At 40.0% G+C, this 71401-nt stretch overlaps 5 protein-coding genes and 1 long non-coding RNA gene across 8 annotated transcripts; 3 read left to right on the top strand and 3 right to left on the bottom strand.

Annotated features, from left to right (window-relative positions):
- The first annotated feature begins 250 nt into the window (after positions 1 to 250).
- LOC112190290 (palmitoyl-monogalactosyldiacylglycerol delta-7 desaturase, chloroplastic) lies at positions 251 to 4789 on the top strand. Of its 3 annotated transcripts, none has more exons than XM_024329723.2 (7): positions 251 to 661; positions 2126 to 2212; positions 3094 to 3417; positions 3567 to 3707; positions 3826 to 3969; positions 4073 to 4179; positions 4291 to 4789. In XM_024329723.2, the coding sequence occupies exons 3-7, from the start codon at positions 3133 to 3135 to the stop codon at positions 4535 to 4537; spliced, it is 924 nt and encodes a 307-aa protein (XP_024185491.1). In that variant the 5' UTR covers positions 251 to 661; positions 2126 to 2212; positions 3094 to 3132; the 3' UTR covers positions 4538 to 4789. The 3 variants fall into 3 exon arrangements, with proteins under 3 accessions (XP_024185491.1, XP_024185489.1, XP_024185492.1); XM_024329721.2 differs by having other exon boundaries at positions 3086 to 3417; XM_024329724.2 differs by having other exon boundaries at positions 2126 to 2238; positions 3086 to 3417.
- An 18071-nt stretch (positions 4790 to 22860) lies between these two features.
- Positions 22861 to 26916, top strand: LOC112191034. Its single transcript, XM_040513580.1, has 6 exons — positions 22861 to 22915; positions 23001 to 23098; positions 23199 to 23285; positions 23393 to 23456; positions 23559 to 23804; positions 26785 to 26916. Coding segments are annotated over exons 3-6 (444 nt in total). The 5' UTR covers positions 22861 to 22915; positions 23001 to 23098; positions 23199 to 23283.
- Positions 26917 to 27043: 127 nt separating this feature from the next.
- LOC121051577 lies at positions 27044 to 27678 on the top strand. The gene is made up of 3 exons (XR_005806125.1): positions 27044 to 27249; positions 27348 to 27437; positions 27515 to 27678. It is a non-coding gene; the product is annotated as an uncharacterized LOC121051577 (long non-coding RNA).
- Positions 27679 to 29687: 2009 nt separating this feature from the next.
- Positions 29688 to 34894, bottom strand: LOC112189039 (centromere/kinetochore protein zw10 homolog). Its single transcript, XM_024328302.2, has 14 exons — positions 34205 to 34894; positions 33955 to 34092; positions 33638 to 33811; positions 33178 to 33339; positions 32515 to 32748; positions 32296 to 32436; positions 32115 to 32207; positions 31423 to 31518; positions 30950 to 31078; positions 30761 to 30838; positions 30494 to 30652; positions 30267 to 30411; positions 30068 to 30150; positions 29688 to 29985 (listed from the first exon to the last, which is right to left on the bottom strand). The coding sequence occupies exons 1-14, from the start codon at positions 34760 to 34762 to the stop codon at positions 29905 to 29907; spliced, it is 2271 nt and encodes a 756-aa protein (XP_024184070.1). The 5' UTR covers positions 34763 to 34894; the 3' UTR covers positions 29688 to 29904.
- A 1224-nt stretch (positions 34895 to 36118) lies between these two features.
- LOC112187823 lies at positions 36119 to 37222 on the bottom strand. Its single transcript, XM_024326768.2, has one exon. It carries the CDS (start codon positions 37061 to 37063, stop codon positions 36458 to 36460), a length of 606 nt encoding a protein of 201 aa, XP_024182536.1. The 5' UTR covers positions 37064 to 37222; the 3' UTR covers positions 36119 to 36457.
- A 7293-nt stretch (positions 37223 to 44515) lies between these two features.
- Positions 44516 to 48328, bottom strand: LOC112183331 (GDSL esterase/lipase At2g04570). Its single transcript, XM_024321676.2, has 3 exons — positions 47871 to 48328; positions 45975 to 46473; positions 44516 to 45056 (listed from the first exon to the last, which is right to left on the bottom strand). Exons 1-3 carry the CDS (start codon positions 48240 to 48242, stop codon positions 44863 to 44865), a joined length of 1065 nt encoding a protein of 354 aa, XP_024177444.1. The 5' UTR covers positions 48243 to 48328; the 3' UTR covers positions 44516 to 44862.
- Positions 48329 to 71401: the final 23073 nt, after the last annotated feature.

Raw genomic sequence — 71401 nt, 5'->3', positions numbered from 1 at the left:
ATTTCGTGGTTTGAGGGTGAAGTGGAATTATTTCGGGACGAATAATTATTCGAAATACACGTTTTAGGGGGGTTACGAAGTTTGACTTTTGATATGTGAGGATTTTGTGAAAACTTCCTTCACGAAAGTCGTAGAGCGCGTTGATACGAGTTCGTGCATATGTGGAACGCGAAAATTGGAGTTCGTGTGAAGAAGTTATCGCATTCGGGAAAACTTTCCATTTTTGTATAAAGTACTGAAATTTCTGAAAATTGCAGAAAATGCCAGATTTCCATTTTTGGAAACCCAGCTCTCTTCTCTCTCCTCCCGACCGGAAATCGCCAGAAAACGTCTTACGGCCATTTCTTCCTCCTCCGGCCACCTTTGGAAGTGAAATTCTTGGGTTAGCCTCGTCTCGACCTTGCGCACCTCCCCGTGGCCGCCTTTCAACCTATCTCGGCCTTTAGCCGCCGCAGCAACGAAACCCGACCCGAGCTCATTTTCGAGTCAACGGCGTTTTCTCTCAAGTCCGGCCACCTTTGCTCGATATTCTTGGCTCTCTGAACTCGCCTCAAGATGCTGAACAATATCCAAGAAGGATCGGACCTGAAGTAAAGCTTTGACAGGAACACTCAAGCTCGCCGGAAACTGGGAAAATTCCGGCAAACTCGGAGCTTCCAAGGTACTTTTCGATCACTTCCTTTTGTTTTCAGACTTCGTTCTACTTATGAAAGTTGTTCAACATGTTGAGACGAAGAGGTGCAGCCTGTTTTCACCGTCATCCACGGTGGTTGACGGCGGCTCTGCCACCGTCTGTGGCGGCCGTTTCCGGCCATTTCCGGCCACCTCAGGGACAGTTTCCGTCCCTCTTCTCGATCTATACATCGATACGAACATATCGATGTACAATACGTAATTTTTGGAAATCATATGAGCAAGTTACGATTTTTAGCGTTTTAGCGTAATTTTTGGAAATCATATATATATATTTACGTGGAATATATATATTGGATGGTGTGACATTGGTGAAGTAATGATTGAGAGTTTATTGAATTGTTATTTCGAGCATTTCTCTTACGAGCGTACAATTATCATGATGTGTTGATGTTTGTGTAAAAGTGTGTTTTGCTTGAGGAAATGATTGAGTCAAGTAGACTTTCAAATGTTCGGTCTAAGGACCTTTTATCACATTGGTGATCGAGATAAGGGTATCGGATGCCATAACCTTAGGCGGTGACGGGCTGCAATTGAGGCGAGTGTGTCGGATGTCATAACCCTAAGCGGGTGACGGGCTACGATTGACGCGAGTGTATCGGATGCCATAACCTTAGGCAGTGACGGGCTACGATTGAGGTAACGATGTCGAGTTTTGAAACGAGTTATTTTGTGAGATTGTGTATTCGGAGTTGAAGGGTGAATTATTGGTTTTAGTGTGAGTTGTTTGATTTATTTATTTATTTTCCTTTTTCATTTCTATTGTTGATTTTCAAGTGATCTCCTGAACTAAATTTCTACGCAAAAATTACTAATTTTTACCAAGTGTGATTGTATGTTTGGTTGTGTTGTGGAGTTAAATATTGTTGCTTTATTTTATCTCACAAGCTGAGAAATTATAAGCATGCGTGACGTGAGTCATTTTAATTGAGATTACTCATACGAGCTTCAAAAGCTTACCGGGTTGTTGTTTGCAATCCCGGTGCACTATTCCATGGTGTAGCGGTTATTCCTGTAGGTCAGGACCACCAGGGCTGAGTTCGAGGTGTAGTTGCAGCAGTTTAGGTTCTTAACCTATTTTTGTTATTACTGCTGGTTGAATTATGCTCTAGTGAGCGTTCACTTTCGTGTTTCATTTTATTTTTGTAAACACTTGTTGTTATACGTTTGACTCGAGTGTTTGAGTATTTATTAAGGGTATGCTTTTGGATTATTGTTATTGCTTAGTTTTAATTGAAAAAGTTTATTTGCACTTTCGGGAAAGTTGGTTAAGTTATCGCGTTTCGGATTTGAATATCTTTATTCGAAATTCGGGGCGTGACAATTTATAAAGATTTGGTCAACTTTATCGATTACCAATTGATCATAGATATGAAGCCCATGTTACTTTCACTTTGTAGATCAATTGAACCTCTCTATCTGTTGCCTGCAGCTTCGGTTGGATCTCTCTGGAGTCTGCAACACTTGTTACTCTAACAATGGTTTTGGCCACCGGCCAAGATGCTGCAGTTAATTGCTGGTTAGTTTTTCTTTCTGAATGTGCAGGTTAGAACCAATATTATTCACTCACCAAGCACATGCCGACGTGCATAATTAAGTTTTCCTTTTTCTTCGTTACTGTATGTAAGGATGTTTATATACTCAACCCAACAAAATAGGATATACATGAATACCACGTACAAATTGGATTGGAAGAATTAATGACGTGCACCAATATATTAGCCTCACCCACACAATTAGAGACAAGCTATGGTACTGTGATGTTTATCATACACTCATTTTACATTTATTTGAACAAAAATTACAATTATTTGAATCAAAATTACAACATTGAGAACAAAGTTACCATATTCATTTACACTATTTACATATAATTAAACAAAAATTACAACATTGACAACAAATTTGTTCAAAAACTTGTAACAAGGTCGTAAATGGTGTAATTACCATTATTATAACTAAGATTACACAAAATATGACTCAACATTACCACTTTAACAACGAATTTGTTATCACACTTATAAATGTGCGTATGAGATACGGGTATGTATTATAGAATTTTCCACACAATTAAGTACAGTGCAATGTATTCCCCCGAGAAGAAAAAGAAGCCCCTCGCCAGAATTCAGAGTATGAAATATGAGTTTTTCATACATTTCAGGCACCGAACCAGCTTATTATAGTTAATTAGTTCATTTATTTTTCTTCCTCCGCTACAAATACTATTAATTGCCTCGGTAGGTACCAGAACATGAAAAAGTAAATATAATGCAGTCGTACATTGCTAGTGAAGGTTCAATTAATATGACAATCTAACCAGCGGCCCACCTAACTAGCTTCCATTTTCTGTGCGTGTATATATATTTGTGCACACACTCATATTTTGGTACAGAACTACAGAAGAGAGCAGAAACTTAGCTTAATAAGCTTAGCAAGAAGATGGCATGGCTACCTTTGATGGTGCAGAAGCCGGTTTATTTTCTGGGGAGGCAATGGAACGGTGTCGACATAGTTAATGTTTTCACCCTTGTTGCTATACATCTTCTTGCTCTTCTGGCGCCATTTCATTTCACATGGTCTGCGTTTTGGTTGGGCGTAGCACTCTACTATGTCACTGGTGTGGGGGTAACTATATCTTTTCATAGAAATCTCGCCCACAGAAGCTTCAAGCTTCCCAAATGGCTCGAATACTTCTTCGCCTATTGCGCCGTTCATTCGCTTCAGGTTCATCTATGCCCTAAATTTCATTCTTTTTTGAATTCTTAAATATTTCACATCGGAAAGGTGAAGATCTCATATATGTAATTTTTTTTTTTTTGAATACAACATATATGTAATTTATAAAGTTATGGAGTTGGGTTTTGGTCTTATAGGGAAGTCCACTAGAATGGGTTAGCTCACACAGGAGTCACCACCAGTTTGTGGACACGCCGAATGACCCTCATACCCCTCTTAAGGGTTTATGGTTTAGTCACATTGGTTGGATCCTTGATTATCGTAAACGTTTTGGAAATGTGCGTATAAATCTCCTGTACTCTTCATTTTATTACACACTGTTATTCCTGTACAAATGAAAGTTTTGTTTTTTTTAATTACACGTACTTACTATTAATTAACTTTGAAATTGTGCAGTATGATGGAAAACTATACAATGTTGGAGATTTGAAAAAACAGACATATTATAAGTTTCTTCACTACACGTACCCTTATCATTGTATTGCTTGTGGAGTTGTACTCTATCGCATAGGAGGAATGCCCTATTTAGTTTGGGCACTGGTAATAAAATTTCTCTTACCTTTTTATATTTTTAAATTCATAGTCCTTTTAGTTTTAACTAATAGTTAACTATTTGTTCTTTTTATTTTGTAACTATTTGTAGGCTGTGAGAATGACATTTTTTCTCCATGTAACTTTTTCATTAAATTCGGTTTGCCACATATGGGGAAACCAAGTATGGGATACTGGTGATTTGTCCAAAAACAACTGGTAATTAATATTATTATATATTGTATCTTCTCTACGTACATAGTTAATGATATGTTTATTGGCTACTGATAGTGATTAATGCCATGAAATTTAATATGTTGTGTTGTTTAGGTTATGTGGATTGCTAGCTCATGGAGAAGGTTGGCACAATAACCACCATGCTTTTGAGTACTCAGCTCGACACGGTTTTGAATGGTGGCAAATTGATATTACTTGGTATCTGATAAGGTTTCTTGAGATTGTTGGTTTGGCAACGGATGTTAAGCTCCCGACTGAGATTCAGAAGAACCGAAAAGCTTTGTCAAACAAAATCAGTAGCATGGAGCAGGAGGGAAGGTTTGAAACAAAAGTGAAATGATTTCAGAGGAAACCTAGCTGCTCAGAATCTCAGATATTCGATATAATCTGATATGAGCATATGAGTACATGCATTGTGCTATATACATATATATATATATATATATTATGTATTACAACATTGCTTTGGTTTCTCTATATCGATATGTTTTAATACGGTTTTATCAACATATCTCCTTTTGGTGAGTAATATTTACTAAGTGAAAATAAGTGGAAAACTAGTCTGCAAATTAATATAGATCGAGTTTATCTTTCTCATGGATCGATGCAGCAAATTTGTTTGTGGGGGGCAGGGAGAACACCACCTTCTAAATTAATGCCACATTTATCTTTGTCTAACCATGGTTAATAAAAAAGGAAATATTTTACCATTTGCTTATTTCTTCAGTACCGAAACCAATGAAACCCAACAAAAAGCCAAAAACTCCAACTTTTCTTTTCCATCTTCATGCAAACCTACCCAGAAAATCCTAATTGACATATGATTCTCATTTCATGTCCAAATAAACTTTTGAAAAGCTGTAATCCAATCTTGAGATATGATTTGTTGTGGCATTAATTTAGAACGTGGGTATTTATTCACCCAACTAAAAAAGGCGGGCAGCAAATTTGTACCACGTCTAGCTTTATAGTAGTAAAGATATAATTCGCCAAGTAAGGTGGACAGAAAAATTCAAAGACCACGCCTGGCTTTATAGTAATAGAGATATAATTCGCCAAGTAATTTTGAATGTGTTGTAGAGAAATTGAATTTGGGAGAAATTTTCTATGTATTCTCATTGATAATAGGGGCCTCTTTATATAGAGGATTACAATGCATAGAATCTCAATCATACAAGGAAAGTAATTCTACATTGATTAGGATTCTAGATCCTTCTAATTAAATCCTATTACCACTAGGTCAATTAACCTAGAGTTTGGGCTAAACACAAATTAGGTTTTCCTTCAACACTCCCCCTTGTGTTGCCCAAACGCGGTGCTTCTCTCGTTGCCTCGTTAAAAACCTTGCCGAGTAACAAAAACCCAGTGGGACAAAAATAACCTCGGTCGAAGGGGAAAAAGAGCACAACACACCCTTCACGATTCGAGACGGACATGTAGACATCTCCCCCTGATGTCTGCACCTCCCCCTGATGACTACGATCATGGGAGTTCAGATAATTTCCGCAAGCCAATTCTTGCCACATGTTTCTCGAACGTGGTATTAGGCAATGACTTAGTAAACAAGTCTGCCTCACTGTCCTCAGATCGAACCTAGTTCACTTTGATCTCGAGGAGTGTCTGTTGTTGCTGATTATGCTTGGTGTTGTCGCTTTTGATGTAGCCTTGCCTCATTTGTTCAAAACAAGTAGCATTATCCTAAATGCTCGTAGGCTCATCTGTGGTAGACTTCAAACCACAATTGCTTCGAACATGCGTAATTATGGATCCAATCCATATACATTCACGAACCACTTCGTAAAGAGCAATGATCTCTGCATTGTTCGAAGATATAGCGACTAGGGTCTATTCTGTAGACCTCCAAGATGTCACGGTCTTTTCCCATGGTGAACACTTAACCGGATTGGGAATGACCTTTGTGTGGGTCAAAGAGATACCCAACATCAGCAAAACCTTCCAAAACACATGTCGTTTTGGGATGGGGATAATGGACGCAAGCCAGGGTTGGCGGCGTACCTGGTGTGTGATGGGTCCGAATCCATCATCTCTCTATAGGGATAGAACAAGCCCATATCATTCATACATCACAAGTATCGAAAGATATCTTTTACACCAATCCAATGGCGTCGCGTTGGCGCAGAGCTATATCTAGCTAACAAGTTCACAACATATGAGATGTCCGGTCTTGTGCATTGAGATAAGTACAATAATGCGCCTATTGTACTAAGTAAGGCATTTTTGCCTCTACCACATCTTTATCATTATCCTTTCGACGAAGAGGATCCTTTTCAGGATCAAGACTACGGACGATCATGGGGGTGCTTGAAGGCTTGACCCTGTCAAAATGCCTAAGCATCAATCGACACAATGCTCAAGTTCCAAACCGAGACATAATCATGTTCTCCCAAAATCCTTCATCTCAAACTCGGATTTTAAGTGTTCAGCGGTTTCCCTTAACTCTTTAAGGGCTTCTAATGAAGATCATGTCCAACATGAACCGCGATAGAATCCGAAACTTGTCATAGAAACGCGTGGGCATATCCCTTCCCAATCAAGTAGTCACTTTAGTGAGCGTTTCAACCTCTTTGTAAACGCGCTCCATGGTCTAGAGCCACTTGACTTGGGTAAATGAAGTTCACCATGAATCTTCATGTATATTCCGTATCTAGATCCCTATAGAGATACATAGTGACCACATTTGTAGGCTACATGTTCAGTTATTCGGAAACTACCAAACTGACAGGGTAGTGGAGTGCCATGACATCCATTAAGAGAGAATATGTCTCATCGTAGTCGATTCCAGGGCGTTTTGTGAGAAGCCTTGCGCCATAAGACGAGATTACCATCTCTTTTTCTCACTACGCTTTCTAACGAAGACCCATTAGTCAATAGGTTTTATGTTAGGAGGTGTTGGCATCTCTAGCTCGAAAACCTTTCTCTTCGTTAGAGAATCCATCTTAACCTGGATCGCATCTTTCCATTTAGGCCAAATTTCTCTACGTTGGCATTCATTCATCAACGAAGCGTGGTTCGATATCATCGGACTCAGCAAACTCATGCGCAACAAAATGCGTATCTACATCATCAATTATGATGGAGTTTCTATCCCACGTCTCATGTACACTAGTGTAAGTTTCATAAAGCTCTATATTCTCAGGAATAGGTTTTGACGTTGAGGCGTCCCCCAACGATAACCATAACCCAGAAGATACTCATGAGACGGATTTTTAAGTGTCGATGATCGAGGATTGGTTTGTGCCAATGTATCCTTCGAACCCACGGGCTTCCCACGCATCCTAGCTGGGGCCATGGCCTATAACGCCAAAGTGCCACTCTCTTTGGCGTTGGCGCCATGCCTACCTCCGTGTAGGGTGGCGCTACGTCCTCTCGTAGGGACGTCCTTCCTTGCAGGCATGTTTGCAGCATATTTGTGTGATCTCGTCACTTTAATAGGGATCAAGATGAGACATAGTGGGGACAGACTACGACAATTCCTGTCGTTCCTGTTGAACATTCGTGTTCTTATCTCCCCCTAACGACGGGAAGACTGTCTCATCAAAGTGACATCCGCAAATCTAGCGGTAAGGAGATCGCCTAGCAAGGGCATTTAAGTGGCGGACGATTGTTGGAAGCTCAAATCCAACGTAGTTGCCCATTCGTCTGTAAGGACCCATCATAGAGCGCTGTGGCGGCGCAATTGGCACATAAATGGCACACTCAAATATGCGTAAGTACGATATTTGTACCCAGTCACTAGCTGTATCGCAGAGGTAGATTGAGTGGCAGTGGGTCGTAGACGAATTAGCATAGCTGCATGTGATATTGCATCACCCCAAGCGGATATAAGGAGGTTGGTGCGCATTACCAATGTCCGGACTACCATCGTAGTAGTTTCCGCGAGACCATTTGGGTGTGCTCATGGGAATATGATGTCCAACATCAGTCCCAAATGCAATAACCATCGAAAGTCTTCGATGTAAACTCTCTAGCATAGTCAAATCCAATTGACTAAATAGGATGATTCGGGGAGTGAGCCCGTTGTTGTATGATATGTGCTAGGAGTGTAGCGTAAGCAGCATTTATAGGTGGACAATGACACAACACGTGACTGGCGTGTTTGCGTGTCAACCAACATCATAAAATATTTAAGCGTCCGCAAGTTGGTTGAATCAATCCACAATATCCCTACGGATTCTTTGTAAGAACAGAATGAGTATTGTCATATCCTTTGCATAGGACGGTCTCAGTCCTAATTTCCCTAAGGAACATGCTTAGTAAAACGAGCGAGAGGCTTTAGAAGCAACCAATGAGAATTTTGGTTAGGCCTGAGCGTCTGAAACGCTATTTTGAAGCAAGTTGGTGATTGCAACATCACTTGGGGCGCCATCACCATGATGGACGCTATCCATGGAGTCATGGATAGGGACTATGCCAGCCCTAGGCTGGTGGTGGATGGAGGCAGTGCCCTAGGCAGCAGCGTCGGTCACACATAGTATAAGAATCAACTTTTGATTCATGCTTCGTTTCGCTCGAAAGAAATGATGTCCATGTGAAGTCTTTTGTAGACGGATCATCATATCATGACTAGGATGATCTATCCTGTCGTGACAAAGCCAATATGTGTCTAAATTCAAGAGATCTTCTCTCATAACTTTATTGGATTTAATAGCTCGAATAGTGACATAAAGTTCACTAGAGAGACACATAAACTTCTCTAAGATGCGTCTTTGTTCGCAATCATTAGAGGTAATGCAAAGGAACTCATTTCCGTTCTCTACATGCATTTTCGCATGAAATTCGTTGGCTATTCATAGGGTACAATGTGCCCTAAGAGCGTAGAGAGTTTCTGTGACAACTGTAATCAAGGTGCCATTTGGCAAGTGGAACTTGGGCTATTCCATGTCCTTGAATTAATATTGATGGCCCAGCCATCGTAGTCACAAAGTCATATGCTCATAATCAAAATTGAGTCATAATGAAAAGAACTCGAAATTTTATTCATAAGCCAACGGAGTACATCATTGTTTCTTTGATCAAAGAAAATCTAATCCAATAAAAGTAATATGGCAATCGCCTACATCTCTTGGAAAATAAAGACTTAAACAGAATTGGCGATGTATTGATCCTAGCAAGATTTGTAGTCTTCAACCCTTCACTCTAGATCATCGTCTTGATCTTCTTGTGCCACATAGTGAGCTTCTCTTGCTTCCCAATATGCTTTGTAGGCGGTGACAAGTTCTTCACGAGCTCTACAAATGTGTGCCAAATGCTCAGACACTCCACATCGAGAACATACATCTCTTTGCTCGAACTCCATTGATTGAGGGGCTTTGAAAGCGTCATTTAGATGGCTCTTAGTGTTGGTGGCGCCACCAACATGGCCAGAGGCATTGCCTCCCTCTCTCTTTCCACGTTTACCTCTTCGGTTCCGTGTTCCCCTATTTTGGCGGTTACCTTCCCAAGGAGAGCGATTATATGGATCAGAATATCCAGAAGTATACCTAAGATTAGGGTTTTGCTCTTGGCGCCCTCTCTTAGAGGTGCGACTATAATTGGATTCCGGAATATGCTCTGTTTTCACGGATCTCGAATTATAGTTCTTCACAACGATATTGTCATGCTTTTCAGCGACATTCATAGCTCCAATGAGCTCATGAAACCTTGTGATCCGTCTTGCATTTACATCGATTCGATAGTTCTTAGCTACCATCAGTGCAGAGACGGGGAAGGTAGAGAGAGTCTTCTCAATCAACATCGCATCTGTGATCTCTTTACCATAGAATTCCATTAAGGATTTAATGCGAAGTGCTTCCGAGTTATAGTCAAGAACTGACTTGAAATCACAGAAGCGGAGGCTATGCCATCTCACTTCTAGGTCAGGAAGCAAGGAGTCACGGACGTTGCCAAATCTTTCTTCGAGTGAGACACACAGCCTTCTGGGGTCTTCTTTATTCATATACTCGTACTGGAGCGAATTATCCATATGACGAGTCATTAGGATGATGGCTTTCGCCTTATTTGCCTCTAAGGCTGCTCTATTTGCTTCCAAAGCTTGAGCTTGCTCAACAGTTATCACGTCCTGGCTAGGCTCGAGAATCATATCCAAGATTCCATCGGCCTTGAGATGCTGGCGGATATCACGAACCCACCTGTGATATCCAGAGCCAATTGTTCCCAATGGAGCAAAGTCCAATTTGTTCAGGTTACTCATCCTGAAAGAGAACAAGAAATTAGGGTTAGTTTCGGAGCGAAATAAGCTACCACGAAAACATTTGAAATTTCTAAGCGTAATCGCTTCCAAGAAATTAGGAATTTTCTGAGCGTAGTCGCTTCCAAGAAAATCCGATTCCAAGAGGGGTTTTGGATTAGATCGAAATAACGATGTTTGTGGTCGATCATTTTCTTCTCAACAAACTCTAAGTTTGGAGGACTCTACAAGCTCCAAGCTTGGAGTGAGCACGAACCCCCACAGTTCGGCTTTTGGTCTCCCCTATGAAAAAGAAAGGGGGGTAGAAGAATGGAGGTTGCAAGTCCCCGAAAAAAGAAGAAAAGAATGAAAAAAAAAAACTTCAATAACGGGAACTTTTAGAAAAGTTTACCTTAAAAAGATGACCGGGAAAAAAATGTCGCCGGAAGTACTGTAGCAACCGGAAAGTACTGTAGCAACCGGAGTTACTGTAGTTGACCGGAAAAAAGTCACCGGAAATTGCCGGGAAGTGGCCGGAAAAGTCGTCGGAAAGTTGCCGGAAAAGGTTGACCGGCCGTTGACTGTTGACCGTCGACTGTTGACCGTTCATTGTTGACCGTTGACCAATGCTGATGTGGCAGTGGGTCCCTGTTGCTGACGTGGCAGTGGGCTTGGGCTTGGGCTTGGGCTTCTGTCCTTCTGGGCTTCTGGGCTTCTTTTGCTTTCTCTTTTTCTTTTCTTTTCTTTTCTGCCGGTTCAAGATGCAGCAGCTCAAGTGGCCGGTTCACGCCTTTTTAGGCCGGTTTTTGCAAATTTTCTTCCGGTTCCTGAAACTTCATATCAATGGGCTTATGGTATCAAAATTTGGTGAAATTTGAAGGTCCGGAAGATGGTGAACCGGTGGGATATTTGCTGCGAGATGTATGGAGCTTCCGGTGGCCGGTTCGGTAAGTTTCCGGCCGGTTCTTGGGGTTGGGCCGCTAGTTCCGGACTCCTGAGATTGATTCCTTTAAGGTGTGAGGTGGAGGCAGAAAAGGCTTCAACGATTTGTATTCATATTCAAGGATTTTAGCTTCTTGAATCGGGGTTTGGCTATTTGTTTCAGGTTAGGGCTTCGTGCTGATAACGTGTTGTAGAGAAATTGAATTTGGGAGAAATTTTCTGTGCATTCTCATTGATAATAGGGGCCTCTTTATATAGAGGATTACAATGCATAGAATCTCAATCATACAAGGAAAGTAATTCTACATTGATTAGGATTCTAGATCCTTCTAATTAAATCTTATTACCACTAGGTCAATTAACCTAGAGTTTGGGCTAAACACAAATTAGGTTTTCCTTCAACAGAATGCATTTTCTCTTGATTTTTTCTTTTTTAAAAGCTTTTATAAACAAAGAAAATGAGAAATATAAAATGAGAACTAAAATGAAAAATAATAATTAAAGTACTGTAAATGTGTTTCCATTATTATAAATCTTTGCAGAGAAATTTTTTTTTCCTTATTAGTTTGTTGTCTTTAACAGTCTTTTTGTATAAGAATATATATGGCATTGAATAATTAAAAATTGAGAAAGGTCTAGTAAGAAAATTAAGAGGTCTCAATAGAAATTCTTTTTTTCTTTCATCATTATCATATTTATTTGTTTGAAAAAAAAAAAAAGATCATGTAATTAACTAGGGTGGTGCTATTCGCACACCCATATTCTCTATTCACACACCCCCTCTATTTTTATATTACTTTAATATAATTTGTTTTTATAAATTACCCTAACTACCCTCTCTTGTAATTATGTTTCTTTTTCTTTTTTCTTTTTTCTATTTGGCAAGTCAATCATGAATTAAACATCATTATATAATAGCCAATTTTTTCTCGTGAATGTCATTGCTGATTAGAAAAAAAAAATGATGGGCAGGACGAAGTGCAATCTGTCAAAAGTTTTGCAATTAGTGTGGCAAAGTTTAAGGCTTAGATAAAAATCACGATGTAGTTGAGTTTGGGGATTTAGGTATGTCATCATGACTGCTATACAAAACTGAAGAAAGATATAAGCATATCACCTTTGATGCACTTGATAGAGACACAAAAGATTTATCTGAGGTAGGATGTATTGTAGAGGATTGTAAAGCTTATTTGCGTTCAATTCTTTCTTCATGACTCTGCTCTATTTATCATGAAGTAATTGGTGTGGCACATAAATTAGCCAATCTTGCTAGTATGGATTACTTAGATGATCATTGGTTAGATAAGACACCTGTGATTATCTAGGATGTTCTCTATAAGGATGCTTGTACTAGTACTCGAGGTTTAGGTAATATGTCTCCCTCGCTTTATAATTATCCATCTATTATTAATAATATTTTTGGGCGTGGGGTTGAGCCTCCTAGTTAGGCTAGGTTCCAAAACCCGTTTCAAAAAAAAAAAAAACATATCACCTAAACTAAAGGAGATCTAAAACCTCTCACATCTAATAAAGCAACGTTGATTCAAGATACCATTCCCAGTGACATAAAGCATTTTGTAGAGTGATGATATGAGTAAAGTCAAAATGAGATCAGTAATTTCAAAATTATCAATAAACTCAAGTCAAAACTATGATTAGCAAGCAAGCCATACCAAAATCAAACTAAGATGAACATGCACAAATTTAAAGCTCATAGTCCACCAAATCGCTGAGGAATTGATCTTTTTAGCGGACAATGATGGATTGAAATACACCAAATAATTTCAGTTTGAATCTTACCAGGAATAATAGATTCAAATGGGCTCGAATGATCACTAAATTTATATTTTTCTTCCATGTCACAATAGCAAATCAGACGTAAATTTTTTTTTCCAAAGATGGGTCTAAAGTTGTTTGTTCTGCCATAATTAAACTTCAAAACATCACGATAGACAGATAGAATGACTATGCTAGAGAAGTTTTTTATGGAAAAGAAAACAGAAAATCATAAAGAGTTTTGAAGTTCTCTGTGTCTGCAGGAAAATAAGGGTTTAGGATTTTGGAATGATTGACTTACCAAATAGAAAAGAAAGAAAAAATTAATAAAAAGAAACATAATTGCAAGGGAGGGTAGTTATGGTAATTTGTAAAAAAAATTAAATTAAAGTAATAGATAAATAGATGGGGTGTGTGAATAGAGAAAATGGGTGTGCGAATAGCACCATTCATTAACTATGGTTAGATTAAGATTTATGTGGCATTAATGACGATAGTTAAGATGCATGTGGCATTAATTTAGAACGTGGGTATTTATTCACCCAACTAAAAAAGGCGGGCAGCAAATTTGTATCCCAACTCTCAGCTACCCAAAGTTACCATGCCAGACATACCGTACCCAATCCCAGTGGCGGACGCACATAGGGACGAGTGGGGGCTACTGCCTCCAGTCAGCTTTTGACATTTGGCAACTAAGTCTTTTTTTTATTTTTAATGTCAGCTATGTTTCAACGTTTAATATATGGGAGCTTCTATTCATACATTCGAAATTGGCATTTGGACCTCCTCACTTAATACACCTCCAACTAACTTTTACAAATAACCAATATGCTATTTGCACCTCTCTAATTTTCCCACAATGCCCATTGTCTAATAAAATCTATAAAAGCCTCTCTCTTTTATTTTTTGAAAGAGAATAACCTCGGAGTCCATGCCCATGAATCAAAGTCGCCCACAACAAGCATGTGATCCATGAATTCAAGGACATGCGGTATATATAATTTCTGTAGTCAGAGTGTCTTGATATGTTTACATACTTTTCTATAGAGAGGGCTTCTCTTCTTCTCCGTCAAATCATTTCTTTCCTCTGCTACATCTCTGATCTCTTCCTCTAGAACATTTCCTTTCTTTCCAAAAATATGATCCAACTCTGCTAGCTTCTCTTCAAGTTTCTTGTCAATAACATTTGGCTTTTCTAACAGTTTGTCATCTTTCTCCTTCATGTCATTGAATTCTTCTTGATCATCATCATCAACAGCTCGGATGATTTTTTTTCTTTTTCAAATCCATCATCTTCTAGAGGATCAAATGAGGGCTCCAGTTGTTCCTGAATGACTCCATAGTTAGCAGGATCATTTGGATCATAGGCTTCTGAGAAACAAAAACAATCCCATGAGATTTGGTAGCTCAAAGCTATTTGGCACAGTAAAAAGTTTATTGGGGTTTTGCCATTTAAATTAGTTGGTAGGAGTGCTATGGAACTCTTTGAAACCCAAACAACATCACCATAATTCATCAAAATTATATTCTCAGTCAGCTTCTCTATGTGGGATCGTTTCTAGATTTTCATTCTTTTATTGACGTTACAAAAAAAAAAATCAAAGCAAGAAGAAGACGAGGGGAAGGTTTATTTTATCCCCAAAAAATCTTGGCACAAAATCAAGAAATGTCAATAAATGAAACAAAAGCCACATAATTTCGTTAAGTTAAAGGCTACTATTGTTCGTAGAGGTAAGAAGAATTTTTTTCTTTCTTTCTCATCTTTTGTGTTTTTATTGGTAATTTAACATGAGTTAACAAAGTCAACTATCACTTGAAAAAATGAAGAGATCCAGATGCTAATTTTGGAGGTATGAATAGAACCTCCCTTAATATATATAGGGTTAAATACTGTTTACTCCCTGAACTTTCAGGGAAAAAACAGTTCAGTCCCTCCCTTTTTAATTTCACACGTTTACTCCCTCATCTCTCAATTTTGGACCAATGGGTCCATTCCGTCCAATTTCTCAGTTAAGTCATTGATGTGGTTATCCCTTCCACGTCAAAATGTCTCATATACCCCTCAATTCTTTTTTTTTAATTAATTTATTTTTTTCCTCTCTCTCTCTCTCTCTTCCCTTCTGCTTTTCTCTCTCTCTTCTTCCTCTTCCACCACCGATCTTTCTCTCTTCCCTTATGCTTTTCTCTCTATCTTCTTCCTCTTCCACCACCGATAGGATTGGGTGGATCCTAAACCACAACTCCATCCTCCACCTCCCCTCCCAACTTCTCCTTCAACTCCTTGTAAAGCCAAAACACCCCATCTGAATCCGAATTCCTCACACACCCTACCATTAGAATATCAGATACCGCCTCGCCTCCCCGTCGACACCCAGATCGAGACTCATATCGATCTTCTCCAGTGTTCTCCATGAGTTTTTGGCAAGCCAAAGTAGACAATTTCTCCGCCGCTCCTCCTGCCTTGATACCCAGATCGAGACCCACACTGTCTCCTCCGCTAGATCAGGTCACTTCTGCCAGGTGCCGGTTGCATCTACCTCGTCCCCGCCAGCCAGCTGGGATTTGCTTTCTCTTCTTGCCGGTTACATCTACGGCAGCATCTGTACCTTCATTCTCCACCGGAACAGGGAAACTGCTCTTCTCTGCTTAATTCTTGCTTGGCAGCAGAGCTTCAAAGCCAAGACCATATACGCCAATCTCTCCCATGTGTATTCAATTTGAGTGGTCAAGTTTTGGTCTTGGTCAGAAGTTTGGTTTTTTTTTTTTTTATCAATTCTTGGTGTCGACGGGGAGGCGAGGCGGTATCTGATATTCTAATGGTAGGGTGTGTGAGGAATTCGGATTCAGATGGGGTGTTTTGGCTTTACAAGGAGTTGAAGGAGAAGTTGGGAGGGGAGGTGGAGGATGGAGTTGTGGTTTAGGATCCACCCAATCCTATCGGTGGTGGAAGAGGAAGAAGATAGAGAGAAAAGCATAAGGGAAGAGAGAAAGATCGGTGGTGGAAGAGGAAGAAGAGAGAGAGAAAAGCAGAAGGGAAGAGAGAGAGAGCGAGAGAGGAAAAAAATAAATTAATTAAAAAAAAGAATTGAGGGGTATATGAGACATTTTGACGTGGAAGGGATAACCACATCAATGACTTAACAGAGAAATTGGACGGAATGGACCTATTGGTCCAAAATTGAGAGATGAGGGAGTAAACGTGTGAAATTAAAAAGGGAGGGACTGAACTGTTTTTTCCCTGAAAGTTCAGGGAGTAAACAGTATTTAACCCTTGAATATTTATGTTCATGACAAAAATATTTATGCAATAAAAATCATAGATAGAAATATAGTGGAAACTACGTAAACAAAAGATCAAATTTGTTCTAGGAAAAATCAAATATGGCTTCCAGTGGTGTTTACTTGGTCAGTAACGGACCAAATAAACTATGCTCAATCACCTTTGGATGTAAATCCAACGGTTGAAAACAAAACAACTCAACTTAAAAATAATTATTTTCACTATTGAATTTACATCTGAAGGTGATTGAACATGATTTTCTTAGGGCTAGTTTGGGATTGCTGTGACTTTAAAAAAACTGTGAATTAAAACAGTTTCCTGTTTGGTAAATAATATTTTTAAAAGTGCTGTCAGTATATAAAACAACTATATAGTGTGTTTTAATCTACAGCAGCTTCTAAAAGCAACCTCTGGAATGTTTCTAAACTCTGCTGCCAGTGACCTATAACTTCTAATTAAAACTGCATTTTATTTATTTACCAAACACAATAAAATCTAAAATTTTGAACAAAAACTGATTTTTTTTAAAAGCGAAACAATTCCAAATGGAATCTTAGTTAGTTACTGACTGACCAGGTGAACATGCTATATATTGCATTCTCTTTTTGTGGTCTGGAAATTCAAATATTGCTTGGTTTTTTTTTTTATATATATAATAAAATATTGCTTGGTGTTGTTTTCTTTAAAATATCAAAATATTGACAGGTAGTGAAATTTCGAAATGTGTTGAACTTGCTTGACGCATGGCCTTCATGGCTTCATGTGAAGCAAGTTATATCAATGGCGTGAGTGTCTCTGTTTGTATCTGTAAAATTTCTGTAACTGAAACTGGGAGCAGTCACCAACCTCGTCTCTCTGTTTCTATTTGAAACTGAAACAAAGTCTGAGACTTGAAATGGAGCAACTCAGAAATTTCTTCTCCACCAGAGCCTTCAAAGTTTGGCCAATCAGAGAAGACTTGGGTAGGATCAATTTCAAACTGTGTCAGAAAAAGGGGCGACGCATGAAGGCCATGCGTCACGTCTGAGACCGTGAAAGTAGCTTAGGAAGGATCAAAACTTACCTATATAACGGGTGTGAAACCATTCTCGTTTTCAGTCTAGTTCTCAGTTTGTATCTGTAACTAAAATGGGCGTCAGACCTGAGAGTGAGAACTTTCGTGTTCTTTGTGGACTCTGAAACTGAGAAAAATGAACTATCTGAATCCGAGAGAAGGAGAAGTTTCTGAAACAGAGTTTAGAGTTCTTTAGTGATGTAGAAATCTATCTTGTTTTTCTGTGAAAAAAGATGGCCGGAGAAGGAGTATTCTGTCACCAGGTGATTTTTCCGTAAGGGTTTTGGATTGATAAGATAACTCTCACTCTTCTAGTCTTTTTTTTCTTCATGTTTAGTGAAGGAAAGGATACTAACTGATTAGGAGTGATCAACATCTACACTCCTAACTTAGGAGTAATGAAGGAAAGGATCCTAACTGATTACGTAATTATCTTGTATTGAGTAGATATTCTCATGTAATCTTCTGCAGTTATTATTCTTGTTTTGTTTACCTAGAATAGCTCCTACATCAGCTCCTAGATGTGAGGACAGTAGTTGTACATATATGGCTTGTAACCTCGTTCTTGAGATATACAGAAATATTCATAATCACAAATCTCTTTATGGTATCAGAGCATCGCTCTTGAGACCTTAAGAAGATAATACACCATTACCCCATGGCCGGTGACGAAGAACGCTCGATCATCAAACAAGACAAGGGTTCGAACACTTCCAGGACCGCAGAACCATGGGAGAATTCCAATCACCCTCTCTTTCTCCATCATTCGGACCAACCAGGGGCAGTTCTTGTCTCACAACCGTTGATGGAAGATAACTACACAACGTGGGCACAATCAACGAACATGGCGCTCACCATAAAGAACAAGAAAGGGTTCATTGACGGAACCTTGAAAAGACCGGTACACAACGCCGATGAACAGAACCAATGGGATAGATGTAACACTCTTGTCAAGACTTGTCTTCTGGCAGCCATGTCAAAGGAGAATCAAACCAATACAAGGAACCTCAAAGGAGAATCAAACTAATACTTGGCTTCTGGCAGCCATGTCAAGACTTGGTTCACTGCAAGGAAGCTCAAGGTATGTGGCTAGAATTGCAAGAGAGATTCTCTCAAACTAATACAGTTTTGTTGTTCATTATAGAGAATGCTATACATGGATGTGAACAAGGATCAAGCTCTGTCAATTCCTTCTACACGAAACTTAAAGGTCTATGGGATGAAAAGGATGCCCTTTGTTCCTTTCCTCCTTGTTCCTGTGAGGCTGCAACAGAGGTCAAGACTTTCATTGAAACCTAAAAGACCATGAAGTTCTTTATGGGGCTAAATGATACTTTTGCACAAACCCGCAACACCATCATAGGAATGGATCCTCTCCCAAACCTCAACAAAGCTTATGCAATGGTGTTACGTCAAGAGAAGCATGCGGAAACCATCGCTAACAAGTCCACGATTTCGTCAGTGTCCTCTGCCTTTGTGGTCAAGCGAGTGAACAAAGGCTACAATCCTAAAGAAGGAGAGAACCGCACCTTCAATCCTACTGCGGGACTGTCAAAATTCTGTGAGAAGTGTGGAATGAATAATCACACTGCTCAGTATTGCAGGGCACATCTGAAATGCACATATTGTGAGGGCGAAGGGCACACCTATGCATATTGCCGCAAGAAGAAGAATGATAATGCTCTGGCTGCGGGTGGACAAATCCGGTCCAAGGCAAATCATGTCGAGACACAAAAGGATGACAAAGGAAGCTGCCTCTGTCAATTTTCCATTCACAAGAGAAGAGTGTCAACATCTTCTCAACCAACTTATAACTCAAACAAAACCTGCATCTGCCAATTTGGTTGGTAACATCCCAAACTATGAGGAACTCTCAGGTAACGTCCAACACCTTGAACAGCACAGTAAAGAGCCAATTTGGATCCTTGATAGTGGGGCTAGTGATCACATTGTTTGCAGCCCTAGTTTGCTCACCTCATTTCAATCAGTGTCTAATCGAATAGTTAAACTCCCTGATGGAACCACAATGCATGTTACTCATATTGGCACCGTTGTTTTCTCTCCTCATTTTGTCCTTCATAATGTCCTTTGTGCTCCCCTCTTTTATCTTAATCTGATTTCAGTAGGCAAGCTAGCATTCGACTCTTTCTATATTACCATTTTTCTCAGACAAGTCTGTTTCATACAGGACCTACGATCGGGGAGGATGATTGGGACGGGAACTGAGCAGGAGGGACTTTACCGCCTCAATCTGCAACGGGAAGGAACATGGAATGTGGTTCATGCGAGCTCGGACACCCTGTGGCATCAACGGCTTGGCCACCCTTCGACTAAAGTTTTCTCATTATTTCCTTTTCTTACAAATAAAGCTTGTGATTCAAACTCTTGTTCTATTTGCCCTTTAGCCAAACTTACTCGGCAACCATTTCCATTGAGTGTTACTCGTAGTGCCTCTTGCTTTGATTTAATTCATGTTGATATTTGGGGTGGTTATCGTGTTCCAACTTATTCAGGTGCAAAATATTTTTTGACAATTGTTGATGACCATTCTCGTAGCACTTGGGTGTATTTGATGGCACAAAAATCGGAAGCACGCACCTTGGTCATCCATTTCATTCACTTAGCCAAAACCCAATTTGGTAAAGTTGTTAAGGTCGTTAGAAGTGACAATGGTCCAGAATTCACCATCCCTGATTTTTATTCTTCTAAAGGTATCATCCACCACACTAGTTGCGTCAACACACCCCAACAAAATGGTGTGGCTGAACGCAAACACCGACATCTCTTAAATGTTGCTAGGGCTCTTCTTTTTCAAGCACATTTGCCAAAATCTTTTTGGGGGGATGCGATACTTACTGCAACTTACTTGATCAATCGGACACCTACCCCAAATCTTCAAGGGAAAACACCATTTGAAAAGCTTTTTAACCAAGAGCCTAATTATTCACATTTAAAGGTCTTTGGCTGTAATTGCTTTGTGTCCACCCATCCTACACGTCCTTCCAAATTTGATCCAAGGTCGACTGAATGTGTTTTTGTTGGCTATCCAAATGGGAAAAAGGGGTACAAGGTGTATGATTTGACAACCAAGAAATCCCTAGTTTCAAGGGATGTGTTTTTCGTTGAACAAGAATTTCCTTTCCAAACAAATTATGTTTCCCCTTCTTCACCTCGTCACACTTTGTTTCCTTCTTTGACTCCTTCTTCCCATTATGACGTCTTTTACACTCCAACTCCTACAATCTCTCCTTCGAATCCTCCACACGAGATTTTGGATGATGCTTCTCCTCCCAGTCCTCCACGTTCCCCAAGTTCTAACGCACATGATCCTCTCTCTCCAAATCCCACACCTTTCGCTGACAATATTTTTCTCTCTTCTCCTCCCACAAACATCACCGATCATGTCTCATCTGCTCCTTCTCTCTCAGACAACAGTCCCTCACCTACAACCTTGGCTACACCACCTCTTCGCAGGTCAACTCGTGCCACCAAAATCCTCACGGCATTGCAGGACTTCCATGTTGAGGCGGCTCTTCCCTCACGTCCCTCTCAGTCATCTTCTTTGGATGAGGTTCATTCTCATAGTACTGCTCATAGTATATCCCAGGTTCTTTCTTATGCCCATCTTTCTTCTTCTCACAGAGCCTTTGCTACTAACCTTTCTCTGCAAAGAGAACCCACTTCGTTTTCTCAGGCAGTTAAAGATCCTAAATGGAGAAAGGGCATGCAACTTGAGATTCAAGTGCTACAAGACAATCATACGTGGAGTCTAGTTTCCCCTCCAGCTCACAAACAACCAATAGGTTGTAAATGGGTGTACAAGATCAAATATCACCCTGATGGCACCATTGAACGATATAAAGCGCGGTTAGTTGCAAAAGGATATAGTCAAGTCGAAGGTCTTGATTACCGAGAAATGTTTTCCCTGGTTGCCAAACTCACCACAGTCCGGCTATTACTTAGTCTTGCAGCTCAACGGAATTGGCATCTCCACCAATTAGGCGTGAACAATGCATTCCTTAATGGAGATCTTCATGAGGATGTGTATATGCAACTTCCTCCTGGTTTCGAACGAAATGGGGAGCACAAATTTTGTAAGTTACACAAGTCGTTATACGGATTGAAGCAAGCATCTAGACAATGGTTTTTGAAGCTCTCCTCAGCTCTCCAGTCCGCTGGATTTCAACAATCTTGGTCTGACTATTCCTTGTTCGTTCGAAACCATCAAGGTATCTTTACAGCTCTGTTGGTTTATGTAGATGATGTGATTCTAGCAGGCAACAGTCTAGATGACATTACAAGAACCAAGGATTTTCTATCAAGTCATTTTAAATTAAAAGATATGGGGCAACTGAAGTACTTCCTCGGATTGGAAGTAGTGAGGTCTAAACAAGGCATTGTGCTAAGTCAAAGAAAATATGCACTGGAGATACTTGAAGACACAGGCTTTCTTGGCTCAAAACCATCAAAGTTTCCGATTGATCAGAATAATGTTCTCACAAAGGCAAAAGGGAAGTTGATAGAAGATGCATCTCAGTATAGGAGGCTTGTTGGACGCCTTATCTATCTCAGCATCACACGGCCAGATCTTGTGTATGCAGTCCATATTCTCAGTCAATTCATGGACAAGCCAAGACAACCTCATTTGGACGCAGCATACAAGGTGTTGAGATATCTCAAGCAAACCCCGGGTTAGGGAATTTTTCTACCTTCTAAAGGAACTTTGGAATTAAAGGCATATTGTGATGCGGATTGGGCGCGTTGCAAGGACACAAGGAGGTCGACAACAGGCTACTGCATTTTTCTTGGAGAGGCTCCTATTTCGTGGAAGACAAAGAAGCAAACAACGGTTTCGCGTTCAAGTGCGGAAGCCGAGTACCGGTCTATGGCCACCACTTGTTGTGAGATTACTTGGTTGTTATATCTCCTGAATGATCTGAATGTCAAACAGGTGCAACCGGTCAAGTTGTTTTGAGATAACAAGGCACCCATACACATAGCATCTAACCCTGTGTTTCATGAACGGACCAAACACATCGAGATCGACTGTCATGTTGTACGAGAGAAGGTACAAAGAGGATTGGTTCAAACAATATATGTCAAGACGAAGGAGCAACCGACGGATATCTTCACCAAGCCTCTCAGCTCGAATCAATTCACTGCGTTAATGCGCAAGTTAGGAGCGATCAACATCTACACTCCTAACTTGAGGGGGAGTAATGAAGAAAAGGATCCTAACTGATTACGTAATTATCTTGCATTGAGTAGTGCATTGAGTAGATATTCTCATGTAATCTTCTGTAGTTATTATTCTTGTTTTGTTTACCTAGAATAGCTCCTACATCAGCTCCTAGATGTGAGGACAGTAGTTGTACATATATGGCTTGTAACCTCGTTCTTGAGATATACAGAAATATTCATAATCACAAATCTCTTTAATGTTTAATCATGTGAGGAAGAAACTGCAAGTGTTAGAAGGGTGGGTGGAAGCGTAGAGAATTTCATGTTTGTGTTTTGGTCATTTAATTGAATCCTTGACTAACTTGTGGTTAAAATTGTTTCAGTGCCGCCAAAGGACCACGAAACGTGTGTTCTTGTGCAACAATGTCATGGGGAAACGCCAATGCAAGATCAAGATCTGCGAGCGGTGCCTCAAGGAAAGGTTAGATTTTCAGAGACTCAATTTGTTTCATTTTTCCATGTATAGGGTTTGTAAAATGATAAAATTTGCATATTAATGGTGCCTTGCATGATGAAAACAGATATGTAGATATTACAGAAGAGGCGGCTGCTTCAGATGATTGAAAGTGTCCGAAATGTTGCGGGACCTACAACTGCAGTGTGTGCATGTAAGACAAATTAAAATGTTTTGCTTAATTTGCTATACATGTATTCATTTGGGTTTTGTAACGCGGATGTTTTTGATATGCTGATTAGACAAATGTTAATTACACAGGAAGCGAGTAGGTAAAGAACCTCTTGGTCGAGCTGTGCCTGACTCAGAGAATCCTTCAGAGGAGGTTTCGCATAGCTTATGTTGAAATTGGTGTTGCTGCATATTGTTATTGTTTATGTCATTTAAAAAATTTTATGTTTATGCTAACTTTGAATTTTTGACACAGGAGCCTGCGGGAGTGTCTGAGCCAAATAGAGAGGAAGAAAACCAAATAGAAGATGTTGGCAAGGGCAAGAGGAAGGCCAAGGCTCCTAGGGAACCTCGCAGAGTGAAGGCAAAGGAGGAAGTAGTTGAGCCTGAACTTCCTCTGCCTTTGGGGGTTCCCTTAACAACTGTTGCGGGCATTGAACTACATCCTCAGGATGTAGGACATGCCCTACAGTTTATAGAGTTCTGTGTGGCCCTTGAAGAGGTAATCTATTTAAACTTCTGTTCTGTTTTGAATATTGGACTAATAAATGGTCCTCTAAATCATCTTCTTTTGTTGATGGCCCCTAAACGCTTAAATGCTCACTGAATTCCTGTGTTTGATCACAAGAAATGTTGTTTCTTGGTGCATATTTGATTTTGTTGTGTTACTTCATTGACTTTTTTTTTGTCTGAATTACTTCATTGACTTAATGTGTATTGACTTGATACATAAACTCTCGCAAGCGTACGAATCGTTGTCAAGTAAGGGAAGTATTAAAACCTTGATTATCGTACCTCGGGGATTAGGTGTTGGATCTAACCGAGCTAATTGGCGCTAGAGTGACTCAAAAGCATACAATGAAAAATAAAAATAAATAAAGTAAAATAATATTCACAAGGCACCAAGCCTCGGCAATGCTCAGCTTAGCTCACACTAAACCTAATCAAAGCCACTAACTTGTAGCCCAAATGAGTTATGCACAATGGAATGTAGAATTTTGCTTGGGAGTTTTGAATGGAGAATTAACTAAATTAAATGCAAACTAAAATAAAAGCAAACAACTAATTATCAAGCAAGAAATTAAATTCGAATTTCAAATTAATGGAAACATGGGAGTGTCGGGTGATTCACACTAACTCTCTTGCAAATATCGATGCCAATTTCACAAATGCATGCATTTCCTATATGTGTTAAGTCCCGTATTTAGTACCGGTCAAGGCTACTAAACCAACTATCCTTTCGATGTATCTATTATGCCGGTTAGGGCCACAATCAACTCTCTAACTTAGGCATTACGCCGGTTAAGGCCGCAATATCTAAAATTAGAGGCTTAGAGTGAAAGATAATAGAGACCCAAGCAAGCTTAGCTACAATTAAGCTAGTTAATGGTTACCACACTTAAATCCTAGATGCAACAAGACTAATAAGTTGTCAATTTATCAATCTATTCATCACAATTGGCCACAACATAATTTCAAAGGGTGACAAAACCTAGAAACATGCTTCTAAGGACCAATAAATTCATATTTAAAGCACACACAATGGAAATTGCATTTATTTCATTTAAAGCATCAATATTTACACAAGATGAGTTAGGGCTTCACAACCCTAACTCTCAAAATCGAACTATTCACAACCCATACAAGAATCCATCAACAAAAGTATATAAAAATTATGAAATATATAATAAGGAAGAGATGGGAGAGTTAGTTTGGTCACTTCTAGCTATGAGCTAGTATGAATCAAGCAATTTCTTCACCCAACTACCCAAATTAAGGTGTGGTACTCTTGATGATGATTCCCTTGAGGTCTTGAGTGTCCAATCCCAAAAGATTGAAATTAAAAAAAAAAATGAAGGGAAGAGGAGAGAGTGTGAGGTGATGGATGAGAGAAAATGGTAAGAGATTTAAAAAAATGGAGGGGAGAGAGAGAGAGACAGAGAGAGAGGGAGGTGGGTTCTTCGGTGAAGAAAGAAAAGAAATGATGGAGTTGGGGGTGGTTTCCGGCTATAGTAGAAGAGAGGAAGATGGGTATATATATATAGAGTTTTTCTATTGGAACCTCCAAATTTACTCACTTGACCTCTATGCTTTTTACACCTCCTATCAAATTTTCAAATACTTAATTTGCTCATTAAACCTCACTAAAGTTCCTCAAATAACCTCACTCATATAATTAATTTACAAACAAACTAAGATCTTTATAATAAAAAACTTAGTCATTTCAATGATTTAATTACTCTATAAATCTTAATTACATCTCCATTCCTTAATTTGACAACATAAATCTCTTATCCAATAAAAAAAAAGTAAAACACAAGGTATTGAGTTTTAAAAATTAATAAAAATAAAATAACTTGAACTATTATGTGATTTTTTTATTTACTTTTTCTTTTTTAGCTGTTAAACAAATAAAGATTAATCATTTTTTCTTAATGTTTCTCTATTTTTTGTACCTCATGATTAATTATTTAAATATTTTTTATTTTTTTTATTTGCTAGCTCTTTTTTTTTTCTTCTTCTTTTTACAAATATAATGGATAGATTTAGATTTAGGGCATAATACAATTTATTTTGTTCTCCGTGACCAATATGCCTTCAATATGCATATCATACATTTTTATCTTGATCATAGTTTTATTTCTTAATAAATATATATACGAATGCTTTAATGAGTATGTAGTGAAATTAGAAAATGAAAATAGATAGGGAAAATAATAAAGAATGCAATCTAATATTATTGAATTGGAAAGTCTAGAGAAAATAAATATAACCATTTTTTTGATATAATTATTGTCCCTAATAGTCATTTTATAGTAGGTTATATATGTCATTTAATAATTCATAATAGAGTGAGGTCAAGTGAGCATATTTGGAGGTCCCAATAGAAACTCTTATATATATATATATATATATATGGGTGTGCAGATGTAGGGTTGGAAGAAGAGAGAGGAATGGGACACGTGTCAACAAGTGATAGGAAGGAAAGGAAATAAAAAGAAGAACGAAAGGAAATAAAGTATAAACAGAAGAGTGCACGTGGGGAGGGGAAGAAGGAACAAAAAAGGCTGATACGTCAGCAAAGGCTATTATTTTCTTTTTCTTTTTCTTTTTTTTTTCCTTTTTCTTGTCTTCTCTTCTCTTTTCTTCTTTCTTCTTTCTTCTTTCTTCTCAATGCATTTCCGCAAATACTATTGGAGGCACTTAGATTTCACTCCCTTGATAGCATTGATAATGGTTGACCCGGATTGACTATTTCATTCTTCCATCCAAACTCCAGATTGCTCCATTTTCGCTTTGTTTTCTCGCAATTTCCGTAACTCCATTTATTACCTACAAATAAATAAAAAATATATTAACTATATGTTAATTAACTTGAGGATTAGCTTAATTATAATATTTTAGATATAATTACACGTATAAAAATGCGTGTAATCATGTATCATTAGACCTGAATCTCATCTATTGTTGTTTTACTGTAGGTTCTTAAGTTCAGCAAAGAAGATGCTGAATCTCTTCTCAGATACCTAATGCATCAACGATACTCCTCAATAATCCGATTCCAGGCCAAACTCCTGTCTGAGATACAGAAGACGGGGGACGTAAAAGAGTAAGACTACTACCTAGTAACTCACTTTTATATAATACTCAATTGAACGTATAAATCAGTTTGTATACTCAATCTTGCCTTAGTGGTTTTATTGTCAAGTTTATTTACACGTGCTTGTAGAATGAAATAGTTGACCATCAATCTTATTTCCTTTAAGGCCTTTGAACGAAAACTCTTGGTTCGAACATTTGAGGAGCTACTTCTCTGAGTCTCAACTCCTACTGTAGGAACTGCCCTCAGATTTCTTTAGTAGAGGAGTTGAGGGGTATGACTCCTTGGACTTCTCCCAGAAGCTTAGAGTCCTAACTTTCCTTTGTGATGAGGCCCTTGGCACCAAGTAAGCAGGAAAACCATATAATATATTAGTTATAAGTTAAAACTCCATATATTTCCTGTTAAAGCATATGCTGATAATTTTTGCAATGTCTCCTCCAGATCACTGAGCAATTTCATAGAAAGCCAAAAAGAAATATTCTCTAAAAGTAAGATCGCAGCAAAACGAAAGTATCTGCTGCGAAGGCTAAGGTAACATTGATTTAGTTTAGAACAAGTTCTTTCGGAGCCTACATGTCCCTTCTGACTTAATCTAATCCTTTGCACAGGAGATAAGTATCAAGCAGCAGTAGAAAGCAGAGGTGGCCGAGGCCAAGGCAGTTACTGCAGGAGACAATGCTGCTTCAATTTCTTCAGATCACGAATCTACTGTTTCGCGACTGAAGAGTGAAGCAGCTCAAGATCATGCAGAGTTGCTTGAAGCAAAAGCCTTGAAATCAAGTATGTTCCCTTTTCTAGTAGTAAAATATCAAAAAACAATATTAAAAAATAGTAAAGGAAATATTAAATCCCACTTTTCAGTTTCTTCATCATGAGTCTTTGGTTGTGACTTTGCTAATTGTTACTTTACAGGGATGCTATGACAAGATTCTGTGCGAACAGAGCCTTATCTGTTCGATGCTGATGGTCGTGCATTTTGGAGATTGACAGGCTATAGTGATGGAGATGATGTGCTGCTTCAAGGTTTGTTTTACCTTTCTGTAATGTGAAGTTTCAGTCCTCTGAGCATGACTACTAAAAGTTTTGTATCGTGCAGATGTAGGAACTTGGGATCCATTTACATCTTCTGATGAAAAATGTATGGGGCAGAAAAGAAAGAAGCAGTTGAAAAATACTGCTCCCGTAAGGTATGCACATTCAATTGTCTTATGTAAGTTCTGCTTAGTTTTCATGGAAATGTTGCAAAAATTGTTGGCTTTCTTTTTCAGGACAAGAGGCCTTATGTCTGAGACTGAAACCCTGTCTCAAACACTTCCTTCAAGTTCTGGAACACTTCTTCAAGTTCTGGAAGTAAGGAAGGAGAGAAGCTGAAAATGTGACTACTGGAAGCAGAGAAGAAGACATACCCAAAAGTAGTCTGAAACCCTGTCTCAAAAACTTCCTTCAAGTTCTGGAACACTTCTTCAAGTTCTGGAAGTAAGGAAGGAGAGAAGCTGAAAATGTGACTACTGGAAGCAGAGAAGAAGACATACCCAAAAGTAGTGCAGAAGAGTAATTTATTCAAGAGGTTTACATTTTTGAATTATACACAGGTTTATAAATGTACAAGAAAAAGGTTTAGAACTTTAGATAGACAGCTGCAAGTGTTAGTTGTACAGTAATTCATATCAAGTATTGTAAACCCTCTTTTGTTTGGTCTAGTGTAATTGTATACAGTCCATCAATAGTAAAAGAAATCTCTGAATTCATTCTCAGAATCCTCTTTTCTGATGTTTTGATTTCATAGTCTGGCGTCTGCTGATCAAGTATTGCATTTTGTTGTGTATTATCATAATGCTTCTTTAACAACCATGGAAATCTTTGTCAACCCACATTACATGTCTACAACTCTACATATAGTTTTCTTCTTTCTTTTTCTCTTAATCCGGTCATCTTTTTAAGAATTTAAAGCGTCGATGCACTGTTACACTGTGCTAAGCACAATGAACAGTCTATTTTGCCCTTTCATTTATGGAAAAATACGAAGCTACCATAATCACTGTTCATTCGTGTAAAAAGACAATATTGCCCTCATTTGAATTTTTTTACGACTCTGCCACTGTCCTTTTTTTCCTCTATCTTCCTCCCAGCAAATCCACTGTTCATCACTGTTTATGTAACAATGGAATGACTGTTTTGCCCCCAACTTTAACTAAAATGACAATTTGTCTTTTTTTTTTTTTGCAAATTTGCCATATCTTTATATATATTTTTTAAGGAGAACAATTCTGTTTTGTATTTGTAAATTTCTACAAATGATACCTAAAGTAGGTTTTTTTTTTTAATCTTAAAAATGGAAGGGTTTCATTAATTATATTTTTGTAATTGTAGTTCTCGCAAATGCGTAATATGTTCAAGCAGCTTATTAAAACTTGCACTATAGAGACTTTGTTTATGAATCGGCCATAATCTGCTTAAGCTACAATCTAAAATTATACTTCTCAAACTTATGTAACTATGATCTATTACATTTTTTTATCAGAATTACAAAAAGAACTGTTTAACAACTAAGCACTATATAAAAAATTATTAATAACTAACAAATCCAATTCCCGCGGTATCGCGCGGTTGCCTTTTCTAGTCTTTTTAAGAACGTGATTTCAATTCTATTGAACTACGTAAAATTTGAGGTAATTAAAAGACCGCACAATCAAATGAAGTACACTCAGGTCCCGTTTGGAATGCCAGTTTATAATAGGCCTTGATCGAAGTAATTAAATTGTGCTCGATTCAGCTAGAAACTTAACATCAGTGGTTAACTTTCATTTAAATTCTAATAGTGATGTACCAGATTCAAAAAGATGTTTGGATTCGAGTTTTGATTCCATGAAAAGTAAGATATCTGATCAATACACTCTACAGCTTCTAGGTACATCCGTTTTTACATATTTCAGAATTCTAAGGTAAAAACAGAACACCATGCTTTGGTAAAAAAACTCTATGAGAATAAAATGAGTAGTTAAGAGTAGCCATGTATCCTCCATAAGCAGTCTTTCCGCAAAGGCGAGTCTTGAAAAATTGCTTTGATGAAATATTCTACCTGCCAAAAGAAGGGGCTTATGAAACCAATGAAAATATGAAAAGCAGAATTTCACAAAATACGTTATCAAGTGAAGTTGTACCTCTGACAATGTAAAGCCACCATTTCGCAGTTCTCCAGTTTCCCAAGCTGTAGTGATTGCTTTCAAGGGCATATCTAATAATTCTGAAGAAATAAAGGAAAAAGAAAAAAAGGGGCATTAGGTCTTTCCCTTGCAAGACATACTAGACTCACTAATCTACTACTGAATCCAAAATTTCAGCATCAGAGAGAAAACATGCCTGCCAATTTCCGAATTTTTCGTAATGATGGTATAAGATCATCAAGAGGTGTCATGCCCGCTTGTGACTTCTCAACTTGAAGAGCAGCCAGGGACCCCAACAAAGAAGTTACGTTTTCCAGCATCAAGTGAATCAGTCTTTGAAGCTGTGAAAACAATGTTTAAGATAGCTGCTTACAGATAGGCATTAAATTAAAGAACTGGCTTTGAAGACTATGTAGATTATACCTCTAACGTTTCTTCTGCTGCCATATCATCTAAAAGGAGTATGTCTTTTGTGATTCTAGAAAAAACTGACTCTAGAATCAGACACATGCTTCTCTTGTAAGTTGAAGGTAATAAGAGTGGCTCCCAGATAATGTGTACTTTCTCCAATATGAAAACAACCTGATCAAATTACATTATGTCATCAGAAGTCAATTAAGGCACTAAGGACCTTCATGTAGATAGTAAATATGAAACAAAGGCATTCATCAACGTTCACAGCAATACCACCTGATCTATACTAAATTTTGCAGATTGGAATTGTTGCATTTGATGGGTATTCTGGAATCCATCAGCGCCATCTACAGCCTGATAAATAACAAACTTGCTTAAGGTTAAACATGGAATTGCAACTTCATAAAGTAAATCACATAAGTTTCTGAAACTTATGTTTATTGGGACCTTTCAGCATGATCATACCTCTCTCAAGCTATGAATCACAAGTTGGATTTGTCTCTGCAGTATTCCCTCTGCCATGAGATGAAATCTTGGAGCCATATCAACAAATACAGCATGATCTTTCATTGAAGTTGGAAAGTCTGAGCGATACTGAGAGAGAGAATAAATTGTGAGTCAACGAGATATTGGAATTTGAAAGAATATCAAAGTTGACTTCCTTTTAAATATACCTTTTGTCTAGATACACTCTCAGATTACATATATTCCAGTATTTCACTACATAAAAGATAATATTCAGCATGGTATTGGCATTTTCAAGTTGTGTACCCTACAAATATTTAACTGTTTGGCACATACCAGGACATTTTTTCATTGGATATCCAGATAGGCAGACCACATCAACATACTTATAGATATACGCATGCATGCATACATGTTGTACTTGGGGATCTACAAATTAATAACATGAGCTCATTATGAATGCTCATGCATACCTCAAATGCAAGCCCAAGAATCTCCTGAGATAGAAAAAGGCAATCGTTGTGCATCAGAACAGCAACCTGGTTGATGCCATCAAGCTGCCGTTCTAGCTTCATAAGTTAAGAGAGAAGATTATTAATATTGAGTTACACATATTGTGTACACAATTTATTGGAATTGAAAAACTAAGAGATATCATCACAGGAATAGGATGAAATAAAAAGCAACCAAATAAATAAGTCAATAATGATTTGTAACAATAACATTAACATCCTAAGTGTAGTTAAATAACAAAAATTCCTATATTGAATTTTTAAGAATATGTTTGTGGTTTGTAAAGTTCATACAAATCCTTATGGTAACATAACTTTCACCATCATCAATGACCTCTTTTCTATCCTTCATCAATGAAGCTTTTTCATAAGCTTAGTGGCACAGACACAAGTTACCTCAAATTAACCTCAAGTATGGAAGTATTGATGGCTCTAAAATCTCTATAGCACAATTTCATCCAAACGTGTGTGTGTGTGTGTGTGTGTGTGTGTGTGTGTGTGTGTGTGAAGGTGAACAGAGTCTTCTTATATAATATAAAATGACAACAATCGGTAAGACATAACATCAAACCCCTGCTTTTAGTTGCCTTAGTAAAGGCATTGAGAAAAGGTCTCGTAGGTAATGTTTCTACAACTGGTTTCCATGCACTAACCTTGACAGGTATGACAACTTCATATAGAAGTAGTACATCCCTAGCAGCACGATAAAATTCCAATGCAACTCTAGGGGATGACAAGCAGACATCCTGCACACATCAATTAGTATTTCCATAAGAAATGATGGATAGAGTCATTATGTTCTCAACCAAATTCTACACACATACATCCAGTTACCTTGAGTGTCTCATGCACTAACTTCATTAATTGAATTGCTGCTTTGGACACCACACACCGCTCCGAAAGAAATAGCAAGTCAACATCTTCTGGTGTATTGCTAGCAGCCCCATCGTGCTTACCTTTCCTCCTTGTATTCTCCTGTGCAAAAAAATGTATTGTTCAAAGGGTTTCATATAAATAATCTACAAGGATCTTCATCTCATCGTAAAATCTTACTTGAGAAATAGCAAAATCACATTGTAGAAGCAAATTCCTAGCTCTTCCCAAGATTTCTGTCTTCTTCCTGGATGCGAAGTGAACCTCGACGTTTTCAGCAAAACTGCTCAACTGGTTATCTTTGTTTTCAGATACTGAAATAAACTTCATCTCCCTTAAAGCAGTCTCAAATTCAGAAGTACAATTGATGATCTTTAGAAAGTCTGCAAGTTTTGAAGCATCTTGGGGGACAACCTGATGCAAGAAATATGCAAAATCATGAACCAGAGCAAATTATAATGCATATACCAAGAAAATTTGAGTACACAGTGAGATTCCTCCACTTATTGATCAGAGTGGCAGTAAAATTGTAACTTTTAACTAGTAAAAATACCTCAGAGATATATAACTTATACTGAAATCACCATGCAATCCCCTAAAGTTAAACGCAACCAATGCATTAATAACCATAAGAGTGAAGCAAATTTATCAAAAAATCAAATGAAACAATTAGTGTTTTCTTTTTAAAATTTATTTTTGTTTACGTATCTAAACACTTATATAAAAAAAATTTCTATAAGTATTTCAATAATATTTAACCAAAGAAAAGTATATCAATAACGGATTTCAAAAGAGAAAAACCATACACAAAAGGGAAGGTGGGCAAGAGTTACAAAGAATAACCTTAGAAAGAAACTTAGAAATAATCAACTCTGATATTCTTGGCCATGTCAATCTTCCAAAGCATCGAGTCCAAGATCCCTCTTGAAAGCAAATGTACTTGTCAATAAACTTTATAACCTCAATAATCCTTGGATAGATAGTCTCCCCGTCCATTTTTTCAATCTGAACTCAAGAGGAGATATGTCAACATACCATTTCATAGAGATCCCTTAGAACAAATTTGTGTGATAAGCCCTAATCAAATTGAAAAACTAACAGATGATTTCCCCATTGCTATGATCATGATGCGAAATCTGAGAACATTCAGTAATAAATTTTCTAAACAGTGATTAAATGATACACTGAGCTGTACCCATTTTTCCCACACAATTACATGTTCTACTATTTAACATTTTCAAGACGAACTATTAAAACAGGAGTCCCAAGAAAAATTTAGACAGTAATGACTTGTAATGTCTACCTTAGGATCATTTGATGGTACAATCTTCAGTATCGCCTCAGTCATTGCTTGTGAGTTTGGATTTATTTCTGTTACAAAGGACACAGGTGCTCCAGAATTTAGAGGTGGAGAGATGCAATGCTTGATTATCAAGTCAGCTACTTTAGCAAGTCCATAGTGTAAAATGTCAACCACCTACAAAATCAGAAATTTGAATTCACTGCAATGCCGATTTCTGTGGCTAAAAATGCTTCTATTTACCGTCACTGTAAAGATTACAACTCTTAACATATATTCAATGTAAAGGGAATGAACACAAGGTTTCGACTTTCACTTACATCCAAAGCTTGTAACACTGTCTTGAGCTCAATCCCATCGTTGCCACCAATGCTGAGTACATACTTGACTTGAATTCTATTCGATTCGCGATCGAAACGCACCGCATTGTCCATGAACCTCATCAGCACCTCTTGAATCTACAAACCGAAACCGAATTCCTCTAAAAAAAACCACAATAACAAGCTCAAAAAATCACCACTAGAACAGTCACATTTTCACTGAAACTACCAGTAAAAAGCCTGATTTTACCTCATCAAAGCAGTCTGACCACTCCTTCCTCAACAAGCCATAAACCACAGGCTCACTCTCATCAACCCGATCATCATCGGAAACCCTAAGAGCCTTCTTCAGCTCCCTCAATTGCTCAGCCGCAAATCTCAGCCGCCCCTTCCTCAACGCCTCTCTAGCCGCCTTCAATTTTTCGCTTATTTCCAGAATTGCCCTCACCAACTCCAGCAGCTCCCGCTTCTCCCTCGCCTCTTTAGTGGTGGCGCTCATCTGCTTCATAATCTGGCCGATCTCTGCCTCGACGGGGCGGTCGGAGAGTGAGGCGAGAAGCTGAACGACGTCGTCGGAGATTTTAACGGAGCGGGAAACGGCGTCGTTGCAGAGGGAGAAGAGGTCGGCGAAGTCGTGTTGGTGAGAGAGGAGGTAAGATTGGATTTTGGACTTTATTTTGAGGGAGTGGGAGTCGAGGCGTTGGATGAGGAGGCGGAGATCCGGTGCGGAGAGAGGTGTGGTGGGGTCGCTGAGGTCCTGCGCCGAGAGGAGCTCTCGGACGTTGATTGAGTCGAACAGAGCCTCCATTCCGGCGAATCGGACGGCCGGGAATGGACGGTCGGAGAGTGTGGTAAGTGGTGGAAGAAGAAGAAGAAGAAGAAGAAAATAGATGGGAGGTTTTAGGCGGAGCGTGATAACGTGCGCTGGTGCTGATTTTGGCTGTTAACGTTCGCGGGGAAGTTTTAGCCATGGGCCTATGGACCTTCTATTGATTTCACAAGCCCAATTTGAAGGTTCGAGTTTATTTGTTTTAGGCATTTGGCATCGCCTATATTAATTTATATTTCTTTGCCATTTTCAGCTGATTATTCCATATTTATTCTTCATTCCATATTTATTCTTCTTCTTAAAGTTCTGGAGTTGGTCTCTGCGGGGTTGGAAAAACATACAACATTTTTTGGGTGGGCTTAGCCTCACTTGCATGGACATTGTTAGCCTCATTAGATAATGTCCTACCCTCTTGTCATGCTCACCGTTAGCCTCACTTGACATGGGCATCCTTAGCCTCACTTGACGTAACCACCATTAACAGGTAGAGGCCTCGCCTTATAAAAAGAGCAAATGGCTCAAGACAACTCATATACCCATCAACAGTTTGAAAAAAATAATAATAATAACTTTTATCACTCTACTTTTATATGATTAAAAATAAAGTGCAAATGATAAAATAGAGTGCCAAAAACACATCTGGGTAAAACCCATTCAATAACAACCATGTAACAGAGCATGATATGTCATGTTGTCACACTTTAACCATTATACTTAGCAATTTGTGACATTTCGTATCACACTAACTAAGTGCCTATATACAAAAATCATTGAATATGTAGCTAGTGTAATTCGAAGTGTCACAAACTGTAGCTGAGTACATGTGTCACAAACTCACAAACCATTGAATGAGACTATAAGAGATCAAAATTTGAAAAGATCTATTAGCCACAAACCTAAAAGTAACATGAATATGGTGACCATAGCTAGCTATAAGTAATCACAGAAGATCCCCTTCTCTTCGATCTCACTCTCTCTTTTCATTTTGATTTCCAGGTAATTTAATTTCTTTTCAATCATGAAACTTTTAAGAAAACGAAACGAAGGAGGTGAGACAACAGTGGAAATTCGAAACTAACTTTCTTGGACTCATGCATGGTCAAAATGTAGAATAGTTGATGAACATTGACCATATCAACGCCGATGAACATTGACCGTAGACTATTTCTACTTCAACCCAACACCATTTCTTATTCTAGAATTAAACAAGATTACGATCGACTAAACAATCAACGAAAATGTCAAATTAGTGATAAGAATTTCTCCACCATTCTGACCTTTGTTGCAACTTAAAATTGTTGGAATGAAATATATTCCAGTCTAGAACAGCCCATAGAGAATAAACAGTAATTGAGTGAAAATGATGTTGCAAATCAATTCAACAGTAACAGTATCGCTGATTAAGCAAAAAGCCAAAAACACAGAGCATTTACAAGAGGAACGACCGTTTGGTAATCCAACAACTGAGCACTAGATTGAAAATAATACATATGCAATCCAGTAGAAGTACTTCTTGGACTAAAAACAAAACTGAAACCACTAATGCCCATTATTTTGTTTTTTTTTTTTTTGACAAAATGGGTATCATCTATTATACATAGGTAAAAGAAAAATCAAGGGAAAAATTTGCAAGATGGAAAACTTATCTGTGTTGAAGACGATTAAACCTAAACCCTAATTCCAAACACCCCAAATCCTATCCCCAATGAAGCTCGCCAACCTCCTCATGGAGGATCCTTTCTCAACCTCAACCTCACAGCCTTCTTCATCACCATCACTGTTTTCCACATCCACTTCTGGATTATTACTCAGCTCCTCTTTCATGACCGGTAGATTATCAATATTACCCTTCGTTTCCTCCTCAATTTTCTTCTTCCTCACTTTCTTCACCTTGGGATTTCTCCTTTTCTTCTCAGCCAACTTTTCCTCGTACGCCTCGATGATTTCATGTATGAGCTGCCGGTTGGGGGAAGCATCCCATCGTGCCCAGAAGCTCTTGTAGCACCTAAAGCAGTCGCACTGGGACATCGGAGGATCAGGGTGATCATTTCCAGCTTTATGGGCATCGTTGGCCTTGTTGGTGTTGATGCTGGTCGAATTGTTGTTGTTGTTGTTGTTGGTGTTGGTGTAGGAGATCAGATAGGCGAGGACCTCTCGGTCCTGGACAGAGAGGGCGGTGGTCAGAGTCAAAATGGTGGCCGGAAGCAGGGCGAACGGGTCGGGTGTCGAAGGCGGTGGCGACGGGTGGACCTTGCCTTTCTTGTTGTAGAGCTTCTTCATGTTTGTTGTTGTGGTTGTTGAGAGTTGGTATGTTTCTTCTTTCACTGAGAAATGGGATAAACTATTGAGGTGGTGGTGTTTGCTTAGAAAGAAAGAGAATGACTTTGGTTCAACTTTGAAGGCTCTCGGTGTTGACGCATTTTATATCCTCCGGACTTGTCTCTCCGTTTGGAATTTTGAATTGTTTCGTGGAAAATAAGTTAGCAAGTCTCGACTTATCAGCTCACGCGCTATATGGGGGTTTACGGTGGAAACGTAACATTTTCATTTTTTTTTTAGGGTATTTGACCCAAAGTCCAAAAATGAGGGAAAATTATCTCACTTACCCCAGCAAAGAGAATTTTGTTCCCACCTACTCAAATTAATAAAAAATGACTATTTTGCCCTCAAACTAATTAAAGAATTACAATGACGTCATTAACATCAACCCCTCTCTCTCTCTCTCTCTCTCTCTCTCTCTCTCTCTCTCTCTCTCTCTCTCTCTCTCTCTCTCTCTCTCTCTCTCTCTCTCTCTCTCTCTCTCTCTCCAATCGGCGTAGATTCGCCTCGCCCCTCTCAAAGTCAGCAAAGACTCCGTCAAAATCAAGAAGCCACCTCCCCACCCCCACCTCCGCCAAAACCCACCTCAACAACAGTTCCAGGCGTCGTAGAAGCACCAGGAGCCGGTGGTCATCTACACCATCTCGCCCAAAGTGATTCATGCCTCCATCAACGAGTTCATGTCCCTCGTCCAACGCCTCACCAACCCTTCCTCCTCTCCCCCCGGCGACCTCTCCCCCGCCACCCGCCTCGCCTCTATTGAGAAAACTAGCCCCTCTTCCGGTCAGAAGTACTTCCAGCCCGTAAATACCACTGTAGCCACCGCCGCCATTGACGACGACTTTATGGGTAGAGTATTATGGAGGGTATTGACTTGATGGGTCATAGGAGTGAACCCAGTAGTTCAGCCATTGATAGGTTTGAAAAAGAATGTTATTGCGTATAATGGTGTGCATTTGTTTTGGATTCAAATTTGCTCACCACCAATACTTTGATGGTGATACCACCACTCAATACAAAACTGTCATGTGTTATAAAACATAATTATAGTTAATCATGATGTTTTATTAAAAATATAAATTTTATGTATTAAATTAATTTTACATGACGTGACAAGTTTTAATTGGGTGGTGATATCACCACAAAATAAAAATGGTGAGCAAATTTGAATTCTTTTGTTTTTGAATTTTCGGGTGTTTTGGATTGGTTTGCTTGGTTTTGTGTGTTGGGTTTTGATTTAGTGTGGTGTTGTATCAGAGGAATATTTAGTGATTTTCTAGCTATTTTTTTTCCCTTTTTTTGGTAAAATGGGGCAGAAGGCCCAGAATGGAAGAAAAAATAAATGAAAAAAAAAGGTTTTATTGGGCCAAAAGAAGTGTGTTAAGGGTCTATTGGAGGGCAATAGACGTTTTGAATTGATGTAATATTCTTTTTTTTTTTTCTGTAATCAAAGTTTGTCTAAATCTAGGAAGATTAGTTCTTATTCTGGAGACTGAAAGTCCTATGGGGGGGCAATACATGGGTGATAGTCATCTATTGGGGGGGAAATAGACGTCTATAGGAGGCAATAGACCAAAAATTTTATTGGGGGCCAATACATGGTTGATAAAGGTCTATTAGGGTAATAAACATTTCCGGTGAGGTTTTCTAAAATGTCCGATGGGCTGCGGCCGGTAACGGGCTCCGGCGAAGTCTCCTATGGTTTCTCTCTCTCTCTAAGTAACAAAGGGATGAGGGTAAAATGGTATTAAAAAAAATAAAAAACAAAAAAAAAATCTTAATGGGGTATTAGGAAAGACTCCTTAAGAGTGTATTGGGTAAGAGGAAATTAAAAAAACTTAACGGGGTAAGTGGAAAAAAAATCTCTAGAAATGAGATAAATGGACAAAAACCTTTTTTTATATTATATTTTAGAAGTATGGAGGTTTTGTTTTTGAGTTATTGCAAAGAGAAGTTTTAAATACACACCCCTAATTACTTAATACACACTCCATACTTAATACACCACTTATTTAATTTCTCATTCTAATATTTTACTAAATACACAACCCAAAGTACCTAAAATATCCTTAATCTAAAAAATCATGAAATATCCTACTTTTTTACTATATTAGGATTACTATTTAATACGATTAGTATATTCTATTATATTGACGTTTTGTAAATGACAATATTGATTACTTGTGTTTGTTATCGAGAAATCCATAAAGATTTATTATTGTTCCCTTTAAATAGATGCATATAAATAAGTTTTGTGTTATTTGAGCTCACATCCACCAAACACCATGTTAATCAAGTATAAAATTATGAGTTGAACAATCAACCAAAACTATATCAGTAGTTTCTCACTTTCTCCATAGTAGTGGAACTAAAAAGTTGTCATTAGAGGAATCAAACAAATTAACAGTTACAAAGTTTTTTCACATGTGATGTTTTATATTAGAAAATAAAAGGCCTACTCACCTAAGGGACAATTTTAAAGGAACTGTAAGGGACAAGTGAATCTAATGGCTGAAAATAAATGCATAATTTTAAGTTGTTATAATTTCTGCTTTTATATTTAACACATGTGGTTGAGATGCATTTGTCCCTCATAGTCCCTTAAAATTGTCCCTTAGGTGAGCAAATTTGTAGAAAATAAATTGATTAATCATAACTCTTAGAACAAAAAAGGAAATTAACTAAAAAATGGGAGTAAAGTGATATGTTTTAAAAATATTTAATACCATTGATTTTGAAATTCTAAATTTTATGGTTTCTAACCTCATTTAGTTACAATTTATTTAAGGAAAAATTAAATTAGATAGTTTCTAACTTTATTCTTGTATTAAATTGAGAGGCCATGTATAAATTTTTTTTGTGTTTATCTAACTATTTATACATAAATATTTAAATAGAATAATATAAGGAAAATATGACTATTTTTTCTTCTTCTAGAATGCATAGATGTCTGTTTTTGTCATTTAACCTACCTACAGAATCTAATTTGAAATATAAAATAATAGAGATGTGTATTAAGTGATTAGGGGTGTGTATTTAAAATTTCTCTATTGCAAATAGTGCATGACTTATTCTCCAAAAAAAACAAATAGTACTTGATTTATCACTAGTAAGACTGTATCAGCTATACAAACAGTCTTCGAATCCAATTGTTTTTTTCGGGAGAAAAGGACATCGGTGTGTATTGATGTAACGGAACCAGAGTGTAGAAAGGGTAACCACGAAAAGTCACTATACTGTGAGAACAAACCCACACTATTACAAAATATCCTGGGTCCCAAATATGGGCCCAAGAGTGAATGGGCCTGAACGCCACAGCCCAAGCCAGATCCAACAAAAAGAAAAATAAAAACCAGGCCCAAGTCCAAGCCCATCTGGACCTGATCTGGGCACCCAGACCAATGCACCATCTCCGTCCGCCAGCAAACCGTCGTCGCGCCACCGCTCTTTGCGCCTCCACGCGTTACGCCATCGCTGACAGATGCAGCGGCCGAAGGAAACTAGATAAAGCAACACCTGAAAACCCAGTCAGTGCCCGATGCACCTAAGTACCATCCCGCCCGAAGACTCAGTCGAATCCTTCAACAAAAACAGACTCCGGTGCAGAAACCGAAGCGTCGCTTCCCCTCTGTGGATCCAGGATCTCATGACTAGTTTGGGTCCACCAAACCACAACATAGCCACCCATCACCACAACTAGATGTGATGGTTGCACGAGCATAAGCAACGCCCGTATTAGACAAATTCCAGTGATAGAGCGATGAAATTCGGGTACAACAACCGGAAAAATGGAGGAGAACCACAAACTCAAGGAGAGTGTCATAATATGTTTATCCTTGAAAATAGAGGAAAAACTCATTGATCGTTAAACTTCGCTAATTTTTATCCTTGAAAATTAATGTTGAAATCAAGTGGAGCCAGAAAAATGATACAACTCTCAACATGTTTCGGATACAAATATGAGATGAGAGCATCATCAAGTTCTAATTTGACAGTTTTCGATATTTTGAATTACCGTCTTCCTATAAAAGAAAAGCGAAAGTACCACTTGCAATATTAAGCTAGCATTGTTTCGACTTTCGACTCAATGACTTGGTGGGATCAACAAGTCAAACTAAGCACACATAAGCTCAGTTTAGTGTCAATTGAGTTGCAAAGTATTTGCATTCAGACAAGAAAAAAAATATATACAGCTAATTAATTTCGAAGATTTGCTACTACATTGAAATCATAAAATCATCTCTATTATATATTGTCATCGATCATCTGCGCACATTTCTACTGTGCAAAACAAGAAATTCATTGTACTATACACTAGATATGTTATAACAAGGCATTCCTCTAGCATTCTTTGTCCATTTTCTACTCTGCTACTGTATACAGCCCTTCTCTGTTAAAGATATCCGTAATTTAACTTACGGTACGGATTTTCATATTTTGACCACTTTTCGATTACATATTCATCTTAACCGTTCAGTTTTTAGGTATATATGAGTAGATCACTTCTGCAAATTTTCAGCCAAATTGATGATCGTTAAGTGATTTAAAACTGCAATTTACACGAACGGTTCAGGTTGGACAGATTCGGTTCGTTCGTGTAAATTGCAGTTTTGGATACCTTAACGATCATCAATTTGGCTGAAAATTTGCAGAAGTGATCTACTAATATATACCTAAAAACTGAACGGTTAAGATGTGAATATGTGATCGAAAAGTTGTCAAAATATATAAATCCATACCGTAAGCTAAGTTAAGGACCTCCTTAGCATAAAAGGACTGTGTGTGTGTGTGTGTATATATATATATATGTATATATATAACTATCTACTTATCTAGCAGCGAAGTTCCATATTTCTACTCCACTGAGCGCCACACAACGATACAGAGAAGAATTGATAGTTTTAATTAGACAAATTAATACTCCAGAAGATAGAAAATAAAGAAAATGGTGTATGTGTGTAGATAATTCTGATGCTCATCAATTTGGACATTCTAGCTATATATGATAAGTGCTATACGGGAAATTTTGATTTTATTGTCCTTCTACATCTTTTTGTTTTAAGAGAAGGACGTCCCAGACTTCCAACCCAGTACCATTTGGTCTAGTGGCATAGTATCCCCTTCGTAAATGGGAGGTTGTGAGTTCAACTCAAGAAATGTTATTTACCGTATCAAAAATAAAAATAAAAAAGGACGTCCCATAGATATAGATGAACAATTCAAGATTTCCACATCGATCACCATCAAATAGAAATACATAGTCAATAAACCTAATTAAGCTTCAGAACCTTTAGATTTGAATCTAGACTTAGTCACTCATCAAATGTGTCATGTTCTGTAGTAGTACAAGAAGGGACTCAGTCACTCATCAAATGTGTCATGGTCTGTAGTACTCAGTCACTCATCAAATGTGTCATGGTCTGTAGTAGTACAAGAAGGGTCAATATTCTAGTTTCAACCATTGACACACAAAATTGTATGACTTATAGCTCCGAAAGTTTACTTCAAGTAAATATATATTTATCATCTTGTTTTATATGCTAATATTGTGTAGTCTTCCATGATTCTCTCTACATATTACAAATTATAAAAATAAAAAAACCCTAAGCAGCCTCTCGTTTGCCGCACCAAACCCTAAGCAAACCATGAGATTCTTTCGGCGTCATTTCTCCACCATTTTCAATCCTGCATCATCTCCTCCAGATCTCACCATGTCCGGTATTGATTCTGTCACCAAAAGTTTTGCTACCTCATTGGCTATCGCTACCATTGAAGTTGTAGACATCTCCTCCATGGCAAATGAAGGAGCACAGCAAAATGCCCAATCATATCTTCTGGCAATGCCTCTGACTCCAAAGCCAACAACTGTTGTTGACCTTTGTAGGCATTTTCGTCGTATTTGGGTGCTGAACAAAGGCTTCAGTGTTCAACAAAAAACTCTGAATCGCTTTCTTTTCTCCTTTGATCTTCGAGGAGATAGGAATAAGGTATTAATGGGTGGACCGTGGAGTTTTAATCGTGCTTAATTTGGTTGTTATTCAGCCATATGATGGGGTGGTGCCTTTGCAATTTGTAGAGATGGAGGATCTATTCTTTTGGGTTAGCATCACCAATATGCCTCCAGAATATGAGCAGAGGAAAACTATTGCCAACGTTGCCTCTGTTGTGGGTAAATTTCTCCATCTGGATCAAAAGCTATTTGATGCAGCTTGGGATATTAGGGTTAGGGTTTCTCATGCAATCTCAAAACCCTTCTTCATGAAAAAAAACATAAAGTTTGCCAAAGGGGTTGAGCAAGAGGTGCACTTCTTTTTTGAGAATCTTGTGGGCAAATGAAACACATGCCTTTGTGTGTATCATAAGGGTGAAGCATGTAAGGCTGAAGATACCACTCCGGCAATCAAGGCTACTCCTACACCAGCGTCAAGGAAATTGGACCTCAATAGTTCCTTTTTACGGTTTTAGAGAAATCAGTTCAAGGATGGAATGTTCCACTTCCAAGGTCTTACCATTCCCATTCTCCCACCGGTGGGAAGGTCTCTTTTTGGAGGAGCTGAGACAAGTAAGTTACGAAAGCCTATTGCTATTCGTAATGCAGGAAAAAAAAAACAAATTAATGAGGACAATGCTTTGGCCTTGGTACCCGTGGACACTGACCAGTCTGCTAAGAGAGATCGGCCTTCCCATCTCCAAAAAAGCTGCAATTTTTTATGTCTGATTTAGTGGAGGGTAAAACAAGCCCTATTGCCCCCTCTAAGAAGGTGAAGATGCCTGAGTTCCCTACTAAGTTCAATGCTAAATCTCTGGGATTAGTAGAGACACCAGGTGGTATGCTAGTGGCTGCAGAGGTCATGATGCCTAAACCTGTGCATGTAGAGCTTCCTGGTGGAAAAAAAAGAAGAGAGGTAGGCCGTTGGGGGCAAAGAACAAAAATCCTCCCAAGGCAAAAAAGATTCATTCTGAAGATGTCCTGAGTGTTATGTATTCGGGTAAGCCTCCAAGCCCTAATCTAAAGGGCAAGGAGAAGATATAAGGTTTTTTCTTGGTGTTTAGTCTATAATCTATGTAAATGTCTAGCATAGTTATAGGCTCGCTTTTCATAAGTGAGCGATAAATTCAAATATAGTTGGTTCATCCTATGTACCACTGTGGCTTCTCCACGAATTCTTGTGTGGCCATTGTTATGTGTCAGCGGATGGGTATATATGTAATAGCCTTCTTGGCATGAGTTTTATCAATGAAATTTCATTAGTTAAAAAAAAAAATGCTAATATTGAGTTTATGTGTTCCCAACATCATGTAACATTTTTTCTATAAAAAAAAAAATAATAATAAATTTAAAAAAATCATCATGTAATTTATGCAAAAAGGTATTAAAAATATTTCTAGAGCGACATATAGCTTCCATCGACGTACATAAAAATACATAGAATTTAGATTGAAAAGAGGATTTGAATCCATTATTCACACCAGATAGAGACATACTTAAACTATATATGAGTACTACAATACTACTAAATACCGTATTATCATATTGCCACTCCATGGTGGAAGTAGAAACATCCACTGTAGAAAGCAAAATGAAGACTTACCTCCAGAATGCAATTCTAAACAACCTAATAAGTAATAACTATACTTAGTTGGGCACAAACAAATATAGTAGCTGGGGATAAAGCCATATATCAACCTATCTAAAGTGATAGGAACCTAGATTTATAATAATTTTATGCCCTAGCTTTCATATATTAATTGAAGGAAAATTAAAGAAACTGGGTCAGGACACGTTTGACCATGTAATCAGAGATGATCTGGTTTGCTTTCTCTGTGGGATGGAAGGAGTCCCAGAAGATGTATTTGCTTGCATCAGTGCATGTGAACATGTTGTTTCGGTTGCATGCATATCCCATCTCAAACATTCCTGTGGCACAACAAGCCACTGATGTCACCTCAAAACCTGTCAAATACATCACACAAACGGTCGATCAGATCGAGCATTGTAAATGTCGTCCTACACACACAAGAAGTTTCTCTCTATCATTTTGTGATATGTGACTTTGGGTGAGTGAGGACAATCGTCGCGCTTAAATTTTTAAAAGAATATAACTTTGAAAAGTTCTTGGTTTAGTAGTTTCTAATACTTATGCTTCCCTCATAAGGGTCGTTAATCAATTCATGATAATATAGACGGTTTGATCCTAATTGCCCATGAAGTGGGAAGCACTTGTGTTCGAACACTCCTTAAGTTGTTATTTTTCTTAAGAAAATAATGAAAAACGAGCAAGGAAGTTAGTTTTCAACAAATTATTTCATAAAAATTACATAAGACAACTAGTTAATTAAGCAGCAATATAATCGCAAAATATCAAAGAAATTATTATAGTCACATGCTATCCAACCAATTGACTTGAAATATTATAACCCTCTTACAAATTTTCAGGAATCTCATAATTTTACTTTATTTCACACGGACTCTGTGTGTACATTGACTTGAAAACTATTGAGTCTCAATTTAAATCTTATGTGACCACAATAGTATGTGTGAAAAATATATACACAGAAATCCGTGTGTACTATAATACTTTATAGACAGATATTCATCCGTGTGAAGCTTTGTGACAACACCATCCGTGTGAAAAAACCTTTTTTTTTCTAGTAACGCAATCAAAGAATGTGACTACATAAATGCTAAAGATACACATGTCGTGTCTTAAATGTTTTTCAAGTTGTTTTTTTTTTTTTAATACGAATGTATTTCAGGTTGTGGTAAGTGCGCGGTTGTGTAGATATTTTCGAAAAAAAAGAAATAATGATTATGAAAGTGTAAACATAAACAAGCAAAAGCATTGAAAAATAAAGTTTCTGACACACTTACCGTAAAAAGAAGGCCTTCTTATCATATACAGGAAAACAAAATAAGGATTTGAGAACACCAATTTGCTTCCAGGAAGCTCTTTATTGAGGCTGACGGTCAACTTATTCAGCTTGTCATTGAACTCCAAAGCCACATCGTTGTAATTCGAAATGCAGTCATTTCCATCCATGATATTACTGGTTCTCTCTAATGGCAAGCACCCCATTGGAGGCAGTCCTCCCACGGAAATTTTCCGAGCTCCGAGCTTGTAGAGTTCCTTCACGAAATTCGCTGCGATTCCGATGAGAAAGTCTTGGTATTGGGAGGTAGTGTATTGGGATGATCGGCCTGATGGTGGAAATGTGGAGTAGTAGTTCTCCAGGAAGTCATTAGTTCCTAAGCTCATCACGTGTAAAGCTTCGTTGATTGTTTCGTCTGCTTCATTTCCTCCCTGGTAAGCTCTCAGTTTAGCTTGGTATTCCTTGAAGTAGTCCAATTGCTTCCATAGCGGTATCACAGACTGCAAAATCATATCCCGTTAGAATATTAGGACGCTATAATTATGTGAGGGTTTAGAGTTCTCGTTGCAGGATCACGAGGATCAAATGCTTCAAACTCGAGGCCTCCTGCAACGAGAAGTATAGTACTAAATAAATGTCATATAATCTCAGGGATTTACGAAAATGACCACCAGTAATTTATAGAGAATGAAAAATTCAAGATTTCAAACTTAGGGCCTCATGCCACCTGCACTCTATGCTACATGTCACATGATCACCAAACTGTTTGAGAAAATGAAATAGATCGATAATATGTAGTTAATTTTGCAAAAAAAAAAAAAAAAGTGATGTACTTCTTGCGATCAGAATTCTAGTATCATGTTAGATAATCACCTTACCCTAAAAATAAAGATTAATAAAAAATAGACCAACAATGTATTGTTTGTGGAAATGGGTATGCATATGATACACTAGACGGGTACCACACACAATGTGTGTGAGATTTATTTTTTTTCTTTCTAAAATACAGAGTGGGCAGTTTTTATGGGAGTGGGCAGAAAGTGGGTAGTTTTCCTACGTATTTATTTGTTTTCCCTAATTTTTTTTTATTTCTGTTTATTTTGTAATTGACTATATTATCCCTATCTATATCTATTTTACGAATAATAATTTTTTTTAAAATATTTTAGGGTTATTTTGGTACATTTTTTCTGTTTTGGCTAACAAACCCTCTTCTGTTAATAATATTACTAGCATTTATCCACACATGCGTTGCATGTGCAAGTTATTATTATTTTTTTTCAGAAAATAAAAAAGAAAAGAGTTGGTTATTGCAGTGAAAAGTGGGTTGTGGGTGTTTTTTTTGAAATTTTTTTAATAAAAATACATTTTGTAAATGTCTCAATTATCCTTGTGATTTAATTCATTCTCAAAATTTATTAATCTTCTAGGATCAATTCTGTTAAAATTTTAGATTTTGACTGACAAAGCCTCTTCTCTTAATAATAGTACTAGCAACATGCCCGCGTTTCTCGCGGATGATATTATGATGTTAATGGAAAATAGATTGACTAAATAGTGGTTATTTATTTTTTAGGCATAGTGTAGTGGTGGCTTGGCTATTTTTTTAATTTACTCTTTTATTTATTTATATTTTATTAACTTAATTTGATAATTATGTTATTAAGGGTATTATAGACATTTCAAAATTTGGTAAAACCCTTTGACACTAAAAGAGGGCAATTATAGTAGTAGAGATATATATAGATATTATTATTATAAATATTATAGATTATAGATATAGAACAAAGTGAGTTCTCTTAATAATAGTATAGATATACATACATATATAAATGGTGTAAGATATACAAACATGAGTAAACTTTACTTTTTATTCAAAAATTTGGGACATATATACCAGCACATCTGAAGTTGCAGTGTCATAGCCGGTGCCAGCAGAAGCAAATGTGACACCAGTGGCAAAATCTGATATATTGTAGGAAGGATCCAAGTAGGCCGGAACGGTCGGTTTGAGTCCAAAAGCTTTGGAGATGAAGTCCGTGGCTAGTCGGCCGTTGGAGAACCTCCCGGTTGGTTTGCCACCAGTGAAATCACGGCCATAAGGCTCGAAATTGCTCCTAGCAACGGTGGGAATCTGGTTGTTGTTCCCAGCATCCACGGAGGAGTCTCCGAACACAATGATTGCCGGAACTTTTGCTGCAACTTTGGTGACTAGTAGTAGAACTAGGAGGAGAGTTGGGAGCAGAAATGAAATGTGCCACGGTGCCATAGCTGTATTGCAAGCGTGTTGGATTTTTGCCTGAAGCAAACCTTGGACATGAAGTGAGGAGGAGACTTCTCTATAAATATGTAATTGGTTGGAACATAATTAATTCGAAAGCTTGAATTGATAGGCATTGGAGTAAAGAAGTTGTTGGGGGTTTAAATTGGCTCTGTAACTTTACTGAGGTTTGGTTTAGATCAATGGGATCTCTAAGACCGAATAAAATTAATGATCTATGGCCGGCCAGGTGAGAGGCGTTGCACTTGTTCTTAGTCGATTGTATTGCTATCAATACTGAGAGGCGGAAAAGATATATGACTCATCACCAAATTAATTGATTCTACAAATAGATATTTCTGCAGAGTGCAGATGGAAAATGTCAAACGAATAAATTCAAACACGCGCAAGCCATTTACTGCATTATAGCGTACAAAACTATCTAGTAATTTGAGACAAATATGAGGTGTAAGATGTTCTGATTTCTAGCTTTTCTACTTGTATAATAGTAATGAACAAAAGGTCGTTTTAGTAAATATTCAGGGTTTAATTTGGTGTATACTCTGAGTTTATAAAATAAAGATGAATAAAAATTTGAAACAACGGAACTTTTATCAACCAGAAAGATCATAAAACATAATTAATATGAGTGTAAATTTGTCTATATTCATGGTTTAAATAAATTATAAAGAAACTAGATACATCGTTTCTCTACTTTTTATATATATATATATATATACACACACACACACACACACAAATCCTATCTAGAGCGAGGCCTCGCTCTGAAATTAAAGTGTGAAGTTAGAGTTTAGGGTCACTCTTCAGTCTCATATCCACATCTCGACCTTTCAGTTTTTAGGTACTGATGTATAGATCATCTCTACAAAATTTCAGTCAAATTAATGGTCGTTAAGATATCTAACTCGCTTAAATCAATGAACGGACTGAATCTGTCAACCTGAACCGAACTAGCTTTAAAGCAGCTATCAATGTCTTAACGATCATCAATTTGGTTGAAAATTTGCAGAGATGATTTATACACTAGTACCTAAAAATTGAACGGTCGAGATGTGGATATGAACTTCACACGTTAATTTCAAAGCGGAGCTCTACTCTGAATAGGATCTGTGTGTGTGTGTGTATCGAGATCACACTGTATTTTCAAAAATTTTATAGGTCCCATAAACTAATCTGTGTCGAGGATCATGTCAAAACACTTAATCATTTGAATATTGCATTAGTTAAGTTCATAATAATTTAAGTCAAGTGAATATATGGCCCTCAACTATTAATTTGAGATTGAGAACAAATATGACTATACCCTTGCTCTCACAAGTCACAACCACCACCACCCAAAAATGCAGCCAAGCCTAGAAAATGAGAGAGGGATAGTTAATGCATGTAAGCAGCGAGTGGTTGTAACTGTCCATGGAAGTGATGATGTCTTTACTGAAATGGGACTTATTTTTCAAAGCTTTTCCAACAGAACTGGAGGCGCTAAGTTTTGTGATTAAGACATATCTCATTGTGCTTTTAGCTGGAGAAATCTAGCTGCAAATTTCCCCAAAGCCTCAAATTTCAGTTAGACCTTGAATTTTAGCCTAGTTTTGGCCAAAAGATATATTTGACGTGTAATGAATGTATGCTATTTCTGTAACACAATGATCTAATGTATGAGATTGTTAAAGAAGGCCGCACAATTATGGGATATACCTTAATATAACAGATTATCTAGTGAGAGAACTGAACATTAGTAATAGTTAATTCCACTGTTGTTGGCATAAGAACATATCAACATTTTGTTTTTTTGTTGGTTACAAGAACATATCAACCTTACTAGTCTCTCACTCGCATCAAATGGTATGTACGTATAAGAGCAAGTCACAGTTGAAAACCACGTACAACCACACCATTAGTGATCGTATCAATAAGAAAGTACATTTTGCTGATACCCTAGACATGAACACTGGCGGATCCATGTAGTAACTGGGGCGGGCTCCAGCTCGTCCGAGAATTTTGGGCCTAAAAAAAAAAATTAGATGTATACCTTTTTTTTTTTAATCGGGTATTATCCATCATTCAAGCCCACTAACCCGCCCGACGCCCTTACTCACTCGACTTGTCGACCACGCCCTTATTCGATCAATCGATCTCCAGTTCGTCTTCGCCTCTTCGGTCTCTCCTCCAGTCCTCCTCCTCCTCTAAACTCCAAGTCTGCCCTTATTCGATCTCCATTTCTCCAGTTCGTCTCTCCTCCTCTTCCCGACTCTAGCTTTGCCCTTCTCCACTTCTCTTACTCTCCCTCTTCAATTTGGGGCAATAAATTCAATGTAAGTGCAATTTTGTTTAATTGAATCAATCCAATTTGGGGCAATTTATAGGGTTAACTGGTTAAGGATTGATGTGAAATTCAATTTCGTAGGTTGTAGTGTCAATTTCGTAGGTTGTAGTGGATTGAAGAATGAAACCTTGGTCAAATTATCTTGCTCTGGAAATCTGGTAAGCAGCATGCAACATTCTCTCCGTCTCCTTGTTCTGCAAATATGCAATTTATTGTTTAATTGATGATTTGATGTGGGTTAAATGTGATGTTGGTTTAAATGTTTAATTGATGTGGGCTAATCAACTTTGTATTTCAAACAGGAGGCTTCTTTCTGTTTGTTTGTTTAATGTTGAATTGGAACTACAAACTGGAAGTCTGGAACACAAAGGGATTAACCGATTAAGTAAATGGCAGAACTTGAGTCTACTGCTTTCTGAGGTATTTTTGTCTTTTCTTTTCATTGTGCATCAGTGCATATAAAATTGTGGCTTATATTGTGGTTTTTTGTTTTTGTTAAATTAGTTATTATGAAAAATAGTTAATTCAAAGTTAATTTCTGTTTTTGTTAAATTAGTTATTATGATTGTATGGTCCTTCACATTGAGAAGGAATATGCTGAATCTATTGACAATGAATCGGTGATCAAAGAATTTGAAGCATGTGGAACTCGTAGAGTTAGATTTAGTTAGTTTATGTTCTTGTATTGCATTGCACGTTTATTTTGTTGTTGATTTTGTTTTCTAAGCTTTGTATAGATATGCATTTGAGGGGTAAGGCTCACTACGTCCCCCCCTGACTAGGTATACCTTCTTTTAAAATTAATAAAATTCTCTCGCACCGTTGAGATTCTCCATATATATATATATAATTTTTTTTTGTTTAAGAAATCCAGCCAGTCCAAGGTTTCAATCCTGGATCCGCCACTGGACATGAACACACACATCCTACTCATCTCTTCACTTAGAAGTATTCATACAATCATACACAGCTAGCCTTATTCAAATTTGCTTAGTATGCATCAAATACCTAATACTATCCTTTGTCTCTGGCTTCCATATTTTAGAATCTGTTTTTGTCCATGCAAGAACGTTAGGATTATTCTTCGTTATGTCTAAGAGCATTTTAGCACTTTAAGATTATTCATAGGGGGGAAGGACGTAGGAGGCAATATGGGCTCAAGCTTAGACAAGATTTTGGGCTACAAAACCTTAGGTGTGTGTGTGTGTGTATATATATATATATATATCGGAGGCGTTCCAAAGAGGACGTCCGCACTTTCGTTAAAGTGCGGACGGCGCTGCTGCAGCTCGGCTCGGGGCGCGACGGAGCAGCGGAGGTTGCCGGAAGGATGCCAGGGGTCGGGCGGAGAGGTCTGCAGTCGGTGGAGTCGCCGGCGACGTCGTTGCAGCGCTGCCCAGAAAAGATGCAGTTGAAGGTCGGGTTGCTGCCCAGAACCTACAACTCGGACCTCCTCCGACCTCGAACGCTGCCCAGACCCGTCCGCCAAGCCCCGAGCCGCCGTCGCCGCCTGGAACGCCGCTGCTGTGTCGCCGTCCGCACTTTAGCAAAGTGCGGACGTCCGCTTCAGAACCGGCCTGATATATATATATATATATATCTACCTTCAGCCCATACCAGCCCAAAGAAAAAAAAATTATCCATCAAAGTCGCGTATATTCCCTGTCTCCCACAGCAACTCGCAGCCTCACATAGTCACACTACTCAGACACTCAGTAGGTCAGATTTGTGAGTTTCGATGAAACAACCCCCCTAAGTCTCTCTTCGAAAGCGAAATGCCTCAAGCAACCCACCCCAAATTCCCTTCTTGTGGAAAATCTCACCCCTTGTTGTCCAATAGCCTCAGTCTGCGATGCAGACCAAGGAATCTCCAAAGGACCAAAGCAACAATCTTTCTTTCACTTTCTCGTAAACAAGGTATGAAACTCTATCGATCTCCCCTGTTTTCAATTTTTGATACATCTCTGTTCTTCTTCCTGCTCTGTTTTTCCCAATGGGGTTTTCTCAAAGAAATCCCAGAAGGAGAAGCTCGCCGATTCTATTTGCTACCAGTGGTGGATGTAATTGTGAGTTGGGCTTTTGTGTATAAGTTGAGGATTTGGATTGTTGGGAGTTGTTTCATACTTCGTTTTGTTGTGAGAGCTAGTGTTTGCTAATTAATTAGGCTCAATTTCATGTTCTGTTTCTTGCTTCAATTCTTGATTTTTCAGATTTCCAGTTTGATTGGTGTAGATTTCATTTTCTAGGGTGTAGGTTCGTCAAGAATCTGTGACTTGGTTTTGTTGTGAGAGAAAGATGAAGCTAATTAATTAGGCTAAATTCCTATTCATATTTTTTGTTCTGTTGATTAATTGCTTCAATTCTTGTTTTTCTCAGAAATTGATTAACAATGGCAAGAAAAAGCTCCAAATCCAACACCAAGTTTAGCATGATCAAGATTAACAGCCCCCACTGTAGCGATATAGTCTTTGATTGGTGAGTTGGGTGCTATCAGTTTTGGGTTTGTTTGTGTACACTGTTTCTAGTGGGTGTTCGGAAACATCAAACATGGACTGGTTTTTCAGCTCAAACATCAAAAAAATTTGTGCACTTCTAATTACCCTAGACAACAATTGGATTCTGGATCCGCCACTGGTTATTCATCTTAATGAAAGTGACGGTACCTTACTAAAGGAAGCTTGCTATTCAAAACTTTTCCAACAGAGTTGTAGGTGCTAAAGTTTGTGATTAATACACACACACACACACCACACACACACACACACACATATATATATATATACATATATATATCATTATGTCTTTTAGAGAAATTTAGTTGGGTCGTTCCCAAAGCCTCGACACACCACACACACACACACACACACATATATATATATATACATATATATATATATATATATATCATTATGTCTTTTAGAGAAATTTAGTTGGGTCGTTCCCAAAGCCTCGACTTTTAGTCGGGCTTAGTTTTGGTCATACATGTACTAGCAAAACAGCAAGCATCTCACATGGATTTAAAACTGTGTGAAATAAGGCTTTCTCACACGGATGTCCGTATGTAAAAGCCTTTACCTACAGTTCAAGCACGGAATGCTTTTTCGGTTACCTTCAGAGGGAGCGCTAATGCTCTAGTCACATGGTTTTGAGAGTCCGTGTGAAAATTTGTAGTGGGCCCCACTAATAGTCCACATGCGTTGTGATATTTTATTGAAATGTGAAACAGCTTCCCAACTCACACTGATTTCAGTGTGGAAAAGTGATGGCATTAAAAAAAAAACAAATTCTGCAAATTAAAAAAAAAAAAAAAAAAAAAAATATATATATATATATATATATCTATACTATTATTAAGAGAAAGTCTTTGTTAGCAAAAATCAAAAATTTTGACAGATTTAACCCTGAAAAATTAAAAAACTTTGAAAGTAAATTAAATCACAAATGTAAATATGACAATTACAAAATAATTTTTTATTAAAAAAATAAAAAATAAATTTTCCCACCTTCACTTTTCTCTCCCACTATTTTCTCTCTGCGATAACTGTTTTATTATTATTTTTTTTTAAATTTTCTTTAAAAAAAAATCTATTACACATGCATAGCATGTATGAAGAACGCTAATATATATATATATATATATATATATATATATATATGAAAATGTTCAACTGGTCAGTTATTGACCAAGAAAATAATGCTCAACCACCCTTGGATGTAAATCCAATGGTTGAGAGAATTATTATTAAGTTGAGATGTTTTGTTTTCCACCATTTGGTCATCTCCAATAAGGAGGGCTACATGTGACCTTAAGCCATTTTTGCTAAAAAATGGACTCCAACAAGGGAAGGTCCAAAGGGCTAGAGGTGGAGAGGTGGGTGGAGAGAGCTAAATGTAGCGCTATGGCTAGCCCTTTAGCCCTTGGTGGGACCCATGGAAAATCAGCCAAATCTTGCTCTTTGTGATGCAATACATTAATCTAATGGCTCAAAAATCCTATCGTGTTAAAGGAAAAGCACATTATGTGTCTTCGTCAAAGCGACTGACGGAGAGGGAATCAATGAATCAGTGATTACCATCAATAAGCACAATTACGGATCAGTTAGCGTTTAATGTCATCATTGTAATTCTCTCCCTATATAAAGGGGCTATCAAATGAAATGAGTAGACCATTCCAATCTCAATTTTACTTTAACACGTTATCAGCACGCTCAGAGTCAATAGCCAAAGGAAAAAAAAAACCTTAATTTTCTAGTTTCTTTCTTCTTCCCATTGAGAAAAAATCAAAACCCTAGAAGAAAACAAAAACATTTTCTTCTTTTTCTACCGCCACCACCAATTCTAAAAAATAAAAAAATTAAAAAAAATTATGTGCAGCACCCCCGTGCCAACAGCCTCCACCCTCGGTTCTCCCTCTGCGCGCACAGCTCACCTCACCGGTCTCACCCCATCGGCCCCATCCTCGCACAGCAGGGCCGATCCCTGCAACCCAGCACCGGACCCACAACCCGCCTGCACAGCCTGCTCCTTACCGGCCTCCAGCTCCCGTTCCACAGCAGCCCAGACCGGCCTCGACCAGCTCTCACGCATAGATCCTCCGTCCCCTGCGCAGCCCACCCAGCATCCGCGCAAGACCTCGCTGCAGATCTCGCCGCAGACCCCACGCCCTGAGAGCCCAGCCAGCCTCCACCGGCGCCCACCCACTCGCTTGCTCCATCTTGCACCTACATCTTGCTGCTCCACTCGAACAGCTCTGCAAAAAAAAAAAATACAGAACACTAGAGGAAAGAAGACGAGAGAAGAAGAGAGAGAAAAAAAAGAGAAAGAAGAAAAAGAAAAAAAAAAGAGTGTGACCCGGCCCAACACAACACAAAAAAAAAAACAAAGAAGCAAGCATGTGGCCCAAGAAAAAAAAAGCAATGAAAAAAAAGAGGCCCTGAGGCCCACAAAAAAAAAAGGTGAAAAAAGGCCGAGAACAAAAAATAAAAATAAAAACAGGCCTTGCGGCCCAGAAAAAAAAAGAAAAAGGGAAAAGAAAAAAAAAGAACAAAGCTCATTGCTGAAAAGAAAGACGAAGCAGTCTAGTTTTCTCAAGCCCAAAAACATCGCTACGCACGCCTGCACCAACACGCGCGTGCGCTAGGATAGTTTTATTTTCTAGACATCAAGTATGTTTTCTTTATTTTTTTTTTATGATTTTAATCATGCATGTGAATTTTATTTATCTTTTCCATTTTTAAGCATGCTTTATACTTTATTTTTAAGCATGATTCTTAGGTGGGGAACCCATACCAACTCATTTCTTCAACCAACCACTCACAATTCGACACATCTGCAATATTTTCCACGCTGCATCTGCTTTGAAGACTCCAAAATGGCTCCAAAATTTCAGTCAAATTTTATCTTTCCCTCCTCCTAAATTTTAGCTACTACTATTATGACAGTCAGATTAAAGCGACGGCTATATTTCCTAAACTCTATTGTTCTAGTTTGGGGGGGGGGGGGGGGAGAGTTCGTCTCTTGGCAAGAACCTAAAGCCTACCATTTTCATTCCAAGAAAAAAGAAATCACTCTTTCTCTTGTGCAAAGCAAGCTAAACCTTATCATCCAGGTATATTCTTCATATGATTTTTCTTTATATTTATTGATTTCTCTTGCTGGGGTTGTTCTTCGTTTTTTTTCTTCCCCTTCTTCTACAACGATTAATCCTTATATGTGAATCACAAGCTGGTCTTTTTCTTCCCTTGAATACTTGTGCAATCTTGTTCCAGGTTTTTGAGTGTTTGTATGAATGAGTTTGTGAGACTATGAATAATTGTTATGTTTTCAGGTGCTGGGTTTTTTTTCCCCCTTTTCTTCACCTCATAATTTAATTGTTTGAGTCCTTAAAATATCATAGTCTGCAATGGGAGCAAGTTCTTGATTAAATCTAATTAATTGTTTATTATGTTGTTGTATTTTGCTTACTAAATATTTGGTTTTTCCTTTTGACAGACTTTAATTGGATTATGAAGAGATGGAGGAGATTGTTGGAGAAGATGGATCTCCATCAAGCCGGGTATGCAAATATTTGGTTCCCTATTTTGTACAGAACTCCTGCAACTTTGCAAGTACTAATAGAAGAGTATTGTGAAAGGAAGAAGGATACTCTGGTTCTAAATGCCCTCTTGGCCTACCCCCTTGCGTCCAGCTATGTGAGATATGAATTGGTCGAGATCGGACTTCAATTTTTTTTTTTTAATAGCTAGTTTATGGGACAATTAGCAAACGATCTAGTTTCATCAACTTTTAGTTGGTAAGAAGCTGAAATTATCATCACATATGTGCTCTTTACCAACTCTTTATTATTGGAATATGAAGGCATGAAGCTGTCATTTTACCAAGTTTTTCTTACATAGCAATTTGACTAGTTTTTATTTCCTTATGAATTGAGTATGTTGGATGTTTGTGCAAAAGTTTTCTCCTCTTTTGTTCCTTTCTTTTCTTGTTGATTGGAGATTCAATTCATTGATGAAGCAAAGCTTATAGAACAGAATGAGGAACTTAACATGGAAAATCCAATTCATTTATCGAAGGGAAGTTTACAACCATGACAATGCATGAAAATTGAAAAGTTGAACCAATGACAAAAGACAAATCAAATAACTAGCCATTGAGCTCAATGATCCCTATAGAAAACTGTCTGCATCAATTAGGCTGTGCCTACTAAGATCGTAACCAAGATTCAAGCAATCGCTGCACAAAAAGCCCCCAATGTCTTCTACCAATGCTCCAATTTCACTAAAATTACGTCCTTGCTTCTGTACTTCTTGGATGAGATTGAGATCATCCCCTTTCAATTTCCAAGTGCAATAACCTTGCTGTCAAACAATTTAATGCAAAATAATACCACAACATTTCAAGTTAGTACAAGAAGGAGAAAGAAATAGAGATCTTGCACATCATATTATGTTGTATTCCATGTATACAACCCTATAATCATTTTAACAGATGTTAAGCTACATGACCCAAAAATACAGTTTGATTCATGATATGTAACTCTAGAACATATAAAGCCAACTCACATCCATACTCTAGACTAAAAAAACCGAAGATTTTAAAAATTGCCCTCAAAACCCAATCACCCAGTTAATTTACATATAAAATTGACCCAAAATAAAGAAGAAGCTCATCTTAACCGATTCATACACACACCTACGAAGGAGAAGAGCCTAACAAGAAAACCCAATAAAAATTGCACAAGTAATAATTAAAGATATTCTCAGAGGAGGATAAAGACCAGTAAAGGATTCACAAATACGAATTAATCTCTATAGAAGAAGGAAACAGAAAAGAGAGAGGGGGGGGGGGGGGGACGAAGAAGAAGAAGAAACCCAGGCTAGAAGGAAAAATCAAAAATGATCTTGTTAGAGATGAACTATATAGTGATAAAGATGAATTATAGCCGTTGCTTTAATCTGACGGTCATAATAGTAGTAGCTGAATTTAGGAGGAGGGAAAGATAAAATTTGACTGAAATTTTGGAGCCATTTTGGAGTCTTCCAAGCAGATGCCAGCATGGAAAAAAATTGCAGATGTGTCGAATTTTAAGTGGTTGGTTGAAGAAATGAGTTGGTATGGGTTCCCCACCTAAGAATCTCTCTTTATTATATTTTGTTATTGAGCATGTTTCGTTAGATAATATTGATCCTCTTACAACATGCCTTGTTATTTATGTTTTAAATAATTATGTTTAAGCATGTTTTAATTATGCTATAGTTTATACTTTATTTTGAACATGCCATATATATTTTGTTATATATTATTTATGCAATTCTGAGCATGTTTTGTGAATTTTATTTACGCTTATATAGTTATTCCTGAGCATGCCATGTAATTTATTTTAATATATGCTATGTTTTTATTATTTATTATGTGCTATGATTATTACTTGTTTAGAATGCTATACAAAAAGAATTGCAAATTATAAATACACACTTACTGTGATAAAATATTGTCACATGGCATCGAAAAAATGTGACCATTATGAATCTTGGTCTTGAAATCTAATTCATATTTTTGGAAAATAATTCACGTGGATGTCTTTATGACTGCGTAATTTATATCTTCCCTCTTGTTTTATGTAGATGGCTTATCCAACTCGACCTGAGTTTGACATTTTGGACTCAGAAGGACTTGAGTACCATCGTTGGGTTTCCGATATGGAAACTGCCTTTGTGGCAAAAGACTACACTGCCACCATTACTGACCCCAAAGATGATGAACTATCTAATAAGGTGAAAGCAGATGCCTTAATGTTTCTAAGGCGACATATTGATCCTAGCCTACGCTAGGAGTACCTTCAGTTGAAGACACCCAAAGAATTGTGGGATGCCCTTAAAGGACGTTTTGGGAACATTCATGACACTTTACTCCCAGAACTAGCTATTCAGTGGAATGGAATCCGCTTGCTTGACTATAAAAAGGTCAATGACTTCAACAAGGACATGTTGCGCTTAAAAGCACATCTCAATTTTTGTGGAAGGGAAATCACAGAAGATGATATGATCTACAAGACTCTTACCACCTTTCCTACTTCAGCTTTTATACTAGCGAACCAGTATTAGTTGGAGTATGACAACAAAAAAATCACAACCTTCAATAAGTTGATAAGCCTACTGCAAGTGGCTGAGAGACATAATGAGATTCTCTTGAATAACAATGCCAGACCCACTAGGACAAAGAAAATTTCCGAGGCTAATTATGGAAAAATGAAAGGTGAAAAGAACTCCAATGCAAAGGGGTTTAGACGTGTTGATCCCTACCCATGTGGCAACCATGCACCACGTGGAAAGGGACATGGGGATCGTGGAAACAAGATGCAAAAGGAAAGAGTTGACAATGAACCATGCTATAGGTGTGGATTCATTGGGCATTGGTACAAGAACTGCCAAGCAAACAACAGAGTAGCAGCCAATTACAAGAGGTATAGAGAGTCTAAAGAACAAGAGGCTCACTATATGGAAGAAGGAGGTCATGACCTAGACGTCAACTGTAACGCCCCAAACTGCACCTCGCCAGCTTGAGCACGTCACAGTGCCGCGAGACTCTAAAACATAAACCGAATGCTCGATTTACATTCTAGAGTACCGCAAGGCATTTTTGTTGATAAACTTTTCGTAAAACGCACAGCGGAGATTTTGAAATACTTTTGAGGTGAAAGCTTCTTGAAATTACAAAATTCACTTTGTTCGTCTAGAACTTGTCATTTTCGAATAGTCGAGGACTAATAGACTTAACCACACCATGAACACTCAACAACAAGTTTCAGAATGGCGTGGATCAAGAAAAAAAGATTAAGAGTACATCAGAAACTCGATTACCGTCTCGAAGGGTTATCAAATTCCGCGCACCCAGCTCCACAACTTGACCACTTTTCGATTATTCCACAACCAATACACCATTTCTTTACAACAGCCACAATTTCAAACATGCAACACAATACCCATTCAAAAATAGTTCTCAATTTCACTATATCAAACCAAGCTCGGTTCCATCACACCTGATCACTAACACAGGAGCAAAACGTGATTCTGGTTCAAGATTATACCTTCGAAAATCGACTGATACTGAGCTCAACACACTGTCAAGAATGGAAAGAGGATGAACCGAGGATTCCTCGTGCTACAGCCTAGATGGCTTCACAATACCTCGCCTAGACCTGCAATCGAACAAGAAACGAAGCCCAGAAGGCCGGAGAAGTCGCCGGCAGCGAGGAACCGCGACGGAGGCAGAAACAACCCATAAACCAAAATGTAAAAACTTGATCTAATTGGAAAAATAATCATACTGGGGTATAGAGCATGACGGGGAGGTGAGGTTTCATACCACAGGTAGCCCAAACGGTGGCCGGAATCGCCGAAAATTGTAGAACTCGCCGGAGGAGACACAAAGCTTCCTATCTTCGATTCTTCATCTATGATCGATGCATGGAAGATCAGAGGGTACAGGGACGTCGGCGCCGTTGAGACAAAGAGAATGTCGGTGGTCCGCCGTTGTGATGTGGCCAGAAGGAGTAGAGCCGGTCGGATTCTCTTTGCGGGTTTCCGGGTCGCGTCGGGTCAGAGAACTCTGGTTCTCTCTCTCGATCCTTCTGGATCGTCCAACTGATCAAAGGCTTATATATAGACTTTTCCAATTAGCAATGGACGGCTGTGGTCAAGCGGTGGAAGTTTGGACGGTTGAGATTGAACCGCAGCAGCATTTTTTTTTTCCAAAAATTTTCCTTAATCCAAAACTTCCGAGAATCACAATAAATAGCTCGGGTATCCGAAAAATTCCCCGAAAATTCTCACAAACTCGTCACGTTGTGTACTTTATTATCTAACACCTAAATTGAGGATTTCACTTTATGAAAATTTCTGATAATTTCCTCGAGCATCTTGACCTTTATCGAGATCGTTGAATAGTTTCGCGTACGATCTCTGTTAATAAGCTTGATACATTTTTCCGGGGCTCACATCAACCTTACAATTGCAGACTTCAATGGCAAAGAGGAACTTGCTAAGTCAATGGATACTCTCAATCTTGACTGATCTGTTTTATTTATTTTCCAAAGACAAATGTGAAGGCATAATGCCTCATTTTTATTAGACTATTGCTTGCTTGGTCTTAAAGTTTATTACAATAATAGTTTGATGAATTAGAACAAGACCTTGATTTGATTATCGTTGGCTTATTAATAAATTTTGAATTTTATTCTGAAGCACTGAATTTATTCAAATTTATTTCCTATGCACATATTTACATGGTTTGAAATAACATTATATAGATGTAAAGCAATACATCTAGAAAAAGAAAAATTATTAGAATGCAAAGATTATCATTCTACTAAAATAGAAATACTCTAAAGAATATGAGATATACTCTATATGCACCAAAAGCTAATTGAACCTTGTTAAAGTTTCAAAGCTATTTGTGTCAACGGTTATCATGTAAAAATACACCGTGAGAATGGAACTGAATACCTTGATATTACATCTAATGACTGTGGAAGGAAACGCATCTTAGAGAAACTTATGAGTCAATCTAGTGGACTGTACCTCACTACGATTCGGATCATTAAATCCTATACTGTCACCAACAATGAAATGTGGGACACTGACTCATACAGGCTTTGGCATGACCGCCTAGGGCACCCTGGTCGTGACATGATGATCCGTATTTTAACGAACTCATATGGACATCCATTCTTTCGAGTGAAAAATAAAATGGGACAAAAATCCTTCACACTGCAAGGTGTCGGTTCTAGTCCTGCTCAAATGCAGTCATTGCCTTTTGGAGTACCAGAAGCACTACCTCCCTCCCATTATGCCTCATTGACTATTTCAAAGGCACATCACTCGTTTTGCAAAGCCTGCTTTTTAGCAAAAAAAAAAAAAACTGGATCGAGACCTTCATATGATAAAGATATAAAAATAAAACATTCCATTCTTACAAAGGATACAAGGAGATATCTGTGGACCTATCCATCCAGAATGCGGACCATTCAAGTACTTTTTGGTTCTGGTGGATGCTTCGACACGCTGGTCACATGTCGTTTTATTGTCTACAAGAAATGCTGCAAAACTCTTAGCATAGATTATATATTTAAAGGCTCACCACCCTGATCACCTTATCAAGTCTTTAAGGCTTGATAATGCTAGATTTTACAGCAAAAGCATTTGATGATTATTGCATGTTTATCGGGATCGATGTAGAGCATCCTGTACCCCATGTGCATACACAAAATGGTCTCGCAGAAGCCACCATCGAAAGGCTACAGATGGTGGCTAGGGCATTGGTTATGCGCACCAACCTACCTATATCTGCATGGGGTTATGCAATATTGCACGCAGCTTTACTTATTCGTTTCAGACCCATTGCTAGCCAACTATTTTCTGCGTACAAGTTGGTAACTGGATATGAGCCTGACTTACGCATATTTGGTTGAGCAGTATATGTGCATATTGCGCCCCCACAGCGCATCAAAATGGGTCCTCAAAGACGATTAAGTATTTATGTTGGATACGAATCCCCAACAATTATCCGCAACTTGGAACCCTTGACAGGCAGTCTCTTTACCGCTAGATTTGCGGACTGTCACTTTGATGAGACAGTACGTCTTCCCGTCTGTACCTACATGTGCCAGAACGAGCATAATTAGCTATAATGAGCCACCCTCATGGTACCGACTCCCACCAAGGAGGTAACCCATGGAAGCACGGCCAGGCGGGCTACCGTTCGAACCCCGGACCGCCCTCAGATCACCGCTGATGCGCCGCCATGCGCCGCGTCAAAACAGCATCAGAAGCTCCAGACGCTGGGAAACGAAGCACAGTAGTCCCACATCGGAAACAAGGAGAAGATCAACCTCTTCCTCACCTATAAAAGGTTATCTCCTCTCTCCTCATTAATTACACAATTACTACTCATTTATTATTATGCTGCCCATATACAGTGACTGACTTAGGCATCGGAGAAGTGAAGACCGCCCCTCGCGGTCTCCCTCTGACGCCCTGTTTCTCGTGTTACAGCAAGCGGAAGTCATCCAAATCTTCGTAGTAGCGGTCCGCCCACTGGACCCGCGTTAAACAAGGATCCGGCTACCGCCGGATCTGAGCATTAACATTGGCGCCGTCTGTGGGAAGCCTTGAACAAAAGACATCCCGCCACAATCACCATGACTAGCGGTAGCGGGGAAGACGCTGACGAGCAGGCAGACCAGTCCTCCATTCCCCAACCCACCAACCCAGCGGTAGGCATCAACCGCGCATTATTCACCACCCCGGTCAACCCAGACGGTGAGGCAAACCCAAGTAGCAGCCGCCCGCCAGGCCAAGACCTTGCCTCTCTGTATGAATTGGCACTGGCCGATCTTCACAAGGCAAACAGAGAACGTGAACAAGAACGCAAGGAGAAGGCCGAGGCCCAACAGCAAGTGGCCACGCTCGTGTCCCTCTTTGAGGAGCTAAAGAAAACGCTGGAGGCAACCGCCAACCAGGCAAGAAGTGAGCAGTCGCGAAGCACCAGGCACAGCCGACCCGGCACAGGAGCATTGATACCAGCACCAGTCGTGCATATGCAGGTCCCGCTGCACCCACCAGAGCTAGAGGGAATGGGACCACCCCCTGTACCCCAGCAAATGCTGGAATAGGAGGCAGAGTCATCACTGCACACCCGCCGCTCGAGACCTCGGGCAAGAACAGAGGGAAACCCACCCGCCCCCAGACGAGGATCAGTTTAGCGGAGTATCAGGCTGGACCTCGCTGGCGACGCAACCGCTCTAATACTAGAAAAGATGCAACAGTTGGAGCAAAGGTTGATCCGGGCGGAATCAGGAACCCCAGCGCCGTCTTCAAATCCACTTTTGGCGTCCAGGCCAGGACCATTCACCACTGCAATTTTGCTGGCCGTCAGACCGGCGTATGCGAAGACCCCAAAAATGTCGCATTACAGCGGTAAGACTGATCCCTTCGTCCATATGGACACCTTCAAGAAAGTCACCAACAACAAGGGATTCGATGACGCCACCCTGTGCCACTTGTTAAGTGAAACGCTGGACAATGAGGCAATGAATTGGTTCTTCGAATGCCCGCCGGGATCCATTGACTCATTCCAGGTGTTATCGCACTCTTTCCTTTCCTGGTTCATCCTACTGTCTGCCGGGCACCACAACACAAGCCAATTGTTCAACGTCAAGCAGGGCACGAAGGAAACACTGAAAGCGTTCATCACAAGGTGGCGAGCGGCAGCATCTCAATGCCGTGATCTCGATAAAACAATGGCTTCGGCGGCTTTTGAGCAGGGACTCCTCAAAGGGCCATTTCTCTATCACCTCAACTACAATCATCCAAATGCGGTATACGACCACCTCATGAGTGAGGCGGTCATTCACGCCCAAGCAGAATTCATCACATATGGAGAGACCCCACCGCCACCAGCAGCATTGGCAAAGTCGGTACAACCCTCCTCCAGTCAGCAGGAGACCGCTAACAAAACCTCCAGCATTCCGCCAACTGACAAAAAGCAGGAATGGCAGCAGGGCCAGTACCAAAACAAGCGACAGAAGGACCAACACTACAAGGGGAACTGCCCATCCCATGGGGACAACCGCAACAAACATACAGAGTCTTCCCAGCGGTATGCAGTATTCACGGTCCTCACGGCCTCATATGAAGAAATTTACAATCAGTGCAAAGATCAGATCCCACCACCGCCCCCGGGAGAGTACCCAAAAACAGGAAAGCCAAGAAACACCGGCAGGTGGTGCAAATACCACGAAGACAGCGGTCACAATACCAACAGCTGCAACGCCCTCAAAACGGCCATTGAGACATTGTACCGTGACGGCAAGCTTGAGCAATTCAAGGTGCGTCAACCGCCACCTGTGATCGCCGACATTAAGCCCATGGGCCGCATCAACACCATCGACGGAGGTGCTCCAATCACCAACATGTCTCACAGAGCTAGAAAGCGTTATGTAAGAGCTAACCACCCAAAGGAAATCTGCAACATCCGCTATGAGAGATCCGCCAAACTCCCAAGGGCTGGTTGGGATCCTATTACCTTCTCAGAGGAGGAGGAACGCGGCGTGCATCTGCCCCATGACGATCCTTTCTTGATCAACGCCATTCTCGGCAAAATGTCCGTGGGCAGAATCCTGGTTGATAGTGGGTCCGCTGTCAATGTTATATTCAGCGGTTGTTACAACAATCTTAAACGGAATAGAAAATTGCTCCAAGATCATGAACCGCTGCTCAGCTTCTCCGGTGACGTCACGCAACCTCTGGGTTCTGACTATATGCGGCTAGTTATCGACACTAGTCCATGTATGGCCGAGATACATACGGAGTTCATAATTGTCGATTGTTTCAGCTCATACAACGCCATTATGGGTCGGCCAGCACTCAACAAACTCAAGTGCATCATCGCCGGGTACATGCTGCTCATGAAATTCCCCACACCCAACGGCACAGGCTATCAAGGGAAGTCAGCAGTTGGCACGCGAGTGTTATTCTACTACCATAGCACAATCAACTCGCCGCCACGAGATCCTGGCGGTAGGCAGTCAGGCACCACTACCAAACATTTTTGAGGACCCTAGGGAAGACGAAACGAAGTAAGTGAGGAAAGAGCCGGTCAACCCAAAAACATCACATAGGGTGGTCAGCATCTCTGATGAGCACCCTAAGGGGACAGTCCGCATAGGCGCTCAATTAGACCCAGAGCTGGCGACAGAGCTCATTCAGTTCCTACGTGACAACGCTATGGTCTTTGCCTGGTCGTATGCAGACATGCCAGGTATCTCCCCTGAAATCATCTCACACAAGTTGAGCTTCAAACCATCCTTCTACCCTATCAAACAGAAGCGGAGAGCTTTTGACGAGGAGATGTACCGCGCTATAGGAGAAGAGGTTGCCAAGCTCCAGAGCATTGGGTTTATCCGCCAGGTCATCTATCCCCAATGGATTTCTAACCTGGTTATGGTCAAAAAGGCCAGCGGCAGGTGGAGGATGTGCGTCGACTTCAAAAATCTTAACAAGGCATGCCTGAAAGACAACTTCCTACTACCCCGCATCGATCAGCTCGTCGACGCAACCGCCGGACACGAGCTCCTCAGCATGATGGATGCGTTCTCCGGCTATAACCAGATCAGGATGCATCCCGACGACCAGGAGTGCACCACCTTCACCACCGACAAAGGCCTGTACTGTTACAACGTGATGCCTTTCGGTTTGAAGAACGCAGAGGCAACTTATCAACGACTGATGAACGCCATGTTCACGGAACATCTGGGTAAGATAATCGAGGTCTACGTAGACGACATGTTGGTCAAGAGTATTAAAGCCAGCGGACATGTGGCAAACCTAAAAATCATAGTAGCCATCCTCCTGACCTATGGTATGCGCCTCAACCCAGAAAAATGTTTCTTTGGTGTCACCGCCAGCAAATTTCTGGGGTATATTGTCAGTGAGCGGGGTATCGAGGCCAACCCTGACAAGGTACAAGCCATCCTCAACCTAAAAGATCCGAAATGGAAGGTGCACGTCCAGTGCCTCCAGGGCAGGCTAACCGCCTTGTCTCGATTCATCTCTAGACTGACCGACAGATGCGCCCCATTTTTCAAAGTCCTTAAAACAACCCATAAGATGGTCATCGATTGGAACCCAGAATGCCAAGCGGCGTTCCAAGGCCTGAAGGAATACCTAGCGGCGGTTCCACTTCTCTCCATCCCTGTGCAAGGAGAAACATTATACATCTACCTAGCGGTATCTCAGTCAGCGGTGAGCTGCGCCATAGTCCGGCGGGCTGGCTAGGACGAGCTTCAGGTGTTCTATGCCGGTAGGGGCATGAACGGAGCAGAAACACGGTATCCTCCATTGGAAGAGCTTGCTCTCGCACTCATCGTTGCCGCCAGACGCCTTCGCCAGTACTTCCAAGCCCATACAATCCATGTGTTAACCAATCAACCACTGAGACAAGTAATGGAAAACCCTGAACATTCGGGGCGCCTCAGTAAGTGGGCCATCGAGCTTAGCGAGTTCGACATAGATTACAAACCATGAACCGCCATGAAGGGTCAAGCGGTGGCAGACTTCATTGCTGAGCTCACCGAGCGTCAGTCCAAATCCAAGATAGATATACTGCCCGGAACGGAGATGGCGACAACCGAGGGGCCGGCTCCCGAACAATCAGACTGGTACCTACACGTAGACGGTTCAGCTTGCTCCAAGGCCAGCGGCGCCGGAATCATCTTAACAGGACCGGGGGGGGGGGGGGGCTTAGCGTCGAATACGGGTTAAAATTCAACTTCAAAGCTTCTAACAACATGGCGGAATATGAGGCACTCATTGCCGGCCTACTCCTCGCCATTGATTCAGGGGCCGACAGTGTCAACATCTTCAGCGACTCTCAGTTGGTCGTTAACCAGATCAACGACAGCTTTCAAGCCAAGGACCAGCAGTTAGCGGCATACTTAGGGTACGCCAAGACGCTCCTAAAAAAATTCAAGTTCCACACCATCACACAAATCCCCAGGGAAAAGAACGCCAAGGCTGATTCATTGGCAAGATTGGCAACCGCCCAGCCACACCAGAGTCCAGCAGACACAAGGGTAGAGTATCTGGACAGGCCAAGTATCACAAAAACCCTGGCGGAGATCTTTAACATTGAGTCCAATCCTAGCTGGATAGACGAAATTATTCAGTACAAACGCAACGGGACATTGCCAGAGGACAAGATCAAGGCGCTACGGCTCCAGCGGAGAGTAACCCGTTACAACGTACAGGGCGGCAAACTTTACCGCCAAGGATTCACTCACCCCAACCTCCGCTGTCTAACCCCAGAGGAGGGAAAGGTCATACTGGCAACAATACATGGCGGAGAATGCGGAAATCACTCAGGCGCCAGATCCTTCGCTAATCGCACAATGCGACAAGGCTACTTTTGGCCTACCCTTGGTGACGACGCCCGGCGGATATCAAAATCTTGTCACAAATGCCAACAATATGCTGATCTTCCACATGCCCCGGCGGAACCTCTGTCGGTTATCGTCGGTCCCTGGATCCACTTAACGTGGGGCCTGGACTTGATGGGAAAATTCCAAACCGCCAAAGGTCAGTTCAAATACATCATTTTCGCCATTGACTACAACAGCAAATGGATAGAGGCAGAGCCCCTGACTGCAATAACTACCGCCAAGGTAATTCACTTCCTCTGGAAGAACATCTACTGCCGCTACGGTGTCCCACATGCAATCATCACAGATAACGGCACGCAGTTCAACAATAAGGAACTCATCTCTTTCATCGCCAACCTGGGCACCAAGATGCGTTTTGCGTCAGTCGCTCACCCCCAAACCAACGGCCAGGTTGAGGCGGAAAACAAGATAATCAAGAAACTGTTACAGGAGAAGCTCGATGGGGCCAAGGGTTTGTGGGCGGAGAAGCTCCCGGAAGTTCTATGGGCCATCAGGACAACCCCAACTTCTGCCACAGGTGAAACCCCCTTTTGTATGATGTTCGGAACTGAGGCTGTCCTGCCTATCGAGGTAACCCAACCAACCGCTAGGGTCGAAGGTTACGGCCCCGAGACCAACAGCGACGGCGTTAACCTCGACAAGGATCTCCTAGAGGAAAAGCGAGACGCGGCCCATTTGCGCAATCTCCAAAACAAGCGACGGGTATCGCGTTTCTACAATGCCAGGGTCAAAGCCCGCAACCTCCAACTGGGGGACTGGGTAATGAAAGAAGTCATACCACCGCCAGCAAAACTCCACCCAACTTAGGAGGGTCCATACAGAATTGTGAAGGTCGTTAGCCCAGGCACCTTCTACTTGATGGACAAGGATGGCGTCACAACAACCCACCCCTGGAATACTGAGCACCTTCGGTATTACTACAAATAGTCATACCGCTACCCAAGAGCATCTTGACTTAGCTAAATTTTTGTTCAATATTTAGCTAAGGGAAGCTACCCAACGGGTACGACCCCGCTTTTGTAAACGCTGTTCAGACAGCTATCAATTAAACGAGGAATTATTCAAACCATTGTTACCAAGTCTAGCACTGGGGGCAACTGGCAACGCCAGTCAGCGGACTACGTCGGCTACATTGTGCACTTGGACTACGTCGGTTTCATTCATGGCCAAAAGCGAAATTGTCAAGATCCCCAGCGGTACACACATCATCACAAACACAAAAAAAAAAAATATATATATATAATACAGAGTATAGGAGCTTCAGTTCCAAAATTTCATTCATATTCCAAACAGAATTACATAGAATATTTATGCCTCAACGGTTACAAAAGTTTACTACTGCTTTCAGGGGTTGGCGGGGTTGGCGAGGTCAGCTCCGCTACCTTCAACATCTCCACTGGCGGCCTGCGGTGGATGTGAGCGGCTCATCTGGTCAGACCCTCAGGCTGTGGGACTGGGGGTCTCTACTGTGCCATCCGCCCGGGTATGGGCAGCCAAGAACCCAGCGCGTGACACCTCAGACTGAGTAGGCGTCTGCTGGGAGTCGCCCTCTGGGAATCCGCCACTCTCCCCGCTACCCGAGCGGGCTCCTTCAACATGACCAGGGGGTAGCTGCGCCAGCAGTGGGAGCGGCACTTGCTGATGGCCGAGCTTCCTTTGATGGCTGCACGACCGGCATCGACGCTTTTGCCCAGTCGATGGCGCCCTTCTGCTGCAGCATCTCCACATTGGCTAGGGCTCTCGCCTTCGCTGCTTCGGCAGCAGCACGGCCCCCTTCAGCCTCCAAGCGAGCGACTTCACCCTCTAGCCGCTTGATCTCAGCCTGTTTGGCGGCGGACTCCCGCTGAAGGATCTCAACTTTCTTCTCCTTAGCGGCCACCCGATCCCGCAGCAGGGACATGTCTTACTCCAGCTTGGCGAACCGTTCGTTCTGCTCCAGGTGCCGCTCAATGGCAACATTCAGCTTGGCCCGGGCGTCTGCAGCATCGCAGTCGGCCTTTGTCAAGCGTCGCTCGACATCAGCCAGCTTTTCCTGGGCCTTCCCCAAGTCCCTCTGTAGGCCCGCCACTTCCTCCCTCAGTTCCCGCTCAACCAGGGGCTGTTTGGATGCCGCCTGGAACATCTCATGGAGCCCAACGGCGACGTGCCCAAAGGCTGTACTGAAGGGCGATTCGCTGACGGGGGTCGACTGCACAATCCCCTCCAAGCCGTCGAACCCCATCCGCTCACAGAGGTGATACAGGAACTCCCGTTCACCGTCGTTCAAGAACTCAGCGTAAGCGGAAAATGAGTCCAGGCCGCTCGTACCCGCCGCTTTAGCCACGTCAGCAGGAGCCTCGGGAGTGGCCTGCCTTGGCTTCTTCGGCTGCTCGCGGGCCCCGGTGACCTCCACCTCTTCCTCCTCCCCACCCGAGTCGGGTTGATGGCGTTTTCGCTGAAGGGTCCGCGTGCCTCCAGCAGCGGCAGCCCTCGCACCCCCCGTCGGCGGCTCCAACCCCGCTATGGTTACACCCTCCGTCGGGCGCACCGTTTTCTTCGATACCCCGCGCCGTATCGCCGGCGCTCTCTCCTTCCGCGGGGCCGCCTCACTCGCCGCGCCGGTCCCCGTCTGAACATCGGGCAGCCCGTCACCACCAAGATGAGAGTAGTGCGGCATGGGCAGCACCACGGGAGCCTCTGATGGGCTCATTGCGAGCGTATCGGAGTCCACCGCCGTTTTCTGTGCCACCAGCCCGGAAGCGTACATGGCCTCCAGGAAGTTGTCTATTTCTGCGCGGTCCATTGCTTTCTTGAAAGAGTCGCGGCTGGCCTTGTTTCCCGGAGGAGTCTCTACAAAATTTTTAACGGAAAGCCAGTTAGTATGAGGCAACGTCACAAAACATGCCATACAGCGGAAAGTACTTACCAACGGCATGCATCAGTTGTTGAGCTACCAGCAGCTCCCACCCGGTAAGGAGATGGAAGTCCAGTAAGTTGCGATTCCGCCAACAACCCCTGATGCGCGCTACGCGGCACTCTTCCTCACGAGTCAGATTGTACCGTAACCCCGCTGCACAAAACAAGTCACTATCAGTACAAAAAAACAGAAACCCCGCCATTCGTGTTCAGCGAAAACGACAAACAACCTCGGATGGGCTGGAACTCCGACTTAATTCTAAACGTCGGCTCCCCCTCGTTAGACCCCGCTTGATACTCTCATCCCGTTGTGGCAATGCAGAAGGAATCCCGCCAGTACGACATTGAGTCCCTCAGGTTCTCGATCAGCTTCGGCGCTCCTTGGCGACGGCTGAGGTTTACTTGGCCTCTACAACCCTGGCGCTTCACGTA

Source organism: Rosa chinensis, chromosome 2 (assembly GCF_002994745.2).
Source record: "Rosa chinensis cultivar Old Blush chromosome 2, RchiOBHm-V2, whole genome shotgun sequence".
NCBI classification, from domain to species: Eukaryota; Viridiplantae; Streptophyta; class Magnoliopsida; order Rosales; family Rosaceae; genus Rosa; species Rosa chinensis.
Note: the sequence above shows the minus strand (reverse complement) of the source record. Positions and strands in the feature narration are given on the sequence as shown.

Excerpts from the sequence above, each read along its gene's own strand:
- LOC112190290 (XM_024329723.2), top strand. The coding sequence starts at position 3,133 with ATGGCATGGCTACCTTTGATGGTGCAGAAGCCGGTTTATTTTCTGGGG. Across the intron at positions 3,708-3,825 it reads ATCGTAAACGTTTTGGAAAT|TATGATGGAAAACTATACAA; the intron begins GTGCGTATAAAT and ends GAAATTGTGCAG. Across the intron at positions 3,970-4,072 it reads CCTATTTAGTTTGGGCACTG|GCTGTGAGAATGACATTTTT; the intron begins GTAATAAAATTT and ends AACTATTTGTAG.
- LOC112191034 (XM_040513580.1), top strand. Across the intron at positions 23,457-23,558 it reads CAGAGAATCCTTCAGAGGAG|GAGCCTGCGGGAGTGTCTGA; the intron begins GTTTCGCATAGC and ends TTTTTGACACAG. Across the intron at positions 23,805-26,784 it reads TCTGTGTGGCCCTTGAAGAG|GTTCTTAAGTTCAGCAAAGA; the intron begins GTAATCTATTTA and ends GTTTTACTGTAG.
- LOC112189039 (XM_024328302.2), bottom strand. The coding sequence starts at position 34,762 with ATGGAGGCTCTGTTCGACTCAATCAACGTCCGAGAGCTCCTCTCGGCG. Across the intron at positions 34,093-34,204 it reads GGTCAGACTGCTTTGATGAG|ATTCAAGAGGTGCTGATGAG; the intron begins GTAAAATCAGGC and ends TTCGGTTTGTAG. Across the intron at positions 32,208-32,295 it reads TAGTGCATGAGACACTCAAG|GATGTCTGCTTGTCATCCCC; the intron begins GTAACTGGATGT and ends TGATGTGTGCAG.
- LOC112187823 (XM_024326768.2), bottom strand. The coding sequence starts at position 37,063 with ATGAAGAAGCTCTACAACAAGAAAGGCAAGGTCCACCCGTCGCCACCG.
- LOC112183331 (XM_024321676.2), bottom strand. The coding sequence starts at position 48,242 with ATGGCACCGTGGCACATTTCATTTCTGCTCCCAACTCTCCTCCTAGTT. Across the intron at positions 46,474-47,870 it reads CTGCAACTTCAGATGTGCTG|TCTGTGATACCGCTATGGAA; the intron begins GTATATATGTCC and ends ATGATTTTGCAG. Across the intron at positions 45,057-45,974 it reads AAGAAGGCCTTCTTTTTACG|GTTTTGAGGTGACATCAGTG; the intron begins GTAAGTGTGTCA and ends TGTATTTGACAG.